At 37.8% G+C, this 72,089-nt stretch overlaps 1 protein-coding gene across 1 annotated transcript; it reads left to right on the top strand.

Moving 5' to 3' along the window:
- Nucleotides 1-51,930: 51,930 nt before the first annotated feature.
- Nucleotides 51,931-54,414, top strand: LOC149243607 (uncharacterized). The gene has a single exon (XM_089374576.1). The coding sequence runs from the start codon at nt 52,748-52,750 to the stop codon at nt 53,777-53,779; it is 1,032 nt and encodes a 343-aa protein (XP_089230702.1). The 5' UTR covers nt 51,931-52,747; the 3' UTR covers nt 53,780-54,414.
- The last annotated feature ends 17,675 nt before the right edge of the window (nt 54,415-72,089 follow it).

The following is a 72,089-nucleotide window of genomic DNA, read 5'->3' as shown; positions in this document are numbered from 1 at the left end:
AATAATTTTCCTGGTCAGACATTCCAAATGGGTATCCAATATGGTACCTGTTAGGAAGAAAAACGGAGATATTAGAATCTGCATCGACTTCCGGAATCTCAACAAAGCCTGTCAGAAAGACAATTTTCCCCTCCCACCTATGGAGCAAATACTACAGACTGTAGCAGGCTCAGAATTGATGTCTTTCCTGGATGGATTTTCAGGATATAATCAAGTGCTGGTACACCCAGACGATCAGCTAAAAACCACCTTCCGAACTAAATGGGGTACCTACGCGTATCGGAAGACGCCGTTCGGTCTGATCAATGCCGGCGCTACTTTTCAAAGGGCTATGGACATTACGTTCAAAGGGTTAGTCAATAAATCAGTAGTGATTTACCTGGATGATATAACTGTGTACTCCAAGAACCGAAGCGACCATCTCAAATATTTGAAGCAAATCTTTCAAATATGTTTAAGGTATGGAATCTCGCTTAACCCGAAGAAATCTTTTTTCACATTGAGTGAAGGAAAATTGCTAGGGTTCATAGTGTCCAAATCGGGCATCCACATTGAACCTGACAGAATCAGAGAAATTTCCGAGATATCCATGCCCCATAACAAAAAGACCATTCAATATTTCCTAGGACAGATCAATTTTGTGAAAAGATTTGTCCCAGATTTTTCACGCATTATTTCTCCTTTACAAAAAATGATAAAAAAGAATTCAAGCTTTAAATGGGGTCTAGACGAGCACGAAGCGTTTAACTTAATCAAACAAGCCATTATCAACGCTGCATCCCTAGCAACCCCAAATTTTTCAGAACCATTCATCTTATACACGTTTGCCTCGGAAAATTCTTATGCTGCGATCTTGACCCAGGCAAACCAAGAAAAGGCAGAAGCCCCAATCGCATTCTTTAGCTCAAACTTACAAGGTGCTGAGCTGAAATATTCGGACGTAGAGAAACAGGCGTATGCCATTTTCAAAGCGGTCAAATATTTCAGACCCTTCTTGCTAAAGGCCCATACCAAGGTCATAGTACCATTCCCAGCGGTAAGAAACCTCCTGATTCAGAAAGACATGGGCGAGAAGAGAGCGAATTGGATCACCGCCTTGCAAGAATACGACCTGGAAATCAAGCCGGCACACATCATAAGAGGCCAAGGCTTCTGCAAGATGTTAGCTGGAGTATCGCAAATCCCCGAAGAATCGCCTGAAGAGGTACACACGTATGAGGTAAGCCTAAACGACGCAGAATCATTTTATGCTGACATCATTTATTTCCTGAAAAACGGATATGCTCCATTTCACCTGGATCACATCAAAAAGAGAGCCCTGAGGTTAAAAGCCAAACAATATCAGCTCGTAGATGATGTCTTATTTAAAAGAAACTATGATTCTGTGCTTCTTAGATGTCTTGAGAAAACTGAAGCCGAAAAGGTTTTGCAGGAACTCCACGATGGACCAGCAGGTGGACACTATGCTGGAGAAGCCACCACACACAAAATCTTACGTGTAGGATACTACTGGCCCACGCTGTTCAAAGACTCGTACAATCACGTAAGAAAATGCCAAGTCTGCCAAACGGCTGCAGGGAAACAAAAGAAGTCATCCATGCCACTGCAGCCGGATAACATCGAATAGCCGTTCAACCAATGGGTCCTGGACATAATAGGTGAGATCGTTCCTCACTCCTCTAAACAGCATAGGTATATCCTCACTGCAACTGACTATTTTACTAAATGGGTAGAGGCAGTTCCTCTCAAGACAGCTAATTCTGAAAATATTATTGAATTCATAGATCAGTTTATCATTACTAGGTTTGGATTGCCAACGGCCTTAATATTCGATAACGCTTCATATTTTTCTGGAAATACCATGACTGAGTTCGCACTCAAAAGAGGGTTCAAACTAAAGTATTCTGCCAACTACTATCCGCAAGGTAATGGGTTGGCTGAATCAACGAACAAGAACCTAATTAGGATTATCAAAAAGACAGTCGACCAAAGCCAAAATAATTGGCATAAAGCGCTAGTAAACGCCCTATAGGCAGACAGAATTACAAAGAAAGCCTCTATCGGCACTTCTCCCTTTAATTTAGTTTACGGGAGAGAAGCAGTTCTTCCTACTCACTTAGTCATTCCCTCCTTGTCCTTAGTACAATACATTGATGAAGTATCCACTTCTCCCTTACAACTAAGGCAAACGAAAATAATCAAGTTAGAAGAACAATGAGAACAGGCCAAGAAAACCCACGCTCACCACCAAGCGCTGATAAAATCCTCTTTTGATTCGAACATAATGACCAGAAAAAACTTTCAGATGGGAGATTTAGTTTTGAAGTGGGATAAGGCTCACAAAGAGAAGGGCAAACATACGAAATTCCAGAAGCTATGGCTTGGTCCTTTTCAAATCGTAGAAGTCATAGGCCCATCGACTTTTGTGTTGCAGGACTTGACAGGCAGGAGAGATTCTCTGCCTGTAAACGGACAAATCCTCAAAATGTATTTTCCATAGAAGGTTATCCTTCTATTTTTTGTAGGATAATTTTAGTTTTATTTTTTAAAATATAAATAAGGTTGGTTGTGAGTGATCATAAATTGTATTTATGAAGTATATACCATTTCTCTATCAGATTTTGATTTCACTTGTATAAATAGTAAAACTTTTCGAAAAATCTGACTTTTATTATTGACAGGTAGAGTTAACTTTAGCCTGAATGTGATGTTAGTTTCAACTTTACAAAGAAATCTGGGATGAAGGTAACTTTTGGCAAAAATTGTTCTATGCCAACGCAATGAAAAGTATCATCAATAGCAAAATAAGTATTCTCTGCAAAACTGCTATTCTTAAACTCTATTATTGTCGTCCAGAGCTTTCTTAAGGAAAAACAATGATTTCCTCCCTGTTAAGGAAAATCGCAGCATCCAGAGAAACAATCCAAGAAAACACTATATCTCAAAGAATAAGAGGTCTCATCACGAGCCGGCTTATCATGATCACAGATATTATAACTTGCTGACTTTGCCACTACTGTCTATCAAAACAGGGCAACGACTCAAGATTGTTGCAATCAAAAGGCAAGGGGTCTCATCGCGAGCCAGCTTGTTCAGCAAAAGTGTAAATCAAGTGAATGACTGTGTCATAATTTGGCCACCAAACCAAGACATTGTTCTTTAGAGAATAAAAAATTAAAAAGGAAAGAAAAAGTGTCAAAAGGGTTTTTCTCTGGAATGTTGTAAATAACCTCAAGCAGGAAAAAGGATCATTGCTGGATAATATGGTAACCCTGTCGAGGCTATGGACGCTTGCGGGTAGCAGAGGCTCTACCTACGACAAATGAGCATACTTTACAAAGCCAGTACGCAGAGAAGACCTTATTTTGTCTTTGAAAAGACTAAGTAATGTCTAGGTGTAAATACAAGAAATAACCCAGAGGAAGCAAACAATCGGAATGAAATAAAAAGTTGTGACGAAACATCATTGACAGGATAAGGGGTAATACTCTATCTGTCCATAACAAAATTTAGGCGTAAGAAAACTTTTCTGTTTTGGAAGTGAAAATGCAATAGAACAAGCAGAGATAACTGGTTCTTCACAGTGAATCGCCATTGTTGTGGTCACCAACAACCCCCCTTCTTCACTTGACATTAGCAATAACGTCAAGCAAAGAGGGGACCCTGAACAAAAAATCCCAAAAAAAATATTTTTCTAAAGTTTTTATATTTCTCTCCCTAAGGCTTAAATCGCATCGCAAAGAAAGGCTGAAGCATGGCTCGAGCGCGAAAAGCAAGACCGCGAATGAGCGATGCGAAGTTCATCGCGTCGCATACATCACACGCGCCCCTTTAAAAGAAGACCTTCGAAAAACGCCGACCGCCGATATGCGAAATCGCCAATCGCAAGCATCACGCTATACGGCATAACCATTAAATAAAATCTGCGATTTGTGATCTGCGATGGCAGTGATTTGCGATCTGCGATGGCAGCGATTTGCGATCTGCGATGGCAGTGATTTGCGATCTGCGATCTGAAAAGACTTATCACACGATAAGCCCAGGATTAAGTGCGCACCTTGAAGGAATTTAATGACCCCATGCTTGAGTATCAAGGAATGATTACATCGCATTTATCGAAGAGTCAAGTCATGATGCATGTCAGGATTACGCATTCATTAGATTTTAATGCTTTCATGTCAATCTTTTCATTTCCCTGCTTCTTTGCGTAGACTGCAAGACACGCAACTGATATAAATCTATATGCAGGAAACATCTGAGAGAAAGGGGAAAGCGCCAATCAAACAGCAGAGAGAAGATGCCTCCGCAAACGGATGCCGCATGCAGCAGGACCGCGGATTCCAGACTATCAGACAACCGGCACTGATGAAATTAAACTATCCAGGACTCAGAGTCAAAGGCGCACAAAAGCAGCGTGTTCAGAAAAGATCCTGAAGCTCAGACTTGGTAAAGCAGAGAAAGAAGCGCATGAGAAGGAAGACGCTTCAGGAAAACCTGGAACAAAGAACGGAAACAATTCTTAAAACAGGGGGATGTCCATACAGCATGACTCCTAACCCACTCAGTCATTCGCACAACCGGAAACCAAAACAGCAACAGTAAAATCAGTTCGAGAAGAACCTGGGTTGTGCTAAGTATACACGCGGCGAATACACCCAGCTAGAGAAAGGTTTTCGAAACTATCTTCCGGTCTGTCAGAAGGAAGTGCCAGCTCCTGTTATTTCCACTTTTATCTCCCGAGCAAAAGAAGAAGGCAGTCAGCCGACTCTTCCCAGGAAAACGTTGCGCTGTTGACAACACTAAAGAGAATATACAGAAACGGTCAGAAATTAGATTTAAAGTTTTAGAAATAAATTTGCTTTTAGTAAAGGGCGGTCATTTGAAGTCGATTCCCTAGATTCGTGTAATTAATATCAATTAGCTAGTAGTATTTAACCCTTCTCATGGTTTTTGGAGAAGGGTCCGGAAATCTGTCAAAAAACTTATCCTCAGAACATGCACTTCTGCACCCTCAGAGGAGGTTTTTGATGAATAGATGGATCAAGATTTATTTATGTTTGCATTTTAATATCTGTTACTGATGTTGCACTTCTGTACTCTTAGCAGATGTTAGAACAAGTAGAAATAAATCATTATTAATTGAAGTTTATTGGTGAAATTAGTCATAAATGGTACTTTTATCTCTTGACTAGATTCTGCTAGTACCCCTAAAGTGATATGTAGCTGAGTTCTTTATATGTTATTGTATGAATGTTTGCATTACCATTTGGCACTTCTGTACGGTGGGATCATTTAATCATGCTTAACATATAGAAAACTGATTATGCGATATGATTTTCACAACTACTCTGCCTAACTTCTTATGCAGAACGGTTTATCTTTATTGGTTTATATTCTGATATCAGTTGAATGATCTTTATTACCAGCTGCTGTTAGAAATCTTTCTAGATCGCATAAACAAAAGAAAAACACCCCGGGTTAGCATAGATCAGATGTATTTCTCTTCATTAGATTACATTAGCATAGATTTAGTTTAGCAGTTAAGATTAAGACTAGTTTAGAAAAACCTCTAGATTAATATCATCAGACTCTACGCACACACACACACCCATCACATTGGGAAACTGGTCCCATTACCCCCAGTCGGACCCGCTACTCCAAACGGGCAAGGAGCCGCCAACCAGGTTCCGGACCGGGTGGGTATCCCCCTTGTTGTTGACCCGACTTCGGGCCCCTCAACAGTGTGGTACAATTAGAGGATGCCATGAATCAATTACAAATAGTAGAACACTGAGGACAATATTCCTTTTAGGGGGGAGAGAATTGTAGTATCACTTTTTAATGCTCAAGTTTAGTAAATATAACTAAGATTTATAATGTTGGATTCCTAGCATGGATATCTCGCTAAACATTATTTTATTTAAATGTATTGTTGATTATTTTATAAATTGTTGAAGTTAAAGAGGAGGAACAACGAATACAAACCCCAATGTATGAAAAGATATCTTTCTTGAGGAATCTTCTAATGGGGATTTGGAAGTCTTCTATCTCCTAAAATAACTTAATTTTTTTACTTTCTAAATTGATAACTAAACTATTCAACTTTCAAGAATTTATGAGATAGATGGAGGAGGAGGTACCATACTTCTCCATGTATGGGCTATGTGACATACTAGAGAGAGTTTAGGCTGAATTTGTAACGTAAGGAGGGACTCAAACTCCTAGAGTGGATGGAAACGCTCATGGGGAAAACATAAGAGAAAAAAGACATGAAATAACATAACAAAGGAAGAATGAGTGAAGTCAGACTGTGGGGGAACCCAAAAACCATTGTGCATAAGAAACCTATGAAAATTGCATGTTTATAGAGCCCGAACCATAGGGTGACTGTGAGAGAGTGACCAAAAGTTGAAGGAGTCCTGGAAAATTCCCATGAGTCATGGATGACTTGTTTGGAAGCCACACTTTTGAATCTTTTTGGCATTATGATGCATGTGTTGTACTTGATGGAAATCCACTCGTAGAAGAACAACTCACTTATATATAACTAGATGAATCTACAAAAGAGATATCAGATGTGACAGAATACATGGGATGTAGGACAGCTCAAAGAAATCAGATGACAGTTCTCAGTATGACAAATTAGCTTTGCCATCAATTCCAAAGGGGGAGATTGTTGGCATTATGATATAAGTGTTGTCCTTGATGGCAACTCACACAGATGACAGATCATAGTGTAGCAGGTCAGTAGCAAAGAATTGATGATCAGACTACAAAGAATGAAGAAAGAAGAGTATATACGCAGGTTCACTATATACCAAGTCACGTACATATGCAGGTTATACGCAGGTTCACTATGTACCAAGTCGTGTATATACGCAGGTTCGCTATATACCAAGTAGGGTATACACGCAGGTTCACTATATACAAAGGCGCGTATACACGCGGTATTGTTGATCAAAAGTCGCGTATGTGTATGCACGCACTTTCATGCACGGAAAAGCGCGTACATGTGGGAAAGCTTATTTTTGGGTCCGTGGTATTTAGACCTATGGTTTTGGTCCTTGGTATTGTGTCCGAAGTGTTGAACCCAGGTATTGGGTCCCTAGTATTGGTTCTCAATGGTTTTGGACCATGGTATTGAGTAAGGCCTAAGACTATAAAAGGAGAAGAAGATCATTAGGCAAAGGCATTTAGAAAGTCTTGAATATCTGATGATGTATGAGATCTAGTATGCAGGTTATGGGTTCATAATGCTTTGCTTAATTTGAGATAAGGAGGAATCTCAGCAGTTGATGGAGAACAAGATCTAAGGATAGATCGAGATCAAATGGTTTGGAATGGATCATCTCTATATGGTTTGATCATGCTTGTTCTAGATCTTTATACTGACGCATGTAATGTTCTAATCTGGGTATAACTTAAGATTGAAATAGCTGCAAAACATGAATGAATATTTACAGATGTATACGCTTATTGACTTTGATAAAAGCGCATACATTCGCAGGTTAGATACATCTAAGTAGCATATACAATATGAACTATGATGTTTGAAGTTACAGGTGGTTCTGGCTGTTGATGAAAAGTCTGAGTTCTGCATATTCAGTTTGGTTGATTGTGTTTAGCTTCAGTGTTGATGGATGAGATCTATTATCTTTATGTGATCCAATGGACTAGATATGGTTGCTAACATATGTATTATCCTTGAATATGTAATGATCTGGGTATGTTTGAAGTCAGAAAGTGCAGTGAAGTTATCCATAAGTAATTGTTGACATATACGTTGGTTCACTTTGGTGAAGTTGCGTATACATGCTGGTTCGGCTCTTCAAAGTAGCGTATGCATGATTTCTGATGATATAGTTGGTTCTGAATATTGTTGCAGAGTTCTGTGTTCTACTCTGTGTTCTGGTGATTGTAGTTTGTTGACTGGGTTTTAGTGATTCAGTATTGGGTGATTCAGAGATTGATGATGCTAGTGTTGATTGATTTTGTGCTTCAATGATATTGATGGGTCCAGTATGAAAATTAGATGAAACGTGGCCTTCAGATTATGGTGTTGTGCGTCAAGAGTATCCAGTCTGAAAATTTATGAAACGTCGTACCTAGAGGAAGAAAGAGAAGGTTGTATCCTTCTGTAGGTCGGCACCTATGTACTAGTACATCAACTAGTACAAGAGCTAAGGGGGTGGTAGCTCCTTTCCAGTAGCAGCTGGAAAACGAGTGAAGATTGGAGCATTCAGTAGGCTGGCACCTACGTACTAGTACATCGGCTAGTATAAGAGCTAAGGGGGTTGTAGCTCCCTTCTAGGAGAAGCTGGAGAACGAGAGAAGGTTGTAGCCTTCTACAGGTAGAAGCCTGTGTACTGGTATAAGACTGCACCAATACAAAAATATTGTAAAAATAAGTTTCTTATTAAAAGAAGATAGAGACAACTTGCAGCAGGTGGTTTTCACCCACATTGGGTTTCCACCTTACATCATGGTGTTCATGTGTGCTTCTTGTGTGTGATGATCTGTTCTATTTTACTACACCTGTTTACTATTCATATGGTTAATAAAAGTTCTGATGCACTAACTAAAGATCAACATTTAATGGATTAACTGAATCATAAGTTTACTGGATATACGCTAGTTGCATTAGACATAGTTGCGTGTACACGCAGGTTCCCTTCAGTGAAGTAGCGTATATTAATCTGAGTATGGAAATGAAAAATTGATTGATTTAATAATACTGATTCACCCCCCCTCCCTCTTAGTATTATTTCCAACAATTGGTTTCAGAGCAGGTCCTTTGGTAGAAGCTTGATCGCTTGAAGGAGATCCGTAGATCAATGGGAAAGAAGCTTAAGGAGAAAGCACCTAAGAAGAAGAAGACATCTCAGAAGAGCTATGACAGTGGGAGAATCGATTGGGGAATATGTGGAAGAAGCACTTCAGATTCAGAATCACTTTAGAATGAAGATGAACAAGAAAAAGAACTATTAGGTATGAATTTGTTATCCTCTGGTGATACACTTATCTATCCATTTGAAGATGATGAAAGTGATAGTGAAACCACTAAATTTGCTCTTATGGGTGAGCAAGAAAGATATCAAATAGAGGCAGAATTTAAAAGGCTTATAGACAAAATTAAAGATCAACAAGATCTATTGCACAAAAGGGAATGTGTCTCCAAAGAAGAAGTTACCAAACTAAAAACTCAACTAGAGGAAGGAAACAAGGTAAGAAAGTTATTCAAGGAAAAGGAAGATCAATGTCAAAAGTTGCAGGAAGAAGTGACATCATTAAGAAATGAAGTAAATGAAAGGAGCACAACAATCAAGAAACTCAGAGAAAGATCCAGTTATTATGAAAGTCTTGAAGCTACGATCCTCTCGCTAAAAGAAGATCTTGAAGAATCAAATAAGCAGAATAAATAACTACTCCAAGCTCTTGGAAAACAAGAAAACGAAGTTCTTGAATTAAGACATCAGTTGGAAGAAGGAAGAAAAGTTGAAGAAAACATGAAGAAGCAGTATCGTGAAAAGGAAGAGAAACTTTAGGTTGAGGTAAATATTCTAAAATATAACTTAGAAGAAAAGGATAAGCTCTTACGATTTCAAGATAGTACTAAGATCTTGGATGATATTCTTAGTAGTCAAAGGTCTCCTGCTATCAAATCTGGTCTTGGATTTCATGAATCTGCTGAAGATGAATCTAGCTCACAAAATAAGACAAGGAACTCTAATGCACAATCTGAAATGCTCAACAAGGAGATGAGAGGTCAATCCCATCAACAACCAAGGAAAGAAATTCTTCAAAGAAAATCTTTTACTCCTCCAATTAATAACGTTGAATGTTATATATGTCATAATCTTGGACATGTTGCAACCAGATGCAGAAGAAGAATGGTCAAGACGATCACACAGAAAGATCATCACGTTCCAGGTACTTTAAGGGATATTGTTTTTCTTGCAATATGTTTGGTCACAAAGCTATTGATTGCTACAGAAGGAATATGAAACATGTAAGATGTTATGCATGTAACAAGCTTGGACATATAGCAAAGGAATGCAAGAACAAAATACGGGCACCATACCAAAAGGAGAAAACATCATCACACTTGAAGATATGGAAGAAGAAGGAAGTACTGTCAGAAATATGTGGCACAGCACAATGTACAAACATAACAGACTCAGAGGAAGCTGAAAGTGTAAAACTTCAGTGTTCTCAATCTCATACGCAAGTTTCATAAAGATAAGTCGCGTATATATGCGAGTTAGACAATGCATAGTCGCGTATATGTCAGTTTGAGAAAAGCAGTGGGACAGGCTCAGGAAAAGGGTCTGATATGATTCAGTCCATTACTTGCTCTATTTGATAATGGTTACAATCTGTTGATGATGTGTGGAAATGTCTTGATACTTGTAAGATGTTTAGAAGTGTTTTGATCCTAACTTGTTGATGATGATGCCTTGATACTTCTTGCTGATATATGCATGATCAGATCTGACAGTAAATAAGATGGCACAGGTTCAGGGGGAGCATATACTTTTAATAATGCATTGTTGGCATTATGGTTAGTAGTCCTTGGTGATGATGCTTATATGGCTAAATGGTATATCTTGCTATGATATGGTTATGAGTTGTCCATGACAAAATAAGATTCTTGGGGTTACATAGCTGATGTTCAGATCAGATTTGTGGTTGATTCTCTGATGATGCATATATGGTGCTTACATGGTGATATTCATAAGGATAAGGAGAAGTACAAATCTTGAATACACATCTTCATTACTTGGTGATGAGTCACTCATATGCTGTTGTCGTCATATGCATAAAGATCATATAATATAGTTATGATGCAGGATTCCTATAGTTCTTGGCGATGAGGATTGTTGTTGTTGATGATATCAAGAAGTCTTGACAAATGATCTTGAGCTCAAGATACATAGTGCTGATACATGGATGATTACTCAAAGTTGCATTGTTGGAGACATGATGATGATGAGTTCTTACCTATATGATGATAGGTTGATACTTACATATGTTGATTGATGCATATGTTCCCAAGTGATGATACTTGGATCATGCAGATCTCGATGTTGATGAGATGGTTATGGTGTTTTTCACATATGATATAATGTGAATGATTTTGTATGTCATATGCAGAATTCTGTTCAAAAGGATGAGTTGATGCGGACATACCTTGATGACTTATACACTAATGAACATATACAGGTTGCTGGTCTAGATGTTGTTGACAGATGCTTATGGAGCAGATCATACATTGTGTATGATAGTTGTTGATGACTATCATGATCTTATTTAGATGTTTGGTCTCTGTTATAAATGTCATATCAAGACTCATGATGTAATAGTTTGTCTCTATCTATTGTAGTCATTTGATCATATGATGTAATTTGTACCCCCACTATGCATGGGAAGGATGATGTAATATTTCAGTCATGTACAAACATTTGGTATCTGGCGTATCCCCACTTGGTTGGGTGGATGAGTCAATATTGGTATATCCCCACTGGGTTGGGAGATGGATGTATGTATGAGTCCTTGGTGATAGGAAGGTCATTTATGATAGAGTCATGTTCTTCTTGTAGAACATCTTTTTGCAGACCTTGCTTACAGTCAGGGGGAGCATGAACAACACACTTCAGCAGAGCAGAGATTTTAGCATGTACTCAGAGGGAGCATGGACAGATTGGTACACCTTGGCATATACAAAGGGGGAGCTCATTCAGAGATTTCAGCAGGTACTCAGGGGGAGTATGGACAGCGGAATGTTTATCAAGGAAAGAGAATATCTTGGTCCACCCTTTGCCCTTGATGTCAAAGGGGGAGAGTGATTTGGTGTTGTTGCCATCAAGTCCAAAGGGGGAGATTGTTGGCATTATGATGCATGTGTTGTACTTGATGGCAACCCACTCGTAGAAGAACAACTCACTTATATATAACTAGATGAATCTACAGAAGAGATATCAGATGTGACAGAATACATGGGATGCAGGACAGCTCAAAGGAATCAGATGACAGTTCTCAATATGACAAGTTAGCTTTGCCATCAATTCCAAAGGGGGAGATTGTTGGCATTATGATATAAGTGTTTTCCTTGATGGAAACTCACACAGATGACAAATCATAGTGTAGCAGGTCAGTAGCAAAGAATTGATGATTAGACTACAAAGAATGAAGAAAGAAGAGTATATACGCAAGTTCACTATATACCAAGTCACGTACATATGCAGGTTATACGCAGGTTCACTATGTACCAAGTTGTGTATATACGCAGGTTCGCTATATACCAAGTAGGGTATACACGCAGGTTCACTATATACAAAGGCGCGTATACACGCGGTATTGCTGATCAAAAGTCGTGTATGCATATGCACGCACTTTCATGCACAGAAAAGCGCGTACATGTGGGAAAGCTTATTTTTGGGTCCGTGGTATTTAGACCTATGGTTTTGGTCCTTGGTATTGCATCCGAAGTGTTGAACCCAGGTATTGGGTCCCTAGTATTGGTTCTCAATGGTTTTGGACCATGGTATTGAGTAAGGACTAAGACTATAAAAGGAGAAGAAGATCATTAGGCAAAGGCATTCAGAAATTCTTGAATATCTGATGATGTATGAGATCTAGTATGCAGGTTATGGGTTCATAATGCTTTGCTTGATCTGAGCTAAGGAGGAATCTCAGCAGTTGATGGAGAACAAGATCTAAGGATAGATCGAGATCAAATGGTTTGGAATGGATCATCTCTATATGGTTTGATCATGCGTGTTCTAGATCTATATACTGACACATGTAATGTTCTGATCTGGGTATAACTTAAGATTGAAATAGCTGCAAAACATGAATGAATATTTGCAGATGTATACGCTTGTTGACTTTGATAAAAGCATGTACATACGCAGGTTAGATACATCTAAGTAACGTATACAATATGAACTATGATGTTTAAAGTTATAGGTGGTTCTAGTTGTTGATGTAAAGTCTGAGTTCTGCATATTCAGTTTGGTTGATTGTGTTTAGCTTCAGTGTTGATGGATGAGATCTATTATCTTTATGAGATCTGATGGACTAGATCTGGTTGCTAACATATGTATTATCCTTGTATATGTAATGATCTGGGTATGTCTGAAGTGAGAAAGTGTAGTGAAGTTATCAGTAAGTAATTGTTGACATATATGCTGGTTCACTTTGGTGAAGTTGTGTATACACGCTGGTTCGGCTCTTCAAAGTAGCATATGCATGATTTCTGATGATATAGTTGGTTCTGAATATTGTTGCAGAGTTCTGTGTTCTGCTCTGTGTTCTAGTGATTGTAGTTTGTTGACTGGGTTTCAGTGATTCAGTATTGGGTGATTCAGAGATTGATGATGCTAGTGTTGATTGAATTTGTGCTTCAATGATATTGATGGGTCCAGTATGAAAATTAGATGAAACGTGGCCTTCAAATTATGGTGTTGTGCTTCAGGAGTATCCAGTCTGAAAATTTATGAAATGTGGTATCTGGAGGAAGAAAGAGAAGGTTGTAGCCTTTTTTAGGTTGGCACCTATGTACTAGTACATCAGCTAGTACAAGAGCTAAGGGGGTGGTATCTCCCTTCCATTAGCAGCTAGAAAACGAGTGAAGGTTCGAGCATTTAGTAGGTTGGCACCTACGTACTAAGTACATTGGCTAGTACAAGAGCTAAGGGGGTTGTAGCTCCCTTCCAGGAGAAGCTGGAGAACGAGAGAAAGTTGTAGCCTTCTGCAGGTAGATGCCTGTGTACTGGTATAAGATTGCACCAGTACAGAAATATTGTAAAAAGAATTTTCTTATTAAACGAAGATAGAGACGACTTGCAGCAGGTGGTTTTCACCCACATTGGGTTTCCACCTTACATCATGGTGTTCATATGTGCTTCTTGTGTGTGATGATCTGTTCTATTTTACTACACCTGTTTACTGTTCATATGGTTAATAAAAGTTATGATGCACTAACTAAAGATCAACATTTAATGGATTAACTAAATCATAAGTTTACTGAATATACGCTAGTTGCATTAGACACAGTTGCGTGTACACGCAGGTTCCCTTCACTAAAGTAGCGTATATGAATCTGAGTATGGAAATTGAAAATTGATTGATTTAATAATACCGATTCACCGCCCCCCGCAAACCCCCCCACCCCTCCCCCCCCCCCCCCCCCCCCCCCCCCCCTCTCAGTATTATTTTCAAAAAATCTGAGTTCAATTGAGGAAGCTAGTGAAGAAGTTGTCAACTTGAGTCAATAAGGACATGAGGAAATTCTGTTTGGTTTGTTGTTTCATGCACAAGAAGCAATAAGATAAGGAGAATCATCAAGGAATTGTTGGAAGTGATGAAGGGATTTCCTTTTATGTTGTATAAGCGACAATGGCCATAATTTGTTGTGTGATCAGAACAGACTCATTAGTTAAGAGGAAAAATCATGCTTCCTTCTAGTGAAGGAGAGTGGCTTTCATACTCTATATCTTGGATTAAAACATTGTTGAATTCCTTGAGTGAAACTTTCCTTAAGATAGCATATCTGGCTCGAGGGTTCTAATTGTAAGAAATATACAATCTAGTTGTGTCTATTATTAGGTGAAGAGTGACTCTCCATTCATCAATTTCTAACAAGTTTAAGTGAGCTAGATAATTGTAACTCAATGAAATGAAATCACTCTCTAATATTTTATGCTTAATTCTATGTTAGATTTGCGTGTGTGTGTAAGAATAAGTTGAAGGTTGGTGTAATGTTTTTGGATATATATGAGAAGTAAGCTGAGTGAATTGTTCAATTTGCTTAAGTGGTGTTTAGTGCTACTGTCGTGAATGAATGTTGTATGTAGAGGGAACCTTTATCATATGTCATATGTGATCATTGTGTATTATATGTTCATAATCTGAGATGTTAATGTTACTATAATGGTTGTATTTTATTACAATTTCATGAAAGTTTTCTTATTGGTTACTATGCATGTCTATGATGATGAATTAAAGAATGTGGTGAATGGTTTAGGCTCTAGCTATTATTTATACCTTGAGAATGATCTTGTTCCACTAGATTTATCCATTGAGTTATACCTCCTATGACAAACACGAAATATGTTGAAGTGATATTTATATGTGGGTATGAGCTTCAAGGATCTGTATATGTGTTGTAATGTGACCGAATTTTGTAAGGCTAGTGGTGTAATAGAGAAGTTGTAACTATTTTCATTGCTTTGTATGAGAAGAATTCAAAGTTCTTCTCTACATTAGGGGACCTTGTTCCTTAGGAGATAAGCCAATACATTAGCCTTTCTATTTTGTAAGTGTTGGAAGTGAGAATTTTGATGTTACCTACTTGAAGACAATTTTTTGGTTTCCTCCTAGGAGTGGTTGAAGAGTTATGAGTCGTTATCCCTTTGAGATGGGCTTGGAAGGTTGGTGGAATATGTAGAAAATTGGTGTTTGAATCTTCAAATTTTTGGGATTAGAAGCCTTAACCTTAGCGTTGGTCACATGGCATGACATCCAAATTCCTACCCTTCAAAATCAAACCCAAATTTATTAAAAATGTTTCTTTGATGTAGGTGTGCCTTTCTCGAGAATAGATTGACTCAAATAGAGTCTCTTCTATCGGTCCAAAAGTAAAATATGACATGGGAGCCATGACCAAGAGCTAAGACAAAAAGTAGATTATTGGGGCATCGAGCTATCGAACCCTAAGTATTGGACAATCTGCCAAAGGATTCATGTAGATCCCTGGTGATGATGGGTCCCAAAAGTCTATTGATAGACAAGAATCATTTCAACAGTGGGAAGTGGATCCACATATTGGTTATTGGAAAAGACATAGTAGTGATCACTTGGAAAAGTCCCCAAAGGAGACAAACCCCTATTGTTTGTTAGTTAACAAAGATGGATTGTTGGAGGATATCAAGTTAAATCTTAGGTCTAATGCAGGACTGATGTGGTCCTCATATGGAGTGATGTGGCATTTCCATGTCGCGAGTGACATGTCATGATGATGTTGCGTCGTGCAAGATCCCTTCCTAGTATGGATTGATGTGTTGACATGGAACCGACGTGGTAGGTCCACATGATAGGATGGCGTGGCCATTGGGGCACTGACTGTCAAGCATCAAAATTTTATCTTTAGATAATTGGGAGAGTATTGGTGTATATAGAGCCTATCTTTTGATGGTGATGGAACCCAAAAACCTATCAAGTGATGGGATATCAATAACACCAGTTGGAAAAATGAACTAGGATAGTGGATGACCAAGTGTTGATTAGGGTATAATCTTGGAACACCTAGTGTTGAGGGAATTCAATAGGTCATCGATTGATGGGAACTACCACATCAATAAGCATATTTTATTGACATGTTAGGTGACGTAGTACTGGAAAGGTGGAGTTGACGTAATAGGATGATTCCTCGATATTGATGAGACTTGGAACCGCATCCAGTATAATTGGAGAAGTGATTTGATGTCATTCGACAATGGTCCAGTTGAAAGAATAAGAGTGGTGTGCTGAGACCTTTAGGCATTAGGAGGATCAAGGCAAGGCTAATGGGGATTTTCCCAAAATAGCCAAGCCCAATAAGATTTTGACCTAGCCTACCAAGTGGCAATGACATGGAAAGGAATATCATGTATCATTGACATGGTTATGTACAATGACAACACATGGGTATGGAATGCCATGTGTCTGCCACCTGGCGTTAGGAGGTAAAATATTTAATTGGGCATAACTTTGTGCCTAGAACTCCATTCCAAATAAAGTTTATATTGTTGCAAATCCTTGATGTGTAGAAGGTGATGGTGTGATATAGAATACTAGTTTTGAGGAAGTTGGAGAAGAGAGAAATTTATAAGCCCATCTCTATAACTTAACCTTGGAGGTTGGGTTTAAATTCCCCACAACCCTAATACAATATTAGGGGGTTGGGTGTGTTACACAACAACAAAGAAAACACATCATTCTATTTGAAACCTCAAAAAACATTAATATGGAACCACAACCACAACCAACCAAAGGCCTTAGACGTGCAATATTGCAATCCACATGCATAGACATCTACACACACACACAATTGGTATAATTCTTCCCAAAAACAAACCATAGAAAAAATAATGTGATGTAGGAGCATCCAGCTCAGCAATTTCATTGTATTTTAGTAGACATAGGGGGTCTTGAGTTTTCAAGGAAGTTGGTTTCCTGAGTATTAAATTAAAGTAATTTCAATGTTTTTAAGTAAGTTTATGAGAGATATTAAGAATAGGATTTAATTAAGTATTGTGAGGAATATTTGTAAATGTTCTCGAATGTTGGAGAACATGAGAGAATTAGGATAGTTTAGAGATTGAGAGATTTGGGAATTAATTGTAAATCTTAGATTAGGAATTGGTTTCATGGTTTGTGGAACTAGAGAGGATACTTAGGGATTAGGTGAGTCAAAAGTGGACTTAGAGGATATTCAGGATTTAGTTTAGAATATTAAGGATCTGAACCGAAATGGGTTATAGAACCCTTTGTATAAATGTAAGCCTAAAAGGCATAAAGAGAGTTAGTTAGTTAGAGATTTAACGAGTTAGGGAATTAGAGTTCAGAGATTAGATAGGGTTGACTGTAAGCCTATGGCAGGAAAGGAAAGGCCACTGATTAGAAAATCAGGCCAGAGAGAGAGAGACTCATTATGTAATTATTTGTTTATATATACACAGAGATTTTAATTCTAAATTGTGCAAGTGTGGATTGAGTAATTGAATTATAAATTGTGTGTGGATTAGAATAAATCTGCGTAACATAGGTTTGCATGTGTGCAAAACCAGAGACAAAATACAAAGAGGAGTGTTACGGGGTTGCACACAGATAGTATTGGAGAAAACCTTTAATGTTACAGTGAAGGTATAACTGTAAGGTTTCCTGAAACCTAAGGATTATGAAGGAAGTGTAAAGGCCGAAGAAATGAAGTAATGGAGTGGAGATCGAAATCAAAATAAGTGAAGACCGTAAGGCAAGAACAAATAGACAGGCAGAAATCCGAATGGGCTATTACACGGTAAGAAACAAAAGGACGTAGCAGCAAAGTATAGTCGTTGGATCAGTCAGATCAATGAACGAGAGTGAGGGAGATAGACGATTAGGATTAAGTCGTGCAAAATGAAGTCAAGAAGTGAATGGATCAGATTGAGCCACGTGTTAGCATAAGGATGGAGTGGTCTTCGCAAGGGGTAAGCGGTATCTCGCGTGCCCTAAAACCTATAAATGGTATTCTACAATTTCACATGATTAACCTGAGGGGGTGACACATAGCATGAGAAAACTACTTTTCTTGCGCAATCTCGATCTAATATCAGTCATGCATTTAATTGCGCGATATGATGCAATCACCGTTGGATTGAGGTAGGAGAAATAAATGGTGGAGATTGGCTAGGCTAGTTGGCGCGAGTTATTGCGCAATAACTGTCATATTGAGGAATGAGATCGACGACGAAGATTTAATGCACTAAGGAGAGCATCGATATATGTGCAAAGGTTTGTGGAATGGAGGAAAGGTAAGGTTTAAGTGTGGTTTATGAAATATTTCTATTATATGGGAATTATAATAGAAATAAGTGGGATTAATGTATTATGGTTTCAATTGACTTTTAATCAAAGTCTAAAATCCATGGTATGGTTAATATGCGCAGGTAATAAGAATTAACCAAAGGTTATGAAGGTTCCACTCAAAGGTTTATAAAGGTCCAAACTTTGGATAGTTAAATCAAACGTTTCCACATAGAGTTTATTGAAGGAGAATTAAACCTTGACTTGTGAAGGTTTCACTAAGTATGGAATTATAAAATTCCTAGAACATAGTGTGACATGCAATTTTATTTGCATAATGTGGGTAGATGCGGATTTTACTATGTCATTTTTGGTATCAAAGCTGAACAAGGAAATTCTACGTGTAAGAATTATTTGAGAAATTTAGAACATAGTTATGTTTTGGAGGTATGTATACAGGCAAGAGGAGATCAGATTTTAAATCTGACAAACAGTAGGCACACAGAGATAAAGTGTAGCAGAATTTGCAGATGCAAAGAAACAAAGAACAATCCATTCAAAGTGCAGGTGCATGGGAGAACAAGATCATGTAGAGATCTTGAAGGTGAGATGATATGTTTTTGTTTTAATTTGGTTTGAAGATTGTGGTTGCAGAATTCAGGTTGTAGACAAAAGAAAGTATCTCAGCAAAAGAAAAGAAGTAGTAATGAAGAAAGCTAGTAAGAATTTCTGAGTGAAAGAAGAGGTGGCCAGAACCTAGTATTTCATTTGTGATTGAAATACAAGAGGAAAGTTGTGTTCTTAAAAGGTGTAGATGAGTTGAAGCCTAGAAGGAGCAGAGAGAAGTTCTCAAAGAGGTTTGAGAAAATAGAGAACCAAATTCTTTCCAAAAGACCAAGTGTAGAGGAAAGCTTGGTGAGGTAAGTGACAACAGGGAGGACGTTCTGTTGCAAAGGCTTTAATACAATTCATAGTAAGTGAGTGAGGAAATCATGAAGATAGAGAAGGAGATGACTACTAATATTCATAACAGAGATAACAGAGGTTCTGAGGACCACAGTAGAAGAAAGGTGAAGAAAGAGGATGTCAAGGCAAATGGAATACAAAGACAATTAAGTGAAAAAGAATATGAGAGGGAGAAGGATGAGATTGCAGTTCATCTTGAGTTAATGATGGAGATGTTGCAGATGAATAAAGATGACCAGAAGCATGGTTATGTCATAAGGAAGAAATTAAAGTGGTAGAGGCTACAAGAGAAGAGAAATCAACAGGTGAATATGCAGTTAGCATAAGAGCCGATGAAGCTTGAACAGGTAATGAATGTTCAATTGAAGTTTGAAGAACTCAGAGAAGCTAAGTTGAGAATGGAAGTTTCCATTTGTGAAGAAAAACAAGGTGAAGTTCTGGGTGAAGATGAAGAATGGAGATCTGTGAAAGATCTTATGAACCATTGTGCAAATTCAAGACAATAAGAAGTTTACATTGCTGAGGAAGGAATTATTGATGATTTTCTGAACTGCTGGACAAATTTGGATCAGCAGGAGGATGTAAAACCTTATATCTTTTAATCTAATAATTTTGATGTGATTACAGGTTTTGCAAAAGATGAGCAGTCTTTTGAAGCTGTCAAAAGTATGGAAGAATATCTTTCAAAAGATAAATACTCTAAAGTAAAGAAGGATGGAGAATGTCTCTTGAATAAGAAAAGCAGTGAATTATTGCAGCATAAAGAATTTAGTAATACATTGATGTTTGAAGTTGTTACAATCTAGGAATAATTTCTTGTGAAATAAGGAGATGAGATTCAGTCTGAAGAGTTGATATGTGAAGCAACAGTTGAGACAGTTGAACCTTGTAATTCTCAAATTGATAAATTATGTACAAATGCAGGAATTATAAGAGATGATGAAATACTTATGAAGTGTCAAAGAGAAATTGAATTGCTAGAATATTTGCTGAAAAATGCAGTGTATGACAGTGTGATTGCAGAGGAAGGAGTTCACTACAGTGGACAAGAGAAGAAAGACATCATTGAAGCAGATGGTGTGGAAGAGAGACGTGTTGACATTTTTTAGAGTCCTTTGGAGAATTCTTTAAAGAGGTTGAATCAACATATTGATGTGCTGATAGAGAAGGAAAAATCAGAGCAACATACTGAGATGTTGCCAGAGAAAGAAGAGGTAATGAAGCCTTATATTTTTAATTCTGATAATTGTTTTATGATTATAGGATTTGATGAAAATGAGACAAACATGTTTCAAGTTGAAGAGTCAGTTTTAGAACTGAAGAAGACTAGAAGTTTCCAGGTCAGACATGCTGATGAGGAAAAAGAAAAGCATGAAGATAACGTGCTTGAAGAAATTAAATTGATTGTCAGAATCAGTCAAGGAAGTGAAGGACAATTACTGATGGTTTTCAAAGAAAAGGAAGGAAAATATGCTAGAATTGATGAACAACATAGTGATGTATTTGAGAGGAATCAAGTACAAGGGGAATTGGAAGACAATTTATTTTTTGAAAGTAAATTTACAGATATTGAACAGAGGTTGTTTGGAAAGCCTCAAGAGGTAAGGATGAAATGACGGCAGTAAGAATCCGACAACTTCAAAGAGAAGATAATGAACAATAGTTTGAAGTGTTGGAAATAATACTGAGGAGGGGGCGGTGAATCAGTATTATCAAATTCTTTTCAATATGCCTTCCAGATTTATACTTTAATTTATTCTTCAGATATTGATCATTAATTTGTATGTCAGTGCCATATAATAATGAACAAGAACAAGAAAAATAGATAAGCACACCAAAGAACACTAGATATAAGGTGGAAACCCAATGTGGGTGAAAACCACCTACTACAATATGTTTCTATCTTCTTTCAATTAGAAACTTCTTTTACAAGGATTTTGTACTGGTGCAGTCCTTTACCAGTACGCAGGCTGCAACCTGCAGAGAGCTACAACTCTCTCTCGTTTTCCAGTCTCTCCTGGAAGGGAGCTACAACCCCCTTTGCTATTCTACTTCTTTAAGGACCACGTTTCATTAATTTTCAGACTGGATCCAAGAAGATAAAATAATCATCAAGTACATGCAAATCACCCAATCTCCTTATACAATCAACCAATGAATCACCCAACTTCTCAGAATGCTGTAAACAGAAAAGTGATACCAGAAATCTAAACCCAGAACTCTGCAACAATAGATAAAAGACAGCCAATAAATGTTTCAAGACAGGTCCGCAACTTCACTGATATGACCTTGCGGATATCCAGAGTCTTTCTGTGCCTGAACTGCGCAGATACGCACTGTATCCTTCTACTGCTCTGCGTACCACCGCACCTTCCCCTTCTGCTGAATTGCATACCTCAACTCAGATACGCACTACACTGCCTTTCTGACCGCGTACCTCCGCATTGTTCCTTCTGTGCCTCTACGTATTTCCGCACTTTGCTTTCTTCCGCGCTGCGTACCTCGCACTATGCCTTCTGTTGTGCTGGGTACCCCCGCACTGCGTCTTCTCCTGCACTGTGTACCCCCGCACCTACGTCGTGGATCACCTACAAACCTCTAATTAGGGCCAAATTAACAGTCCTCCAATGTGCCATAATCAGTCAAATCCACAGATCTGATCAGGCGCCCAAGAGTTCACGACTTATTAATAGTTTCGCCTTAAGGTTTCTCCTTGTTTTAGATCTAGCTTTGTAAAATCAAACAACCAAAATCTCAGATCTTAAGATATTCAATTTTCACAAGTGTCTAGCCAAGTGATCTCCTTCCCCTTTTTATAGTCAAACCCTTATCCACAACATGGGATAAAACTATCAAAAACCAATACAAGGGATCCAAACCGGGGTTCAATAAATTAGATCCTATACCACGGGCCAAAACCATAGGATCGTAAAAGACGGGCTAAATACCAAGGGCCAAACATAGGATACCACATGTGAGCGCGCTTCTCTGCATTGGAGTGAGTGAACTGGGGGACGCACCTTATGAACAATGAACCTGCGAGTATGTCCGCACTCCCTGGACGGCGAACCTGCGGGTCCGCACCTTTTGAACGATGCACCTGCAAACCTCTTATTTTCCAGCATTTTAAGAGCCTGAATAGATATTTTCCACTTGAGTGAGTTGCCATCAAGTACAACACCTGTACCATAGAGCCAAACCAGAATCATAATGCCAACAATCTCCCCCTTTGGACTTGATGGCAACCTCAAGATCCTCATCATCATTCTCCCACTTGGACATCAAGGGCAAAGGGTTATGCTCCCCATGAGACCATGCTTAATTCTTTGATCATGCTCCCCCTGACAGTAAACCAGATCTACAAACCATAATCCACCATACACCATAAGAGAAAGAGATAGAGACATATTGCAACAATATTTAGATCAGCATCCATTTTCTCCTTCTGTGCTACCATAATGCCAACAATGCATTGTATGTGCTCCCCCTGAACCTGTGCCATTCGATCCTCGACCAATCCATAAGCCAGCAAATGTACGCATATACCCTATATGAACCTTGCGTACAACCAACAATCTCTGAAACAGATGAGATTCAACAGCAAGATGATACATCAACAACCCCTAGCTTTTGCCTGAGGTATTCAAAGGTCTCTCTGGGCAATGGTTTGGTGAGTATATCAGCAACTTGTTCCTTAGAAGGAACATAATCCAACTTGACCTTTTGTTCACTCACTTGTTCCCTGAGAAAGTGATACTTGATCGGCATGTGCTTGGTCTTTGAATGCATGACTGGGTTCTTTGAAATGCTGATTGCACTTGTATTATCACATAAGATGGAGATAGGTGGAGTACAAGTGATTTGAAAATCCTGCAAGGTCTGTATCATCCAAAGGAGTTGAGTGCAACAAGATGCAGCAGCCACATATTCCGCTTCAGCTGTAGATAAAGGAATCGAACTCTGTTTCTTGCTGAACCAAGATACTAATCTGGAACCCATAAAGAATGCACCACCACTTGTGCTCTTCCTGTCATCCATGCTTCCGACCCAATCTGCATCTGTATAAGCATGAAGTGTGAGATCTGTATCTCTAGGATACCATAAGCCATAGTTTTGAGTTCCTTGAAGGTACTTAAAAATTCTCTTCACTACCTGAAGATGAGTTTCCTTTGGATTTGCCTGAAATCTTCCAACTATTCCCACTGCATGCATGATGTCTGGTCGGGTACCTGTTAAATAAAGTAGACTTCCAATCATAGATCTGTAGGTTGGTTGGTGCACTGCTGCTGATTCATCATTTTCACTGAGGCTACATCCTGTGACCATGGGGGTACATACTGGTTTTGCATCTTCCATGACATATTTCTTCAAAATCTGCTTGAGATACTTGTTTGAGACAAGAAAATCCCGCCTTCATTTTTTTGGATTTGCAATCCAAGAAAATATGTCAGTTCTCCAAGCAAAGACATTTCGAATTCTTTCTGCATCACCAAGGCAAAGCTTTGACTCATAGCTTCTTCATTGCTGCCAAAGATAATATCATCTACATACACAACAAGTATTAGTAAATTGTCATTTTCAATTTTTATGTAAAGATTGCTATCTGCTGATCCCTTTGAAAAACCTTGTTGATGAAGATATTTGTCCAAACAGTAGTACCAAGCCCTTGGAGCTTGTTTAAGACCATAGAGAGCCTTCTTTAGTTTGCATACAAGATTTGGATCATTCCCAAGGATGAACCCATCTGGTTGCTCAATGTACACTTCTTCTTCTAAGTCCCCATTCAGAAAGGCTGATTTCACGTCCATTTGAAAAACTTTGAACTTCTGAAAGCTTGAGAGAGCAAGGAACATTCGGATGGCCTCAAGTCTAGCAACGGGAGCAAAAGTTTCTTTGAAGTCTATTCCTTCTTGTTGAGCGTACCCTTTACACACAAGTCTGGCCTTGTTTCTAATTACTTCTCCATTTTCATTCAACTTATTTTTGAAGATCCATTTTGTCCCTATGACATTCTTATCTTTTGGTCTAGGAACCAATTCCCAAGTGTTGTTCTTTTCGATCTGCTCAAGTTCTTCATCCATCGCCTTGACCCAGCATTCATCCTTGCATGCCTCTCTTACATTTTGTGGTTCAGTGGAGGAGAGCAATGCCAAATAGCTTGAGGCTTCTGCAATTGTTCTTCTTGTTTGTACACCTGCTTCTTTCTGCCCCAAAATTTGAGATTCTGGATGATTCTTTTGAACGTACCTAGATGGAGTCTTCTCTTCTATCCTTATTTGCTCCTCAGGTGCCTCTCAAGGTTCTTCTTTATCATTTGTCTGATTTGGAGAGTATTCTTCATCCTCTTCGATATTTTCATGATTTACTTGCCTAGGGATGTATCCTTTTTCATCAACCACTACATCAATGCTGTCAACAATTCTTCCAAGTCTTTTATTGTAACACTTATATGCTTTGCTGTGGGGAGAATAAACAAGGAGAATGCCTTCATCTGCTCTAGGTTCAAGTTTGCCAAGCTGTTCATCAGTGTTCTTGATATAGCATTTTCTCCCAAAAAATTTGAAATGCTTTATCAAAGGAGTCTCACCATACCAGAGCTCATGAGGAGTTTGAGTGTTGTTCACTCGGACATTTGTTTTGTTGAGGATAACAACCGCAGCAAATGCCGCTTCACCCGAGAAGGTTTTGGGAGTCCCAGACTCATCAAGTATAGCACGAGCCATTTGTTGGACCGCTCTGTTCATCCTTTCCACCACTCCATTTTGCTGAGGAGTCCTAGCTGTAGAGAATTCCCTTCTTATTCCATGTTCTTCCCAGAAATCGAAAAATTCATTTGAGGTAAACTCCCCACCTCTGTCGGACCTGAGGCACTTAATTCTGTGATCTGATTCGTTTTCAACCAAGGCTTTGAAAGATTTGAATTTTTCGAATGCTTCGTCCTTGTGTTTCATAAGTCCCAACCAAACCATCCTGGAGGAGCCATCAATGAATAATATAAAGTATTCTTCTCCTCGAGGTGACTTTGTCCTAAATGGACCACATACATCTTTATGGACTAGTTCAAGAGGCCTGCTGGCTGATCCTTCCTTCTCAGGGAAGTTAGTTCTGGTTTGCTTACCAAACTGACATGATTTACATATGGTGTTGTTTGGAATTTTGATATCTGGAAGACCACGAACTACCTGGTATTTCCATGCTTTCCTTATTTGTGAAAAGCTTAGATGCCCCAACCTCCGGTGCTATAACCAATGTTCATCATCCTTGCTCAAATAGCATTGTTGTTGTCCTTCTTCAAATATGTATAGATTATTTGGAGTTCTTCTGCCTTTGATCATTGTTTTTCCTGTATCAAGATCACGAACGCTACATCCATTTTATCGAAATATTACATCGGTTCCTTGATCGCACATCTGACTGACACTCAATAGATTATGCTTCAAGCCATCAACATACAAAACATTTCCATCTTTGACCTTTTTTTTCAAATGAGCAGTGCCTTTTCCTTTTATGGTTGTAGGGGTATCATTTCCAAAAGAAACTTTCTTACCCTTTTCTAAAGCAATATATGATTCAAGTTTTTCTTTATCACCTGTCATATGCTTCGAACATCCACTGTTGATGTACCATAGATTTTCATGTCCTTCTACATAAAAAGCTATCCCACATCTTTCTGGTTGTGGTTCCTTTATTCTCCATGTTCGGGTGCTTGAGGCTTGTTCCTTTGTCTGCCGAAACCTGCTCCTACATTCAGAATCTTCATGACCGAAGTTATTACAAATAGAACATTCAATTTCATTTTCAAGGGCCGAAAAGTTGTTATAGGTCCTTTTCGTAATCCCGGTCATACTTCTTTTTTTTTTAGCTTCTCTAGTCATGATTGTCTTATAGGCAACACATTGAGTTGCTTTGTGACCAAAGTTATGGCAAGAGAAGCATTGGCCATTGAAGAAACTTCTGCGATGATTGTAATTTCTATTGTCATCCATTCTTGAAGCAAATTGAGAAGTTTTTACCTGTGGCTGGTTGTAGCTTTTGTTCACCCTTAAGATGGATTGCCCATGGTTTACCTGTTAATCTCTGTTTGTTCTTGATGTAGTCCGTCCCTGCTTTACCTGATGATCTCCATTGGGCTTTTGTTCATTCCTCCTTGCTGCATCAAGATAACTCTTTGAGGTGGATGCTTGAGATGTTTCTCCATTATAACCCAGACCTGTCTTAATTAGAGGAGAACGTTGTACATTGATAATCTCATCCAGAGTTTCAGATCCTTTAACAAACTTAAGATTTAGAACCTTTGTTTTCTCAATTTCTTTTCTAAGGCCAACAATTTCACATTCTAACTTCTCAAGAGATTTTTCTTTTTCATCAAGTTGAAATTGCAGAGTATCAATGATCACATTCTTTTCTTCTAAACATGTCTTGAGTCTAGAAATATCTTCATAAAAGTTATCCACATCTATAGCATCCATGTAATCATCATATTCAAAAGCCATTAAGAGTTTATAATCATTACCTCATTGATCTTCGTCACTATTTGATAGGCCATCACTGTATTCATGAGTGTAGTAACTTTTCTTAGTTGCATTCTGTTTCTTGTTCCATCTAACAGGTTCCTTCCCTTTGTCAATCTTATCCTTGTGAGGACATTTGGCAACATAGTGACCGACTCTTCCACAAGAAAAACATTTGAAAGGTAACTTACCTCGGAACCGTCCAGTACCCCGTTGAAGATTTCTGACAAAATTTGATTCTTCTTCTTCTTCTGACACGTGTCCTGACTCGTAGTACTCGCCTTTGCCTGAAGCCTTGAAGGCAGCTTATCTCCTGTCTGATGGACCTCCTTTCCTCATTTCATAAGCAGTTAGAATTCCATGCAGCTGTGACATTTTAAGGCTTTGTAGATTCTCTTTTTCTTCTATAGCAGAAACTTTAGATTCAAACCTAGGGGACAAAGATCTTAGAACTTTTTCAACCACAACAGCCTCTTTTATTTCTTCACCCAAATTTTTGATACAATTAACAATCTCATCTACACGAAGAAAATAGTTAGCCACACTTTCATCATTATACATCCTGAGATTTTCATACTGAATCCTGAGGGTTTGAAGTTTTGCTGTTTTTACCTAATCATCTCCTTCATAGCTCAGAACAATCTTGTCCCATATCTCCTTTGCAGATTTAAACTGCATTACCTTGAAAAATTCTGATTGAGATAGTCATCCTAATAGAGTATTGATCGCCTTTGCATTTGTTTCATATTTCTTCTTCTCAGCCGGATCTGTAGGAGTTGCTGATGGAAAAGTATACCCTGTATCTATGATATCCCAGACTTCTGTACCAAGAGATTGAAGATAGGCAGTAACTCTTACCTTCCAATAAATGAAGTTTGTCCCATCAAAAATCGGTGGCTTGATTGATGCTTCCCTCTTGTAGTTGCTCATGATGCAAGATCTTCCTTCAAGAGATCAAGCTTCTTCTGAAGAACCTGCTCTGATACCAATTGTTGGAAATAATACTGAGAGGGGGGGGGTGAATCAGTATTATCAAATTCTTTTCAATATGCCTTCTAGATTTATACTTTAATTTATTCTTCAGATATTGATCATTAATTTGTATGTCAGTGCCATATAATAATGAACAAGAACAAGAAAAATAGATAAGCACACCAAAGAACACCAGATATAAGGTGGAAACCCAATGTGGGTGAAAACCACCTGTTGCAATATGTTTCTATCTTCTTTCAATTAGAAACTTCTTTTACAAGGATTTTGTACTGGTGCAGTCCTTTACCAGTACGCAGGCTGCAACCTGTAGAGAGCTACAACTCTCTCTCGTTTTCGAGTCTCTCCTGGAAGGGAGCTACAACCCCCTTTGCTCTTCTACTTCTTTAAGGACCACGTTTCATTAATTTTCAGACTGGATCCAAGAAGATCAAATAATCATCAAGTACATGCAAATCACCCAATCTCCTTATACAATCAACCAATGAATCACCCAACTTCTCAGAATGCTGTAAACAGAAAAGTGATACCAGAAATCTAAACCCATAACTCTGCAACAATAGGTAAAAGATAACCAACAAATGTTTCAAGACAGGTCCGCAACTTCACCGATATGACCTTGCGGATATCTGCAGTCTTTCTGTGCCTGAATTGCGTAGATCCGCATTGTATCCTTCTGCTACTCTGCGTACCATCGCACCTTCCCCTTCTGCTGAACTGCGTACCTCAACTCAGATACGCACTGCACTGTCTGTCTGACCGCGTACCTCCGCACTGTTCCTTCTGTGCCTCTGCATATCTCCGCACTTTGCTTTCTTCTGCGCTGTGTACCTCGCACTGCGCCTTCTATTGCGCTGCGTACCCCCGCACTGCGTCTTCTCCTGCACTGCGTACCCCCGCACCTACGCCGTGGATCGCCTGCGAACCTCTGATTAGGGCCAAATTAACAGTCCTCCAATGTGCCACAGTCAGTCAGATCCACAGATCTGATCATGCACCCAAGAGTTCACGACTTATCAATAGATTCGCCTTAATATTTCTCCTTGATTTAGATCTAGCTTTGTAAAACCAAACACCCAAAATTTTAGATCTTAAGATATTCAATTTTCACAAGTGTCTAGCCAAGTGATCTCCTTCCCCTTTTTATAGTCAAACCCTTATCCACACCATGGGACAAAACCATCAAAAATCAATACAAGGGATCCAAACCGAGGTTCAATAAATTAGATCCTATACCACGGGCCAAAACCATAGGATCGTAAAAGACGGGCTAAATACCAAGGGCCAAACATAGGATACCCCATGTGAGCGCGCTTCTCTGCATTGGAGTGAGTGAACTGGGGGACCGCACCTTATGAACGGTGAACCTGCAGGTATGTCCGCACTCCCTGGACGGTGAACCTGCGGGTCTGCACCTTTTGAATGATGCACCTGCGAACCTCTTATTTTCCATCATTTTAAGAGCCTGAATAGAGATTTGCCACTTGAGTGAGTTGCCATCAAGTACAACACCTGTACCATAGAGCCAAACCCGAATCATAATGCCAACATGAAGATGAGTGGATAGAGTACAACAACAAATGGCAGAGTATTTACCAGCCCAAGGATGTGTTGGAGATAGATATTGAAGAATTATGACAATTAATAATGAAGTAGTCCAGATGGAGGAGATTGACAGCAACATGAAGAGTGATCAATCAGAATTTGAACCTGATTGACAAGGAGAGGAAGATGAAACAAAAGACAACAAACATACAACAAAAATAAAGGAACAGAGCATTCAGATAACTACAAACTAAATTTTGGGACCCTGGAGGTTTTCTATCAACATATGAGAACACATGATCTGGAGATCATGATTATTTTAACCTTGGGAGTCTGATGCAAGAGCATCTAGCTCAGCAATTTCATTGTATTTTAGTAGACATAGGGGGTCTTGTCTTTTCAAGGAATTTGGTTTCCTGAGTGTTAAATTAATGTAATTTTAATGTTTTAAACTAATTTTATGAGAGATATTAAGAATAGGATTTAATTAAGTATTGTGAGGCATATTTGTAAATGTTCTCGAACGTTGGAGAACATGAGAGAATTAGGATAGTTGAGAGATTGAGAGATTTGAGATTTAATTGTAAATCTTAGATTAGGAATTGGTTTCATGGTTTGTCGAACTAGAGAGGATCCTTAGGGATTAGTTGAGTCAAAAGTGGACTTAGAGGATATTCAAGATTTGGTTCAAAAGATTAAGGATCTGAACCGAAATGGGTTATAGAACCTTTTGTATAAGTGTAAGCCTAAAAGGCATAGAGAGTGTTAGTTAGTTAGAGAGTTAAAGAGTTAGGGAATTAGAGTTCAGAGATTAGATAGGGTTGATTGTAAGTCTATGGGAAAGAAAGGAAAAGGCCACTGATTAGAAAATGAGGCCAGAGAGAGAGAGACTCATTATGTAATTATTTGTTTATATATACACAGAGATTTTAGTTCTAAATTGTGCAAGTGTGGATTGAGTAATTGAATTATAAATTGTATGTGGATTAGAATAAATCTGCGTAACATAGGTTTACAGGTGTGCAGAACCAGAGACGAAATACAGAGAGGAGTGTTACGGGGTTGCACACATACAGTATTGGAGAAAACCTTTAATGTTACAGCGAAGGTATAACTGCAAGGTTTCCTAAAACCTAATGATTATGAAGGAAGTGTAAAGGCGCGAAGAAATGAAGTAACAGAGTAGAATTGAGATCAAAATAAGTGAAGACCATAAGGCGAGAACAAATAAACAGGCAGAACGCCGAATGGGCTATTACACAGTAAGAAACAAAAGGACATAGCAGCAAAGTACAGTTGTTGGATCAGTCAGATCAACGAAAAAGAGTGAGGGAGATAGACGGCTAGGATTAAGTCGCGCAAAATGAAGTCAAGAAGTGAATGGATCAGTTTGAGCCACGTGTTAGCAGAAGGATGGAGCGGTCTTCGCAAGGGGTTAGCGGTATCTCACGCGCCCTAAAAGTTGTAAATGGTATTCTACGACTTCACAAGATTAACCCGAGGGGTAGACACGTAGCATGAGAAAACCACTTTTCTCGCTTGCTCTCGATCTAATATCGGTCGTTCATGTGATTGCGCGATATGGTGTGATAATCATTGGATTAAGGTAGGAGAAATAAACGGTGGAGATTGGCTAGGCTAGTTGGCGCAAGTTATTGCACGATAACCATCGGATTGAGGAATGAGATCGACGACAAAGATTTAATGCGCTAAGGAGAGTATTGATATATGTGCAAAGGTTTGTGGAATGGAGAAAAGGTAAGGTTTAAGTGTGGTTTATGAAATATTTCTATTATATGGGAATTATAATAGAAATAAGTGGGATTAATGTATTATGGTTTCAGTTGAGTTTTAACCAAAGTCTAAAATCCAAGGTATAGTTAATATGTGCGGGTAATAAGAATTAACCAAATATTATGAAGGTTCTGCTCAAAGGTTTATAAAGGTCCAAACTTTGGATAGTTAAATCAAATGTTTCCGCATAGAGTTTATTGAAGGAGCATTAAACCTTGACTTGTGAAGGTTTTACTAAATATTGGATTATAAAATTCCTGGAACATAGTGTGACATGAAATTTTATTTGCATAATGTGGGCAGATGTGGCTTTTGCTGCGTCATAATGCCTCTAACATTTGAAACCAAATAAATGGTCTTCTAGATAGCAATGATGTAGGTTTAATCCTTCAAAGGATATGTTGTTTATGCAAAACACCAGTAATTCATATCATCAAAAACTTAACAATTTGGATATTGGAACATATATCAATCTCACCTTTACTCGAAAGTTGATTGACTTAGTATTTTTCAAACTTTTTTCTAAAAATTAAATCCATATATCTTTAATGTTTTTTTATTTCATGAATAGATATCAATCATGCCTTTAGACCCACTCACAATTTTTTGTAATCTACAAACTTAAATAAATAATTAAATATCAAAATAACACTCTATAATTAAGAGATCTCATTAAACAAAAATGATAACAAATAGTTTTGAATAGACAACCATAAGAATGCAAAAAAGAAAATTTAAAATAAGAAGGATCTTAGAGGTAATAGTTTTATTTTTCAAATCCAATAGTTGCATTGGTCATAGTTACAATACATTGAATGCTCTAGGTGTAAATTTCAATATGATGTAACTAATACATAATCTCGACCCTTTAACTTTGATGATTTAGTATTTATTTTTAACTTAAATAAAATAAAAATTACAATTATAATCACGGTGTAAGGCGTTTCCCTCTGAAATCAAGTTTTGTAACTGTGTTCATGTCATAATTTGTACCATTCGATATTTTGTTAGATGATTGGGTTAGGATAATCCGTTGATTTGAATTGGATGATGGTTGCTAGTTGTCCTAACAGTACAAACGACTTTGGCTTGGGAGTGGTGGCGACAACGGTGGATGGCTTCACTTCGTCTAGTTTCAAATTGATCAGCGTGGTGTCAGGCCACTAGGAGTCATCGCTAGACATGATGTGATGCTTTGTGGAGTATTCTTTGAGCCTTTGAGTAATTTCAGTGAAATTGAGAAGGCTGGAGTTTACACCATGGCTCCTTCTACAATCGTTCATGTCTATGAGGGAGTCAACTTTCTGCAACATGGACTTATCGAAGAACAAAACATGATGTCCGAATCCAGGATTAAACAGCCAATCATGGACATCCGCACAAGATTTGGTAAATGCTGCTAAAATTAGAGCTGCCTCTATTTAATGGCGGTAAGAGGATTCCTCTGGTGTAGAATTATTCTCCACAAAACACAAATAGGAGTTGTCTTTAGTGATACTTTTTGGAAGCTTTTCCGGTGGGTTTTTCCAGTCAAATTTCTCTAAAATCCGGCAGCAATTTATTGAAATCGCAAGTTTGATAGCTAATTTATGCACAATCAAAGAGTCCTAGGGGTTTTTCAGGGTGTTGAATCCAAATATGCAGTTAAAAACCATTTTAAATAATACAAATCAAGATTTAACCTCAATTTTTTCTGCCAGATTATGTCACCGGAATCTCCAAAAAGTCGCACTAAAGACAACTCCCAAATAGGAGTTGTCTTTATAGAGCAAATTACACACCTGTCATTTCTGCGTTTTAACCGTGTTGATCATTTGGATGAGGCAGAAGACACCTGTCATTTCTACGTTTTGACCGTGCTGGTCATTTGGTGAAGTGTGTCGCTGAGAAGTGTATAAATCTGCTAATGAATTTTCAATGTTGCCAATGACCTTTTTGATGTAGTAAGTCATCATTTATTTTTTTTGTGTATAAAATGATAAAATGTTTTTATCATTGTAAATTAATACTGGAATTTGGTATATGGGCATTGGAATGTATATATTAAATTAATTAATATAAAATTATTCAATTAGTTATAACTGAAATAGTATTAAATTAATTAATATAATATTATTAAATCTAATTATTAATTAAAAGTAAAATTATATATTTTTCCTAAATACACTTACAAAAATTATTTTTCCAATTTTACTTTTACCAATTTTAATTTTTACAATAGTATCTCTTTAATGTAATGGAGATTGTTGTTTATATTTTCAACCTTTTGATAAATATATATATTTAAGTGTATGCTATATGATAATCATGCACATACAATGATAAAATGTTTTTATCATTGTAAATTAATATTGGAATTTGGTATATGGGCATTGGAATTTGTATACTAGCAATTGACCCAAAAGGTACAAAGAGAGGCGGATAGGATTATTAAATTGGAATTGTTGAATTTTTCTAGAAGAGTCAATTGGTTTGTGGAAAACCTTATTTTCTTGGACTGGATCATTGTGCAATTACTTTTCTTTAGATCTAAAAGCAAAATTAAAACAGAATAAATGAGCATCAAATTCAAGGTTCTGAATGGTGCATAACCTACACTGACCCTCAAAGGAATGATTAATAATTTTATTTCCTTTAGATGCTACTCATACCTGACATAACATAACTTGATAAAAGACTCTCAGCATCATGTAGAAATTTTGAATAATAAACACATATTCAATAGAGATTATCCCGATTATACACTATTGCGGAATACATGCATAATACATAACCTCCTCTACGTTGATCATCAATTTAACAGCATCAAAAACAATGAAACATCAATCGCATGCACACATTAACACAGTATGTAACCCGGGGAAAGCTTGCAGCTGAAAACCCCACACTATATGTATATTAATGATTGAGAACATGTAACATTACATAGTACAATACTCCTCACAAGTATCCAGCACTATCTCCACCTGTTACACACAAAACTAGCTCAGATCCGAACAAGTCACAGGTTCAAATCTTCTCCACTGCTTTGCCTGCCTCTATTGCACACTATACCATGTGAAAATCACTCACTCTAGAAATCACGTGAGCACGGGCTATTTCACTGGGCATATACTGCGCAATTCTCATGGGCATACTCAATACATTGATTGTGCAAGATCTCATGCACAACTATAGTCACAACTGATAGCAATCTCAACCTCTAACACCTGTCTCCACTGAACTGTACATGCACTGAGTTAACTGATGTATTCTGCAGTTGCATTATGAGTTAATAATTAGTGAATTAATTTAATCAATTAATTCACATTACTCATCACTAGTCTATTTACAATTAGACTAGTTACAACTAGTTTAACCAAGTCAAACTAAACACAACTCCATCAACTCCACAGAACTCAAATGCATGAGTTCTAACTGATGTCCTGCATGCAATAGCTCAACTGACCCACAAGAAAAGCGTATTTCCTTCTGACAGCTGCATGTGCCACATCTGTAGCTCAAACTGAAGTACTCCAAGAGGATAAGATAATGTTTATAGTCCAAATATTATTATGAGACAATAATATTTGACTTTTCTATTTTTAGCCTGGCAGTCTAAAAACAGACTCTGATCACTCCTGCTGTGATCCAAAAATAGAAGTCCATCTATTTTTCCCAACATGACCAATCATCCATAAACAACATCCTGCAGCTCATAGACCATGATCCATATGTCTAAAAATAGACATAGTCTAAAAATAGACTTTGCGCCATAATTTGCCTGCGGGCCCACTTAGTGAAGGCGACTCCTTTCAACTAAGCTCCATCATCTTGTTGCATTCTCAACACTCCCTCTCAACAAGATATGGATTATCAGCAACCCTATCCTGCCTCAGTGGTATTCGAATTTGCTCCTAGTGAGCGCCTTTGTCAAGATATCAGCATCCTGATCCTCCGTTGGAATGTATGAAAGTAACATGATTCTCCGCTGCACACAATCTCTGATATGATGGTACCTAATGTCGTCTGTTGAGCTCCCTGCCCAATCTACATCCTCCTGTCTGTACCAAGATCATATCCCGATGTGACTCTCAAATAACGCAATACATGCTTGCCTGCCTTCCAAAAGAGCTTGGTTGGCTTAACCATAGCTTGTGAAAGCTGGTTAACAGCATAGCATATATCGGGTCGTGTAATGACCAGATACATAAGCGACCCCACCAACTGTCGATAAATAGTGGCATCCACTTCTTCTGCCAAAGTGGCATCCTCCTTCCTCCAACCTCCAGGAAGAGGAGTATCAACAGGCTTGCAGCCATGCATGTTGAACTTCTCTAGTGTCTCCCGAGCATACTTACCCTGAGAAACAAATAGTCCGTCACTGCGCTGCCAAATTTCCAATCTCAGGAAATAATGAAGGAGGCGTCTACCCATGCGGGATCCTCCACAGCTTCCTCGAAAGAGGATGGCTCAGTCACAACACATTTGCTCACAAGAGCCATGTATCCAGTATACCGATCAGGTGACTGTCTATGCCTGCATTGGGCTGTAGGTGGTCCTACAACTTTCTCTGCATCTTGAGCCAGTCGCTCAGCTTTTGTCAAGTGCTTTCACCCTCTGATGGTTGGCGCTGCATGAGTGGTCTCCTCCACTCCATGAACCTCGTCCTGTGGCTGATCCACGTCTTGAAGCTCATCCTTAGGAACTAATAGCTCCTCATCTACATGCAAGTGTGGCTCCCTCTCAAGTGAACACTTCATGGCTTTCTCCTCCTGAAATTTTATATCCCGTCGCACAACAATCTTACCATTGTTTGGCAAATACACACGATAGTTGTGGGGCGTATCAGTGTACCCCAAAAATATCCCAACCTCTGCGGTCGGCTCCAACTTCTTCCTGGCATCCTTCGTCACATGCATGTAAACGTTAGCACCAAAAATCCTCAAATGAAAAAGATCAGGATTCTTACCAGAATAAGCCTCCTCGAGTGTACTCATGCCAAGTATCCTATGAGGACAACGGTTCTGCACATATACTGCAGTATTGCATGCTTCTGCCCACAAGTGAAGGGGTAGGCCCTGATCATGCAACATCATCCGTGCAGCACCCACGATCGTTCTGTTCTTCCACTCAGCAACCCCGTTCTACTGTGGGTTATGGGGAGCTATGAGCTCTCTTCGAATCCCTTCTGCTTTGCAGAAATCCTTAAACTCACCAGAGATATATTCACCACCATTATCACTCCTAAGAGCCTTCACCTTCTTCCCCGACTCCTTCTTGACCAGTGCTTTGAACTCACAAAACTTTGAGTATGTCTCGCTCTTTTTCTACATGAAGAAGATCCAGCACTTACGAGAGAAATCATCAACAAAAATCACATAATACCTGTGTTTTGTTGTCGAAGCTACTGAGAAAGGTCCACACACGTCTGTGTGAATTCTCTCAAGGATCGTCGTGGTGCGACTATCCTTCTCGTGAAAGGTGGCTTTCACAAACTTTCCCAAAGTACACCCCTTGCACTGATCTGACTGCACAAGAGTGCCTTTAGGAAGCCCTGTAGTGATCTGCTGCAGTATCTTCAAGGCTCCATGGTGAAGGTGACCCAATCTCCTATGCCACAACTCGCCATCATCCCGGCTCACCAATCCTTCTGCCTTGCATGCCATTGCTGCGCATCCATCTACATGCAACTGATAAAGGTTCCTCACTCGAACCCCTATCTTCCAGGTTTCTCCAGTTGTCTTACTGCGCAGGAAAGCCTTTCCCTCGCTGAAAACAACATCATATCCCTTATCTTCTAACATCGCCACAGAGATAAGATTCTTCTTCAATCCTGGAACATGCATCACTTCCTTCAATACGAAGGGTTTACCAGACTCCCTCTCAAAGGAAATGGTACCGATACCGGTCGCACTGTATCTACCATCATCGCCCATCTCGATGTGCACTCCAAGATCTTTGTCCTCCAGATCAGAAAACAAATCTCGATCTCCTGTCATGTGAAAAGACGCACCACTGTCCAAGAACCACACCGATCCCATCACACTTGAAACCAAGCATGTGATCAATGAAAAATCAAGCTCAAACTGCGAGGCTAGAGCCTCTCCTGCTGCAGATCCAGCAACTTGCTTATTCTTCTTCTTCTGCGGACAATTAGTGGCATAATGTCCGTGTTGGTGACAGTGAAAACACTTCACCTTGGACATGTCCTGCTTCTTGCCTTTCGCACCAGACTGAGAAGCTTTCTTGCTCTTCCCCTTCTTTGCTTTGGCAGCCAAAGCGCAATTTTCTTCATCAGGTCCCTTTGATGAAGATCCGTCCCTAGTATTCCGCCTGATCTCCTCCTGCACAAGATCTGACCAAAGTCTCTCCCATCCTGGCAGTTTCTCCCGACCATTGACAGAGTCCTGATAGGAATGCCAACTCTTCGGAAGACCAAGTAGAGCCAAGCTCACCAATTCCTCATCATATACAGTCACCCCCACACTTCCCAGCTCATCTTTGCACTAAGTGAACTTCGTGAGGTACTTGGGCATACTGTCACCCTTCTCACATTTGATGTTTCTGAGTTTATCCTTGAGCACCAGCTTCCTCTAATCACTCTTGCTTTGGAATAGATCTGTCAACGCTTTCCACATCAAGTATGGAGAAGCCTTTCCATGCAGGTTGGACACAATGTGATCCTTCACTCCCTCCAACAGAATCCTTCGACACTTTGCCGTCTTCTTTTGCCAAGCATCAACCTGCGCAGCATCAGTAGGCTTTGGGACTTCAGCGTCTATGAAATCCTTTAGCCCATTATCATCCAACACTGCCTCCATCCTGTCCTTCCATGCAATATAGTTCGATCTGCCCTCAAGAGCATACTCCAATCGCAATCCGTTGAAAGACATTTCCACATTGATACCAAGAAAACACTGCTGCAAATTCGAATTCCACCAGCTCCAAACTCAACCGCCTCTGATCTAAGATTTGTGAGAAAAAAGTATTTCTCGTACAGAGATTGACTATATGGGATTTTACCAGATATCTCACCTTCCAAAGGAAGGATGAATCCAGAGGCTACCTGAGGAAATAAGATGTAAACACTTTCTGAATAGTAGATCTGATGATCAACAGCTCTGATACCATGTAGAAATTTTGAATAATAAACACATATTCAACAGAGATTATCCCGATTATACACTATTGTGGAATACATGCATAATACATAACCTCCTCTACGTTGATCATCAATTTAGCAGCATCAAAAATAATGAAACATCAATCGCATGCACACATTAACACAGTATGTAACCCGGGGAAAGCTTACAGCTGAAAACCACACACTATCTGTATATTAATGATTGAGAACATGTAACATTACATGGTACAATACTCCTCACAAGTATCCACCACTATCTCCACCTGTTATACACAAAACTAGCTCAGATCCAAACAAGTCACAAGTTCAAATCTTCTCCACTGCTTTGCCTGCCTCTATTTCACACTATACCATGTGAAAATCACTCACTCTAGAAATCATGTGAGCACATGCTATTTCACTGGGCATCTACTATGCAATTCTCATGGGCATACTCAATAAATTGATTGTGCAAGATCTCATGCACAACTATAGTCACAACTGATAGCAATCTCAACCTCTAGCACCTGTCTCCACTAAACTGTACATGCACTGAGTTAACTGATGTATTCTTTAGTTGCATTATGAGTTAATAATTAGTGAATTAATTTAATCAATTAATTCACATCACTCATCACTAGTCTATTTGCAGTTAGACTAATTACAACTAGTTTAACCAAGTCAAACTGAACACAACTCCATCAACTCCACATCCAACTCCACAAAACTCACATGCATGAGTTCTAACTGATGTCCTGCATGCAATAGCTCAACTGACCCACAAGAAAAGCGTATTTCCTTCTGACAGTTGCATGTGCCACATCTGTAGCTCAAACTAAAGTGCTCCAAGAGGATAAGATAATGTTTATAGTCCAAATATTATTATGAGACAATAATATTTGACTTTCTATTTTTAGACTGGGAGTCTAAAAATAGACTCTGATCACTCCTGCTGTGATCCAAAAATAGAAGTCCATCTATTTTTCCCAACATGACCAATCATCCATAAACAGCATCCTGCAGCTCATAGACCATGATCCATATGTCTAAAAATAGACATATTCTAAAAATAGACATAGTCTAAAAATAGACGTAGTCTAAAAATAGACTTTGCGCCATAATTTTCCTGCGGGCCCACTTAGTGAAGGCGACTCCTTTCCACTAAGCTCCATCGTCTTGTTGCATTCTCAACACATCAAATCTCGTAGGAAATTTCACTACTTTTGGACCATTCACCCCAGAAGATTGATCTGTCACTTGTTGATCTGAAGTTGCACAATTTTCCAGATCCAGAAGTACCCATCTTTTCCGTGGCTAGCTTCCACTTTTTAGAGTGGTGTTGAGAGATTTTCCAAGAGAAGCACCTCGAACTGTGGACTTAATGTCATTGGGGATGCCTGTATCAGCCACCTGTTTCCATAGGGACTGAGTTTCTACTCCATTCTTCGAATCATAAAATTCTTTCAGAGACAGAAGACATCCACACATGCGAAGGCTGAGAAAGCGAAACAGATGATTCTATACAGGCAACATCAAGAAGAAAAGGCCAAGTACTCTTACCTATTCCAAATCAAAAGCTTCAAAAGTTGGCAGCCTTAAATCGTCTATAGCCACCATGAAATTCCTGACATTCTCGAACCGCAGAATGCGCAGCACCTTCAGTAGTTTCCAGGCCTGGTTTTGATACATTCTGCAAGAAATTGTCCCCTTCAAATGGTAAATCTTGAAATATTAAACAACTGACATAGCATAATAGAGACACTCGTGTTCACTGTAAGAACACTTTGAGATAGGTTAGGCCTGTTAGCTCTGCTACATGTTGCTGATTTTCAAGGAGAAGAAATAAGCTCGGTCCTTGGTTGCTGGCTCAGAGATGGTCTACACTGGTTATCCTCGCCTTTCCTTATTCCCTCGCTTAATTCCTTTCACCCTGCTGCCTTTGTTTTGTTCCTCTAAACTCTGCATAACCCTTATTTCCTTAGCCCCTGGTGTCGAGTTCAAACAGTCACATAACCGCGTGCCTTCGCGAAAAAGCACTATAAGCCCTTTTCCCTCAATTGCAATCGACAATTCGCTATAAGGCTACGCCCCACTATCTTCCACCGACACGATGTTGCGATCACTCCTCCACCATTGATCGCCCTAATCTAATGGTCCCCGCTACCAAAACCTTTTCCCCCGTGCGCTTAAGCTCCGTTTGCTTTCCCCGCCCTCTGACCATCTGTCACGTGATCCAACGGCATTCGCACCTCCCAATCGCACGAGCTGCCCACTCGTTAACCAGCGGGGAAAGCGGTTTCCTGCCTGTCACATCTACCACACGTCGTGCGTTCAGTGGTATCGCGCGCTCGTTGTACGAATTCCGCCCTCCCCCATAAGCGGTGTGGGGAATACCACTCACCACCCATCGTACCTTCCCTTGCGCGTTATCGCCTACGCACGTTAACCGTCGAACGACCATTGGATCTCCTCGCCCGAGATCCAACGGCCCGCAATATCCCCGCTCTCATATCTCTTGATACTCTCTGCAAAATGATCTCCATCGTTTGTCTGCTGGATCCAACAACTGATATTGGTTCCTGTTGTGCTCATGCGGTCTTCGTGCCCTTGATTCTTCTGTGCAACCGAAGGACAGAAGCGACCATCTATCAGTGTCTGGTGCATTACTACTTCAACTACTGCATTCAACACATTGTGTACCCGAGAGGGAGAAGGACGAGCATAACCAGTTCCTGGTACCTTTTACAGCAAATCCTCAACCACCGCATTCAAGAGCAGAGTGGCCGAAGAACGAGAGGACAAGCCTCGAGCAATTAAATGCATTTATCAGTTATGGAGCTTGTTTCATATTACACTCCACTTGTTCAGGAAGGACAACAGAGCATCCAAGAAGATCAATTTTGTTCATTAAAGCCAGCAGATCGTAGCAGAGACTCCATTAGAGAGTTAATGTGGTTGGTGGTCCATTATGACCCCTCCACGCATAGAATAGCAGAGTATTTTGTAAACAAACTCTATATATACCCAGAAAATAGATGTAATCAAGGTTGATGGTTGTTGTTTTGATGTAAGGTTCAACTTCTGGAGACTGTAACTACTGTGATACTTGCAGCGTCTGGTCTTCATTTTCAGCTAATACAAGCTTATTTTGCTATTAATTGCTCACTTTCCATTTCTACTCTGTTCTAGGCTGTGTCTGTTATGTATTTTTCATGTGCTCTTGATGTTTAGCATTAGAGGGGCTGTCATCCCACCTCTGTGTTATAATCTAGTATGTATCATTGAATATGCTATGCAGGTTTCTGTTTGCTTAGTGCCAGAGAGCTATCATGCTGTCTGTGCATTAGGAAATAGATTTGCAGACCTCTTTACTGGTTGCAGCCAGCCATCACATGGTCTTGTGCATCTACTGGTGTGGTTAGTATTCTTCATGTTCACCTTAATCCTCAAACTATGAGTAATTGGTGGTCTAAAGCCTTGTAGTCTGGGGGTGTTCACCCATGTATGGGGTTAAGCATAGTAGAAGTGATTATCTAGCTTGAATATGCATCATTCCTTCCATTCATTCATCTCCAACATTTTGTTGAGTTTGTAATGTTCTCGAGCATCTCTGACATACAACCTAGGAGAGTTTCTTGGGGTGATAACAAGGCCCATGTTTGCTTCTCCGCAAACCATAGAGGTATAGAATGTGCAAAAAGCCCTTGTTCGTGTACAGGAACATGTGCAAAAACCATTTTTCTTTCATTTGCAAAATCCCAAGAGATTGAAGATTTTCATTTGGAGAAGCTTGTTCAAAAAGTTTTTCAGTAACATGCAGACAAAAATTTCCCTTCTATGTAAAATATAATATCCGCTGGAGTCTAATTGTTGAATTCATTATTGGCTCTAGAACAGAAACAAAAATTGTCTATTGTCTTAAACATGGGGAATAAACACATGGTAAGGAGGAGGTAAAATGTACCTTCAGTATCGAGCCAGGATTCAATTTATTGATGACCTGGCAAAGAATGCTCCCATTACTTAAGCATGCTCTCAAATCCTCTTCCGAAGGCTCATCAGGGAGATTTACTGTGGGGAACATGTCATTAAGCCAAGCCGCCACATCAGTCCTTTGTGTAGCTAGATCATGGAAATACGACAACAGGTTATTGGCGCAATGGTAGGAATAGAGGTTTTAAACATATAAAGTAAAAGAAGAGGAGTTTCTCAAATAATAATTCCTGTCCTAACTCCATTCATCGCAAGTAGCTGAACCAGATCTCCATTATGCAGAGATAAGCCTTTTAAAAATAAATAATACCTCTAGAAATGACTTGAAAAAAAATTCAAGATACCTGCTTCTGCAGCTCTTCTTGAAGACATTTGTATGTCGCTCAATTTCATGGTAAGCTGTTGGCAAGCGTGTTTGATACCCTCTTCAACCAGAGCCTCAGCAGTCTGAAATCCGTTTCGAATGACATAGTTGTTATTATTTCCATTATCGCCATTACTAGGAGCGTTCAGGCTCATGAACTTGCCGTCGATGGTTGAACTGTCAGAGTAACCAAAGGAAGAGTTGTTGTTGTTCTCGAACGACGAATTCATGGCCAAAACCCGACCTCATGCCGTTCTCCTGGAGCAATTTGCATCAATGAAAAAGCGGTAAAAATATCTTGCCATGCCACGGAGTGCACAGCAGAACTCAAAGGTGAAAAGAAGGCAACTCAACCAATATTTCGAAAAAGCAGTGACACTTCGAATCAATGGTTGAAAGTGTCTCATCTAATCGAACAGAGTAGGGTAAAAGTGTTGACGAAGAAGTTGATGCATAGGAAGGCCTATCGGCCTAATTAAATTAATTAATTTTACTCAATTAGTTACAACTGAAATAATATTAAATTACTTAACATAATATTATTAAATCTAATTATTTAATTAAAAGTAAAATTATATTTTTTTTTAAAATACACTCACAAAAAATCCTTTTCCAACTATACTTTATTGATTCTAATTTTTACAATAGTATCTCTTTAATGTAATGGAGATTGTTGTTTATATTTTCAACCTTTTGATAAATATATATTTAAGTGTATGCTATATGATAACCATGCACATTTTATCATTGTAAATTAATATTGGAATTTGGTATATGGGCATTGGAATCTGTATATTAAATTAATTAATTTTATTCAATTAGTTACAATTGAAATAGTATTAATTAATTAACCTAATATTATTAAATCTAATTATTTAATTAAAAGTAAAATTATAATTTTTTTTAAAATACACTCAGAAAAAATCCTTTTCTAATTTTGTTTTTACTTATTCTAATTTTTACAATAGTATCTCTTTAATGTAATGGAGATTGTATTTTCAACCTTTATATATATATAAAAGTATGTGCTATATGATAACCATGCACATACAATGATAAAATGTTTTTATCATTGTAAATTAATATTGAAATTTGGTACATGGGCATTGGAATCCCTAAATTATTCAATTAGTTACAATTGAAATAGTATTAAGTTAATTAACATAATATTATTAAGTCTAATTATGTAATTAAAAGTAAAATTATAATTTTTTTAGAATACACTCACAAAAAATCTTTTTTCGAACTTTACTTTTATTGATTCTAATTTTTACAATAAATTAAATTAATAATCTATTTTAACTTTACTTTTACTGATTCCAATTTTTACAATAAAGTAAATTAATAATTTATTTGAAATGAAGAAAGGTATTTTTGGAAAAATAAAAAAATTAAAAAGAAATAAGCTTTTATCTCAAAACAATTTTAAAAGAAGATTGTTGATTTAATTTTGACTTGCTGATACGGTAATTATACCCTTATTCACTTATTGATAAATGAATTTACAATTGATGATTAAAGATTTAAATCCTTATGGTAGTTACTCATGATATTTGATATTTTATGTAAAGAAGTCAAAACTCTATAATGAAATTTTAATCATAGTTTATTTAAATAATTAATTTAAATATTATAAAAATGAATTATTTCATTTATCTTCTACAATAATAAGCTAAATATAAATAAAGTTAGATTATTCATAAACGGCCAACCCAACAATATAAAGGCAATACCATAATATTCATATGTACTAAGTCATTATAACAATACTTTTGGGTGGGAAAAGAATAACCAAGTAGCCTAACCACCCAAGATACAAATTAAATACCATAATTAGTTATAAATTATCATAATTTTACTTATAATTTAAAAAATAAAAAATATTATAATAAAAGTTTAGATCGAAGTTAGTTTATTTATTTATTTATTTTTATTTTTTTAATTTTAATTATATATTTTCTAAAATATGTTTTAATTAATATTTTATATAATTTTTAAAATAAATAAAATGAATCAAACTAATTCCACTCCCGGAATAAAATAGAAAGTGATATAATGCTTATAAGTAACCAATCTACTAATCAAATACGACTAAAAATTTGTATTTAAATCAAAATGTGAGCCTAGCAAATCTAAGAAGTTGTTTGGTTTTTAGAGTACTAATTAGAATCAGGTAAAGAGAATATATATAAAAGTTAAATGTTTTAAAGCCACAACAATGGTCATACACAAATGCCCAAATCACATCATGATATGATTTTGTATTACACCATAATTTTTGCCGACAATTATTGGCAATATTAATGGCACAACATTATACATAGCAATTGAATTTGGAAAGGCCTTGGGTATGATTCATCTGATATAGATTGTAAATGAGTCTCACCATGTGTATAGTCAAACATGTCTATGCTTCAATCCTAAGTATTGTGGCATGCAAAATAGACCAAATCCATTATTTGAAGATCATCATTTCCAGTTGGGATCTAAAGCCATTATGTAATCTTTGACGCTTTTCTTTGTTGTTTTTTTATATGACCACCATAGGCCTAATCACAAATAATACATTTGATTTTGATGTAGATTTTTTTCAAGGATATGAGGTTTTTTAACTCCTAAATTTGGGTGCAGTAAATGCTACAACATATAAAAAGTATGATTTCTCTTCTTATTCTTGATCCTCTTACTCAGAAGTGGTTTTTGTGATTTCTCTTCTTATTCTTGATCCTCTTGCTGAGAAGCGGCTCATCCCTCAACATCTTATGACCCCCAAAATCTATGGGCAATCAATGATTCATAAAAAAGATATCCTCTTAAGACCCATAGTGAGTGCTAATGGCCCCCCCACTCATGCACTCTCTTGCTTCCTAGTGACCAAGCTTCAACCCTTTCTTGGCACATCCTATTATTTCATTAAAGATTCCCCCCACTTCATCCAAAAGGCCAAATCCATTCATCTTGACCCCAATGACATCTTCGTGAGCTTTGATGTCGTCTCCCTCTTTACCAAAATCCTTGTTCTTGAAGCCTTACAATTAATATCCAAGTTGGTCAATCCTGAGACCCTCAAGCTTATTCAAATGTGTGTGTCCTCTACCTTCTTTTCCTACAATGGTATTTTCTATAAACAGACAAAAAGAATGACAATGAGATCTAATGATTTTTTATGTCATGATTCAATGTGTGTCTTCTACCTTCTTTTCCTACAATAGTATGAATAGACAGAAAGAATGACAATAACATTTAATGATTTTTTATGTCATGATTCTTTTTGAATTTATGCCTTATTCCTTTGCTACATTTGATGCAAATACTATTTACTTACTCAATAATTATGTTTAAATATATATTATGTATTAACCAATTATATATTTTTTATTATATTATTTAAAATAAATATTAATTTTAATAATTTTTATTATTTAATTTCTATTTAAATATAATAAAATATTTATATAAATATAATTATGAGGTAATTTCATTTTAATTGATTTTATTATAAAAAATCATTTGACAAGAAAAACATGAATTAAGGAATTATTATTTTTGCATTGAACAAAGAAAACAAAGGTTGATAATAACAACTTTATGCTACCATAAAATAAAATAGTGGATTAAACTAAAATCAATTTGAAATTGAAAAAAAAATTCCAAAACTATATAAATATGACTATGAGATAATTTCATTTTAATTGAATATATATATATAGATATATTCATTCTTGTCTACCACTTTATCTACCATTCTTGTCCCCCACGTTACTTCTAAAGTGTGGGAAGTAAATCGTTTTTATCCTTGATTCCATCTTATCAAACCATATAAACTAATATGGCAACAAGTACTTAGAAGATGTGACATCATTTTATATAGCAATTTCTTAGTTGTAAGCCATAGAACTATTTATAATTATTAAATACCTTAAACGCTGTATAACAAAGTCCTCATAAACTTTATAGGTCCTAGCATACTTTTTCTCGTAATTTGAGAAATTAAGAACAAAAACTGCATGCTATAGTTAAGACACATAATTACACAGGAGAAATAAGACATTTTCTCAACTTTTCAGACTATGTGACAGGGATATGTTCTCTGACATGTAATTTCAATTAGTGATCCAATGTAGGAGGTAAAAGAATGAGCAAGTTTCTTTGCCTCCCATTCTATGCATGCACCAGGGAAGGCTCCTGGGAATGGATTGGGCATTGACAAGTACCATCAGCCTTATAAACAGTGAATGAAAACTCTTGAATTTTTTACCCTGCTGAGTTGTTTGCCATACATGTCTACCAATGTCAATGCTTTTATATGAGGTATTTGGCATGAAAATCCTCAATGGGTCTTGACTGGCCGGGTCTTGACTGGCCCTCCAGTTATGGCATTGAGGAGGTTGATTATACTGTGTAATGCATGCTCCCTCCCATTTTTTCTCTGGAAGAAAGAGACCAACTTTATTGCTGAATATTCCTTTTTTCCCTCCACACTTCCCAAACTTATTCAATTCTTTGACATTACTCTCAATGTCTATTATAATTTCATCAGGCATGTGGATGGCATTGATATCATAGTCACTTTGTTTGCAAGGACATGACCTTTGTCAATGATCAAATCATTACTCACTGTAATATGTACTTATGGGGATCAAGGTTGTGATGGCAAATCTTTTTAAGGTATTTTTTTTAATCTCATCATGGAGACAACTGTAACCATTTTTGGCAGATTCATTGGAAGAGACTGGTGGATTTACATTGAGAAGAGAGAATCCAATTTTGGATTTTGGATTTACATTGAGAAGAGAGACTCCAAATTTAGAACATCCTTCAATAATCACAATTTACCTCAATCTCATTCAATTTACATTGAGAAGAGTGTCAGAAAGTTGTGTACTTCAAAGTCCAACAAGAACATTTTTTCTCCATGAAATTATTCAATTACAACTTAACTCACTTCCAATGTAATTACATCCAGAAGAGTTGAACAACACCCAGGAGTTGTGTATTCCAAAGTCCAACTTGGACAAATTCTCTCCCTGATATTCTTCAACAATTATAACTCAGTTCAGTGCCAATCTGGTATTTTGGATCCTCCCAGCGAGGCACACCAACCCAACATGGCCATGATCTATGAGGCAGGAACAAATTTCCAAAAAGCAAAAGTAATCCAACGAGCTTTTCCACCTCACATGCCTCATCCTCGAGTGATTCCCCCAACCACCACCAATGGAATTAAAAAGGTTCCAACTAAGGAGGCCAAAGGAGGGCCCATTGTTTAGCATATGCAATCCAGATATCGTTACTAATGTTTACTGTTCCCTATGTCATCACCATTTTTTTTTATACTAATGATAGCACAACTCAAAACCAATGTCACTACAGTTCACTCAGAGTCAAAATGTTAAAATTTTACAAATTTTTGTCAAATTTCGCTGCATACTCTGCAGCCATGTACTTATGGTGATTTTGGGAGATGGGGTGATTTTTCTGTATACTGTGCAGCCATGTACTTATGGTGACTTTGGGAGATAGGGTGATTTTAGTTATAACTATTAAGAACAATTTGGCAATTTCTACTAAGTAATGTTGTTGAAAAATTAAAATAAAAAAATAAAATATTTATATTTTTATGTTAATTTTAAGATTTATTTTATTATAGGAAAGAATTTATAAAGGTTAGTTACAAAAATAAAATAAGTTGGAAATATTATATTAATATTTATTTTAAATATTTTTAGTGAGATTTTTTTAAGATATATTGAAATTAATTTTAAGAAAATAAATATTTTTTAAATATATAATTGAGCTAAAGAAATTATTGTACAGCTCAGTATGATGTGTACGGGTCCGTCATCAAAGTTGAAAATTTTCTCATCTAAGCCAAAATAAAAATTTTAAAAAATCTAAAAATTAAAGAATTAAATAACTATACAAGACATTTAAATAATGTCGGCTCATGAAAAAATTTACACATGCAGAAATTGAATCTCTCTGGGCTCATGTTAGATCCATATTTAAAATGGATCTATGTTGGTTTTTAGTTTAAATTGAGGTGTTTTCATATATATATATATATATATATATATATATATACCATGAAAATGTGAAAGCAATATCTTTCTTGATATGAAAAAATATTGAAATGAAGTTAATACATCTCCACTAATAAGATATCTTTTAATTAAATAATTATAACTGTGATATTTATTATTCCAATATAAAATGGATCTATGTTGGTTTATAGTTTAAATTGAGGTGTTTTCATAGATATATATATATATATATATATATATATATATATATATATACCATGAAAATGTCAAAGCAATATCTTTCCTGATATGAAAAAATATTGAAATGAAGTTAATACATCTCTGCTAATAAGATATCTTTTAATTAAATAATTATAACTGTGATATTTATTATTCCAATATATTTAAAGAATTAAACTTAACTCCCAAAAATTGCAAATATCGGCACAAACAACTCACTTATCACAATTTATCTAGATGTGAATTCACTCATAAACTTATGGCAAGCTATCAAGTCCCACTAGCACAACCAGTTGAGGATGAGCCTCATCAGCAAAGCCACCTAGGATCAAACCTCACCGGGGTGGTTGTGCCTTGTGCTAGGGGAGGAGACATGCTAAAAAATCTAGTCAACTAAGGGTTGGTGTGGCCCAAGGCGGGTGCGATCCCCGGGTGACTTTGACAGCTTAGATGCCTTGGGTGGGATCCCCGGGTGACTTTGACGACTTAGATGTCCCTGGTCGTGACTCCTCAAGCCACATGTCAAATCTGGATTACACATAACTTGACAAAAAAAAAACTTATGGCAAGCTAACTCACTCCAAATCATCTTGTACAAAGAGATCATTGACATTATAGTGACTTAAGGCACTCTAAATCATCCTTTAAAGAGGATCCAATAAAGTGAAAGAGACATGTCCTTATAAAGCATGTTTTCAAGATTCATTAAATTATATATATTTAAGATTTTACATATAATTATCTTTATGATTAGAAATGTATACTTTTGATGGGGATATAATGTGATTGTGTTTAAAATTGTTTTTACAATTGTAAAAATAAATATTTTTTTTATACTTTTTATATAGTTGGTGGACAAGTTACATATGTATAAATTTTTTTTTATATAATGAATCTTATGTCAACAAAAGTGATTCAATCAATATATTTGTTAAATTTCTTATAAGATGCATATGCTTTGTAGTTGTCTAATCCTTATCTTTTATAAGTTTTTATAAATTTGTGACTTTACCTATTAAATGTTATATATATTTATTTCAATTTTAATGATATATATGATTTATTTTTTATTTCCTCTTTTTTAAATAAATTAAAAAAATTCGAATAAATAAATCACATAAATATAATTTTTTTTACCAATAATAAGATTATATAAATAAAAATAATCAATCAACACATTTGTTAGGATTTTTGTAGCAGGTATATGCTTTGTAATTGTCCATTTCCTCTCTTCTATAAACTTATGTGTTAATAAAAATCTATTATATCTATTTTAAGTCGTACGATATATATACTTTACATTTAACTTTATTTATTTATTTATTTATAAATATATATATATATATATATATATAATTATAATTAACATAGTTCCATTAAGTAGTATAAAAGTTTTTACACATTATGAAACTTATATTAATAAAGTTCATTCTACAAAGAGACTATTTAAATTAAATTACTTATGGGATGTATATGCTTTGGGTTCATCTTTTCCTCTTTCTATATAAATTATGTATGAATGACCAAAGTTCAGTACACCTATTACATGACCTTTGGGTTGTATTTATGAAGGTTAGATTGTGTGATATATATTTTTTTGTGTTATGAAATTTTTTACTCGTTATATAAATAAAAAGTTAAATATATATTTGATATGTATTTTGAATTGAGAGTTATATTTGTAAAAAAAATGTATTTATAATATGTATGATGGTTTGTAAATTTTTGTGTATAAAATAAAAGTTGATTATTGAATATAAATAATTATGATATGTATATTGAGTTGTTTTATAATATACAATTTGAATGGGTTTAATGTGTTTTTTTAAGAGGATGTTTCGTAGATTTGTTAGTCAAATCACTTTTTGGGAGGTGGGTCCCTTATCCCATAAATAAGAGAGTTTTATATACCAATGTGGTGTCTGGGTTGACGGTAACATAATAATAATAATATACATTGTACATTATATACATTATCAATATTTACATAAACAAAAAGTTAAATACAATAATATTAAAATTATAAGTAAAATAAAAACAATAATTTGTGAATACAAAATTTATATTATATACATTATTAATATTTATATAAACAAGCAATTAAATAATAATAATAAGACTAATAATCAAATAAATACTATAATTGTAATTATAATAATAAAATTAATGATTTGTGTATATAAAATTTATATTAAAAATATAATATGATTTTTTTTTTTCACGTGTGGTTCATGGATACCCACGGTTACTAAGTAGCCGCTACGTCCACGGAAATATTTGAGCTTGATCAAGAGTATCAAACCCTGTGGCCAATAGTTAAAGGGCTAACCCCAAGGGCTTCCGCGAAAATTGACCCTGTGAGCAAGGCACTTATTTAACTAATTAAACTAACACTTAGCACTAAAAATAATATAATTATATAAAAAACAAAATAATTAATATAATAAATAAATTAAAAAATACATCTTATATAATAATAAAAAATTTAAAAATAAATAGCAATTACATTTTCCAAAATAATCTTTCCATAAATATAAGATGACATCTCTATTACAAAAATAAATTCACAAATATATAAATTAAATTAAATATATAATAAAATTTTATTACTTCCTAAAAGTTAGGATAACTATAATTTTTATTACTATGAAATTTTTATATATAAATATATTAATATTAATCATTTACAAATAAAAATTACGATTAATCCACTTCTCAATGAAAAAATTAAAATAAAATGTAAATATATTACTTGAAACTCAAATGGATAACTAGGAAACCTGACCTGTATACAAGTTTTCAAGGCAACTTCTTTAGCCTACCTGGCTATGACATGTGTTTTCTTCACACTCTGGAAAACAGTGAGCAACGTTGAAGTCTTTGCCTGGTCATGTGCTTGGTGACTAGCAAACAGACCACCACATTAATTGCTCTTAAAGAGAGAGAAAGAGTTGCCAGTAGTAAAACAAAGGGTATCATATCAGCTCCTGTTGTTGGGTGGTCCATTAAAAGGGCCTCAAGCTTCTATGGAGTTTTAGGTAGCAAAGACAGGGCTTCTCTGGAGGCCCCATCGGTTAGAATAGAATTGTATGAAATTGGATCCAGCAGTGTGATTGTTCTTTTCTCTTTGAGACCCCTTTATTTGTTTGGCCCAGTACCTAGGATTTTTAAGGTCCGATCCAGGAGAAGCTCTCTGTCATGCATTCAGGATCTTTTAAAGTTGTCGTTTCATTGTGTTTTTCTGCTTTGTTGCTGTACAATAATACCATTTCATCCATTGTTTTTCTGAGCTTAATACCATCTATGAACGTTTGAAAAGCTCTTATCTGAGCATAAGGGAGGCATTACAATGAACTGGGAGGAACCTAGCTGGAGATCGTGGCTGAATTCCCCATTAGTTGAGATTGTTTCAGTACATCGATTCTTTGTTTTAGGGCTAATGGCAGAGGATTCTATAATGGGTGCCTTGCTGATCAGGTTTTACCTTTGATTTGTGTGTTGAGAATTCTTTGGTAGGCGCAAAGATCTGACTGGTTTTTTAATATGGGTGCCAAAACCCTAATGGATGCACAATGTATGTCTATCTTATTGCTCAAATCTAATAAATATAGAATGCATAGTTGAAATTCTTGCTGTGTAGATTCAGACAAGCAGGTAGATCTGGAAAATGCCTGAAGCATTTCCTTCTTGTTTTGGAGATCCCGGACGTGCCCACTTGACAGATAAGTCGTCTTCTTCTACTGGCAGCAGAATGACACAGAACCTGATAACTTGTCTGTATCAGACTAAACTTGCAGGAATCTGCAAATTTGTGACCATAACATGGTGCAAGAATCTCATGGGGCATGGCCTCAGTGTCCATGTCAATGATCCAAGTTGTCATTATATGTGCAAGGTTGATATGAAGCCATGGTCCTTCTGGAAGAAGCATGGATCCAAGAGCTTTGATGTCAAAGGGAAGAAGATGGACGTGTTCTGGGATGTGAGCAATGCTAAATATGTATGTGGGCCTGAACCACAGGAAGGCTTCTACGTGGCCCTGATATGTGAGGAGGAGATAGTACTGCTATTGGGAGATATGCAGGAGGAGGCCTACAAGAAAACCCATGCAAGGATGGCATTCACTGAGCCCACATTGTTGTCTAGAAGAGAGCATGTGTTTGGGAAGAGATATTACACAACAAAGGCACAGTTTGGTGAAAGTGGCAGGACTCATGACATTGTGATTGAATGCCACACAGGGGGATCCAAGGAGCCAAGATTGTATGTGAGAGTTGACAAGCAGGTGGTGTTGCAGGTCAAGCACTTGATGTGGAAGTTCAGGGGCAATCAGACAATTGAGGTTGATGGAGCCTCAATACAAATCTTCTGGGATGTGCACAATTGGCTCTTCAATCCCACCCATGGCCATGCTGTCTTCATGTTCCAGACTTCAGGCGATCGCATATCAAACAGTGCTAGAAGAACTGATAATGCTGCTGCTGTCCCCTGCCAACCGCTGCCACCATCTGTTTTGCAGTGGCCTCCTCCATCTGTATTCAATATCAGAGGCCATGATAAGACCTTCTTCAAGACCAGCTCCTCTTCCTCTTCCTCTTCAAATTCAAGCTCTTCAGTATTGCAATGGGCAAGCATGGAGACTGAAACTGGTAGCCCATCTGGCTTCTCATTGTTGCTGTATGCATGGAAGAGTGAATAGGGAACTCATTAGTATTACTATTTCAGTCCAAGTACTAGTAGTAGCATTACCAGTATTTCTTTCTAGTTATTGAGTCATGTACATATAAAGGAGAGAATAGCACTGGCTAGGCTGCATTCTGTGTTTTTATTTCAATTCTGACATGTATATGATTGATTAATCGAGGCCTCATTATATGGGAGCTTCTGAGACACGAATAAATCCATTGTCCAGATTTCTTTCAGGACTAGTACTGGTGCTCCTGCCGCTGCTTATGCTAATGCCAGCTAAAGGCCAATAAATGACTTCATCTGATTAAATGCCCTATTTTACAAATGAAACACACCCTCTATTGAAGTTGGGTACAAAAGTGGAGTTAGCCTCTTCATGCTTTTTGAGCTGGCCAAGCCCAGAGCTGAAACCTCTAACTCCATGTTTATCAGGCACCTACATTCTTACCATGGCCTGAGAGCCAGTGGCCCATACAGACCTAATGCAAGTCCTGAGAGGTCCACACAGACCTAATGCAGCAAACATGGCATAGTTTTCCACAAGACCAAACCCACTCTGTTCATGGTGGCGAGCAACATTTATGTTTTGTAATGCATTACAAAGACCAAGATTCTGAAATCTTATTACTGGTGTGCATTGTGTTATTTGGCTTCTCCATAACTTGTGTGCCCTCTGCTATTTAGATTGTCTATAACCTGTGTGCATTGTGCTGTGAAATAGATCTGCAATTATGCATTCGTGTGTCAATTTTCATATTTTTTTTAAAATGTGATATGCAAACTCTCTTCGGATCTTGTCAAGCCTGTGAAAGTAATCAATCTTCATACCATGCATTTTTCACATGATGCATTCATGGCTGAGTGGAATTTTGGCAAAATATTTGGTTGTGATTGTTTAGTATATGGTAGCAGGTGGAACACCTTTGTCATAAATCTAATGAAATCTCTAATAAAATCCACATCCCAATCACCTTCAACTGACTTGGAAATCACCTTTAACTGACTTGGAAAAGAAGGCAAAAAAACTAATGAAAAAAAAATTAAGCAACATAGACATGTGGCCATGTCTAATTTGAAAAGTAAATATAACTTTAAAAAATATTAATTTCTATTTCTATTAATATATATTATTAAATTTTAATATTTAATAAAATAAAAACTAAAATAATTTATATCATAACTATCACACAATTTTATCGTTACAAGAGCTATATTACACAATCTTAAGATTACAAGTTCTCATAGCTATTTGTCACTGAACAATCTTCCTAGTTTAATATTAAGTAGCAAGTAGACAATACAAACAAACTTCTCAGTAATAACTCGCTCCAATTTAACATCAAGTACAAAAAAAAAATTCACTAAACAACTTGTCTTATTCATCCTATTCTGGCATGAAGTAGCAAGTGGACAACAAAACAATTACTCAAAATTTTCAAATACCATTGCAATTGGCAAATTGGCATCTCAATTTTTGGGATTTATTTTGATATTAATATTGATATATAAAAATTTTTATTCAAATTTTATATTTAAAAAATCATAATATTGATTAAAATGACGAGTATTTTATTTTTATCTTTATTTTTAATTTATATAACTTTTTGTAATTGTATAAATGATATCAAATGTTTTTTCTCGGATCCAGGTGTCTTCACATCCATTGAGGCGAGACATATTTCTCATGTCATTGTTGCTTAATTCATTAATGAGAGAGGTTCGCTGGTGGTCATTCTTTGAGCACATTGAAGCTTTCATTCATGACAGACGGGATATGGATGGCCAAACTAGGACAAGGCATTTACTCACAGTCAAGAAAATCAATTTCGTCATTTGCACTCAACAGGATATTCGTTCCCTTAGTTTTTCCACTCAACGGGTGGTTGGAAACTGTGGGTCTAGCAGGGCAGAGAGATTCAAGGTGTTTAAGGTTAAAAGTAGAGCATTTTCAGGTTTGATCATCATGGTCCGTGAAAGGGGTCGAGCCAGGAGAGATGGAAAGGACGTGGGTGTCAACCTCTCTCTCACTGGCATGGTCAAGGCGAAGAACAATTTGATAAAGGCATGTTGATGCATATTCATCGCTTAGTTGCTTCCATGGAGACGTAGGAGTGAAGGAATATTAGGAATGGCCATCGAGCCATCAAGAACTTGTTAGGAAGACATCACTGGGACCAGGAAGAAGCTAGGGAGAGGTTGGAATGCCGAATTGTAAAAATAATTCATATACGGTTCATACTCAAATGACTTTGTGGAATCTGTCAAGAGCTTTGGGAATTCCTTTTCCCCCTCCTCCAGCTTCCTCAAATTCACATGAAGGAACAAAAGTCGTTGATTCGACTCATCAAGGTCGCATACCCTCACATCCTGACCACCTAGGGTCTTAGGCAAAGAAGCAAAAGCTCTCTTGCACGACTTTGTGGAATCTGTCAAGAGCTTTGGGAATTCCTTTTCACCCTCCTCCAGCTTCCTCAAATTTGCATGAAGGAACAAAATTCGTTGATTCGACTCATTAAGGTCGCATACCCTCCAATCCTAATCACCCAGGGTATCAAACAAAGAAGCAAAATCTCTCTCGCAACCACAACTCCCCAAACCACGTTGAGCAAGTGCAAAATATATATAATTCATATATGGTTCATACTCGAACAACTTTGTGGAAACTGTTAAGATCTTTGGGAATTCCTTTTCCCCCTCCTCCAGCTTCCTCAAATTCGCATAAAGGAACAAACGTCGTTCATTCGACTCATCAAGGTTGCATACCCTCCAATCCTAATCACCCAGGGTCTCAGGGAAAGAATCAAAATCTCTCTCACAACCACAACTCCCCAAACCACGCAGAGCAAGCATAAAATTTAGCTATCCAAACTAATGCTGAGTTCACAACCAAGGGTGAACCTCTTAGAAGGAGGCAGACACATACACTGAGACTATGGTTGTTGAGTGGGAGTGCCCTTCATGGCTTCCTGAAGGATTTGATGACCCCTTCCTCTACCTTGACTAGCAGGACCAGGCTCGGAGGGACAAGGCTCAAAGGGATGAAGCTCACCACAACCAAACAAAGCATGACTAGGCAACGAACAAGCTTAACCAAGCTCGTTGAATTCCCATGAAAGGCTCACGCAACCTTTGTTGCTTCCTAGCTTTTCATGTTGTTTTGTTGTTCTTGTCTCCTTTGTGTTAGTGATATATACTTTTCTATGTACCCATTTTTTATTTATTTTATTTTATTTATTTATTTATGTTTAATTTGGTCACAAAATTCTATGAGAGTCCACCTAATTTCACTCTCATGGGAAGATGGTTTCTCTTACACTCACTTCTAAACATAAATGCTTTTTTGCACACAACTCCTCATATTGGACACTCTCTACTCTAGTTATTTCATGCTTGTGATTTATGTAAATTTCTGATAATGTAAATAATGATGGCCTACTTACCGAAAAAATTTAAAATTAATTTTAATAATACTATTAATTCATTATTGTTATAATTATTATTTTAAATTTAATATTAAAAAAAATATCAATTAATTTTTAAAAAAAATTAATTTAATATAAAATATTATATTTAAAATAATAATTTAATAAATATTTTTAGGTACCTTGGATCCAGGTGTCTAGGGTGACAGAGAGACGCATTAAACGCCCTCATGATTACAGAGATCGAAGCATTTAAACTGTGAGAATGGCGACATCTCTGGGCTGCCCAAAATCCAAGAGTTGGTGGTGGTGGCATGCTACCATCGCCCTAACATTGTTGGCCTAACTGATAATAGTACACTTGTCCACCTGATCATTGTAATGGTTTGCCCGAGGAGAACGTTAAGAATGTTGGAGGTGTTGGTGACAGAAGGTAAAGTTCTTGGCTGCTGAAGCTTGGAGGAGTAGGAAGCAAAAAGTTGGAGGTGTTGGCAACATACGTTGTGGGTATGGTGAGAGAGTGTGGCAGACCTCGAATAGGAATTAGAGATAGAGGTAGACCACCTCTCCCTCCTATGAATGGAAAGGGAGCATAACTCTTCGATGACAACATCCCATGGCAATATCAATGCTTAATTGTGTTGAAAATGTAACAAGAAAAACCTAATTAAATTTGTCCTTGAATTAAATTAGGAATAAAATTGTAATTCCACATCAAATGGCAACTTGTATTAGTTAACTAAGTTACTTTGACTTAGTTGGCTCAGTTAATTCGATTTGAGGGTCTAACTTGAGTCATGTAGAGTGTCTCCTACATTATAGGAGCCTTGGTTGAGTTTTTTTTAAAGTTGTAATTAATTAATTCAGCCTGACTGAGTTAAAGCCAATTAAACTATTTCCAATTGTTGGAGGAACTAGTGGGAGGTCTAGTAGTGTGGTGCTTGATGCATTGATCAACTAGTAAATTGATGATTCACTCAAATAACTCATGCATGTTAGATCTGAGAGTTACCCAGTTAATATTGGAGTTCAGGGACAGTGTATTATCAATTTTATAATCATCTAAATTGTATAGGTGGTGCATGCAGCCAAAGGAAGGCCTATAATGGATTGTGCAATTCCTTTGAGGAATTTCCCTGATTGTTGAGAATGCAACAAGATGATGGAGCTTAGTGGAAAGGAGTCGCCTTCACTAAGTGTTATTTTTGGCGCAAAGTCTATTTTTAGACTATGTCTATTTTTAGACATATGGATCATGGTCTATGAGTTGCAGGATGCTATTTGTGGATGATTGGTCATGTTGGTAAAAATAGATGGACTTCTATTTTTACACATATGGGCGGTTTCTATTTTTAGACTGCCAGGCTAAAAATAGAACAGTCGAATATTATTAGCTCATAATAATATTTGGACTATAAACATTATCTTATCCTCTTGGAGCACTTCAGTTTGAGCTACAGATGTGGCACATGCAGCTGTCAGAAGGAAATACGCTTTTCTTGTGGGTCAGTTGAGCTATTTCATGCAAGACTTTAGTTAGAACTCAAGTGGTTGAGTTTTGGTGGAGTTGGTTGTGGAGTTGATGGAGTTGTGTTCAGTTTGACTTAGTTGAACTAGTTGTATTTAGTCTAACTGCAAATACACTAGTGATGAGTTGTGTTATTAATTAATTCACTAATTATTAACTCATAAGGCAACTGAAGAATACATCAGTTAACTCAGTGCATGGACAGTTCAGTGGAGACAAGTGTTAGAGGTTGAGATTGCTATCAGTTGTGACTATAGTTGTGCATGAGATCTTGCACAATCAATGGATTGAGTAATGCCAATGAGGATTGCGTGGTTCAGCCAAGGAAATACAAGTTTGGTTCAGCCATTCATCATTATTCTCATGCAGGATTGCGCAATGGAGGCAGACAAACAGTGGAGGAGATTTGAGGCTTCAGATCTGAGCTAGTTTGTGTGGAATAGGTGGAGATAGTACTGAGTACTTGTGAGGAGTATTGGAATATGTATTGTTACATGTTCTCAATCAATATAATATATAGATAGTTGGGGGTTTTCAGCTGTATGCTGTCCCCGGGTTACATGTTGTGTTAATGTGTGCATGTGATTGATGTTTCATTGTTTTTAATGCTGCTAAATTGATGATCAACGTAGAGGAGGTTATGTATTATGCATGCATTCCGCAATAGTGTATAATCAGGATAATCTCTGTGAATAAGTGTCATATTATTCAAAATTTCTACATGGTATCGAAGCTGTTGATCATCAGATCTATTATTCAGAAAGTGTTTACATTTTATTTCTTCAGGCAGAGTCTGTAATTGGGCCAGGTAGCCTTTGGATTCATCCTTCCTTTGGAAGGTGAGATATCCGGTAAAAGCCCATACAATCAATATATGTACTTGAAATACTTTGTTCTCACGAATTTTAGATCAGAAGCGGTTGAGTTTTGAGATGGTGGAATTCGAATTTGTAGCAGTGTTTTCTTGGTGTCAACGTTGCAATGTCTTTCAACGGATTGCGATTGGAGTATGCTCTTGAGGGTAGCTCGAATTCTATTGCATGGAAAGACAGGATGGAGGCGGTGTTAGATGACAATGGGTTGAAGGAGTTCATAGAGGTTGAGGTCCCAAAACCTACTAATGCTGCTGAAGCTGTGGTTTGGCAAAAGAAGACAACAAAGTGTCGAAGGATTCTGTTGGAGGGCGTGAAGGATCACATTGTATCCAACATGCATGGAAAGGCTTCTCCATACTTGATGTGGAAAGCGTTGACAGATTTATTCCAAAGCAAGAGCAACCAGAGGAATTTGGCGCTCAAGGATAAACTCAGAAACATTAAGTGTGAGAATGGAGACAGTATGCCCAGGTATCTCACGAAGTTCACCCAGTGCCGGAATGAGCTGGGAAGTGTGGGGGTGACTGTTGATGATGAGGACTTGGTGAGCTTGGCTCTCCTTGGTCTTCCGAAGAGTTGGCATTCCTATCAGGACTCTGTCAATGGTCGGGAGAAATTGCCAGGATGGGAGAGACTTTGGTCGGATCTTGTGCAAGAGGAGATTAGACGGAGCACCAGAGACAGTTCTTCATCCATGCATGATAAGGAGAACTGTGCCTTAGCGAGTAAGGTGAAGAAGGGGAAGGTGAAGGGTTCTCTTTCCAAATCCAGTTCTTCCAATGATGGGAAGAAGGTTGACAAGTCGAAGGTGAGATGCTTTCGTTGTCATGAGTTGGGCCATTATGCTACTAATTGCCCAAAGAAGAAATACAAGAAGGGATCCAGGGAAGGATCTGAAGGTGAGGCACTTGCTTCACAGTTTGAGTTGGATTTCACACTCTTCGCATGCATGGTTTCATCCATGGTGGGAAGTGGTTGGTTTCTTGACAGTGGAGCTTCTTTCCACATGACCGGTGGCAAGAGTTTGTTTAGTACTTTGGAGGAGAAAGATCTCCAGATACTCATAGCAATGGGTAATGATGAGAAGTATAGTGTCTCAGGTGTAGGCACGGTTATTTTTCAGAGGGAGCATGGAGCTCGCCTTACCTTGACCGATGTCAAGTATGTACCAGGACTGAAGAGAAACTTGGTATCGATCGCAATGCTAGAAGATGGAGGCTATGATGTAGTCTTCAGTAAGGGAAAGGTTTTCCTTAGACACATCATCACTAGATAGGTGAAGCAGATTGGTTCACGGGTCAAGAACCTGTATGCTCTTGAGGTTCAAGATGCATGCAAAGCCTTGAGCATCGAGGAAACTGATGGAGACTTGGCGGTTGAGAGGGAGCGTATATTACCTCTCAACATGCAGAACCAGAAGAAGTCTCAGACGATTGTGGAGGAGCCACGATTGGTGCAGCAACTTCAAGAGGTTGTGGAGCAGCCACAACAAGGAAAATTGAGAGGAGATCGAGTAGAGACATCTACTCATGCAGAGACCTTCAGTAGGGGGAAACTTCGAGCCAAGTGGGCTGAGGGATCACATGCAGCCATATCTCCAGGTAGGAGGTGGGGCGATATAGAGTGATCGTCCCAAGGAGGAGGGGTAGGATCCTTGAGGTACCCAACCTCTTGGATGAGACCTTGCTACCCCGATGTGGAATAGCAGGAACTGACTGATTGGGTAGAGACAGATGTGGATGGAGCGGCAGGGAGAGCGACAGTGTAGGGAGTCCCAGGACAGCGCATAGCTAGCAGGTTGCAGCAATGCGAGAGGCACAAGTGTTTTGCATAGTGCTAGGTGGCACAGAGAAGTGTGCAATGGTACAAGATGCATGGAGATGTTGCAGTAGCGCAGATTTCAGAGAGGGAGCACTTGTCAGCAGCAGGTAGAGCTTCAGCATCATAGTATGTTCCTAGCCCAACAGAGTGGTCAGTTGGGAGTGTTTTTGTTCCAAGTGTTGTTGGAGCAAGTGGACCGGGAAAATGTGTTGCATGCAGAACATTCCAGAGTTGCAGGATAGGGGTTGCAGATAATCCATATCTTGTTGAGAGGGAGTGCTGAGAATGCAACAAGATGATGGAGCTTAGTGGAAAGGAGTCGCCTTCACTAAGTGGGCCCGCAGGCTATTTTTGGCGCAAAGTCTATTTTTAGACATATGGATCATGGTCTATGAGTTGCAGGATGCTATTTGTGGATGATTGGTCATGTTGGTAAAAATAGATGGACTTCTATTTTTAGACATATGGGTGGTTTCTATTTTTAGACTGCCAGGCTAAAAATAGAACAGTCGAATATTATTAGCTCATAATAATATTTGGACTATAAACATTATCTTATCCTCTTGGAGCACTTCAGTTTGAGCTACAGATGTGGCACACGCAGCTGTCAGAAGGAAATACACTTTTCTTGTGGGTCAGTTGAGCTATTTCATGCAGGACTTCAGTTAGAACTCAAGTGGTTGAGTTTTGGTGGAGTTGATGGAGTTGTGTTCAGTTTGACTTAGTTGAACTAGTTGTATTTAGTCTAACTACAAATACACTAGTGATGAGTTGTGTGAATTAACTATTAATTAATTCACTAATTATTAACTCATAAAGCAACTAAAGAATACATCAATTAACTCAGTGCATGGACAGTTCAGTGGAGAGAGGTGTTAGAGGCTGAGATTGCTATTAGTTGTGACTATAGTTGTGCATGAGATCTTGCACAATCAATGGATTGAGTAATGCCAATGAGGATTGTGTGGTTCAACCAAGGAAATACGAGTTTGGTTCAACCATTCATCATTATTCTCATGCAGGATTGCGCAGTGGAGGCAGGCAAACAGTGGAGGAGATTTGAGGCTTCAGACCTGAGCTAGTTTGTGTGTAACAGGTGGAGATAGTACTGAGTACTTGCGAGGAGTATTTTACTATGTATTGTTACATGTTCTCAATCAATATAATATACAGATAGTTGGGGGTTTTCAGCTGTATGCTTTCCCCGGGTTACATATTGTGTTAATGTGCGCATGCGATTGATGTTTCATTGTTTTTAATGCTGCTAAATTGATGATCAACGTAGAGGAGGTTATGTATTATGTATGCATTCCGCAATAGTGTATAATCAGGATAGTCTCTGTGAATAAGTGTCATATTATTCAACCTTTCTACACTGACTAATAGGGGGCTAATTCCCAAAGAAAGAGTGCAAGGAAATAGGGACTTAGGAAAGCGAGAAATTGGTTAAGTATTAGCCTGGGCTTGTCTAGGAAGTTGTGAGACAGATAGAGATAGTGCATAGGTTGCTCGAGCTTGAGAAAAACATGGTAATCTTCTCATATTTTCTGACTAATGCAATATACAGATAGCAAGGTTTTTTAGTTGCGGCTCTTCCTAGGAAATCATTATGTAATGTGTTGATTGAATTCTTTCTCTTGTATGCTTCGTGATTTCACAATCATTTAATTGTTTCCACTGATGGGTAGAGTAGATTCAAGTCTATTGTTTTAGTAAATTACAATTAGCAGTTTGAATCTACAAAGAATTTCTACATAGTATTAGAGCATAAATCACTCTAGAAGAGGAGAATGCGAGTTTGTCTTTTGCAGGTGAAATTGAAATTGCAGTATCATACTTCAGAGCTAGCAGGATGTTGTTCTAAGGATTGAGATCGAATATGCCCTTGAGGGTAGCTTGAACTATATCGCTTGGAAGGATAAGATGGAGGCAGTGTTGGAAGACAATGGACTTAAGAAATTCATAGACAAAGATATTCTTAAGCCTCCAACAGTTGATGCTCAAGATCTTGCAAAGTGGAGAAAATGTGTTGCAAAGGTGAGAAGGATTATCCTAGAAGGTGATCTGAATTGGGGAAGATTAGTAATGTTGTGCTAATCCCCCTCATCAGAATATAAAAATGTGCTTGAGATTTGACTCCAAAATAGCAAGTACAAGCCTGAAGTTTATGTGTTTTTACTTAAGTTAGTTTCATGAAGAAAACATAAAACATGAACTAAAACACTGAATGGAAACATGTATCAAACAATAATACACCAGCCATTAATAAAGGAGTTCACCCCTCCTAGGCTACATCTCCTTGGATAAGCTCCAAAGCCATGACCCATTCTCATTATGCTCAAAATTCTTCAATGGTAAAGAGTACATAAGTGTGTTGACAAAAAGAGTGGCTAGTTTCCGCTTCAAGAAAACATTATTCTGCAAAGAACTCTCACTCTAAACATATGACAACCTACAACTAGTCATGAAACAATCAGCAAGCTAAGGGCTCTCAAATCAAGACCCCATACTCCAACTACCAAGAGCATAAACAAGTACAAAAATCCACTTAAAGTACTTAAACAGGTCTCTTTCTCCATACACATATAGAGCAAAGAAGAAATAAAGCTACACCATTGTTGTAATGGTTGTTGCATAAAACATATGGAGGCTGGAAGACCCCTGCAAGTTCATCTCTATATTGGAACTCCTCCATAAACTGAATCAACACTTTGGTTGACCAGAGCACCCATAAGATTCACTTTACAAAAGCCTATCCATAAGTGCTCTTTTGATCCTAAAATTTGTTCCAATGAGTTCAGAATGCCCATAAATGGCCATCTAGCCTCTTTTTGCAACCCATTTGGTTGAAAATTGCCTTAGTTACAACTTCTGCCAATATTTCCATAATTCTTTCCTCCAAATCTGGCTTACTACCAGTTAAATTCAATATTCGCAGTTAAAACTGGAAGTTTCGCCAAAATCAGCATTTACACCATCATTCTTGCCTATCTCGTGGTTAAGGGCCGAGTGACCATATGTGAAGTGGTGGTCCAACAGAAAAGGCTATGGTTCTACAACTCTGTTGGATATCACAATCGGCTTTTCCAGGGTTGATTCTTATACACAATATTTAACACATTGCGACATGCGACCTGGCGATGTGGCGGACTCGACGAGTTATAAACTACAACTCTGAAACATATAACATCTGGGACTTATTGCTTATCGCAATCGGCGAATAACCCCAAGCCCAAAGAACATGAACTCTATGATACACGGATCTATGGAGATTATGAAACACAACACATAACATATCACATCTAGCAGTCCTATCACAATCAGAACTTTCCCTCCTCGGCGGATATCAAAGTCCATACACTACAATAGCAGCAGACCTGTCGGGGTTATAAAATGGAATCTAACGTCGCAGCGTATCCGGGATATCCTATCACATTTTGCATCGGTGGAGAACCGATGGTATTGTAATGTGGGACTTTTTGCAATTGCGATATGTGATAAATCGTATCGCAACCCATCCTTCTAGGGGCCAATTCTGCAACACCTTTCCCTTCGCCGATTGCAATCGTGATTTGCGGTTGCCTTATCGCATTGCAATCCTTCCTACTCGGGGGTCGATTTCTAATGCCAACTTGCCTTTTGCTCTGATATGTGATATGTGAGGGCCAATGGAAACCTGCCACTTGGTGCTTTCCCATTCGCTGAAGGGCTTTGCAACATCATCCAATCCTGCCATGTAGACTAGTCAAGCTTGAACATTGACTTGCTCCAACTTCTGCATACAAGCTCATATTTGAGTGTCGTTCGCACTGTTGGATTCAAAATGACAAGCTTTTCAATCTGAAGCTAAGCTTATCAAGATTCTGACACTTCTATTTTTTTGGCAAATTTTAAGCTCCTGATCACTCTTCCCCACTAAAAAACTTTTGGTCTCCAAAAGTTTAAATAATCTGCAACTGCTTTGTACTTTATCTGCAGCACAAGTGTCCTACATTTCATCTTTCCTTCTCCTTCACCTTTGTTCTTCAGAGTCATAAGCGATGAGCTAACACCTGTCCATGTCACTATGGCCATCCACAACAACATCCTTCCCAAGAAGAATTCCAAAAAGATGAGCACCTTGGAATTGGTTATTTGCAAAACCCTTTTCAAGGATAAGATCCTAAAATACTTTTCCAAATGAACCCAAACAAGCTTCACATAGTGAATACTTGTATAACTTGAGTGCTACACACATTTGGAACATACTAAATGTGTTGCAACTACTCATACAACCATTTTAAAATGCTCTTTTAAACTACAAGTAGAAATGCATTTTAAAAAATGGAATAAACTTGACTCCCAAATTTCTCCATTCAAATTGACTATCAACAAGCCAAACTAGCATTGCAATACTTAACGAAAACACTGTTGCATATAAGTGATTTATTTATGAACATCACTTTGTATAAATTACCCAACTATGGGGATATGCAACTAGTGCAAAATAGAAATTTACAAACTTCAGTTGGACAAACAGTTTGCCCATTTCTTATCCAACCAGGTGAATGAATCCTCTATTTGAACTTTCTCTTCTTCTGAAGCTGCTTCAGGGATGATCACATCTTGCACCACTTTTTCTTTTGTCGCTTCCTCTTATAGTGCTTGCATGATTTTCTTTCCCTTACCAGGATGAAGTTGTGGAAACAACTTCCAACACTTCTTGACCCAATGTCCACTGATATTGCAGTGAGTACAAAATTTCTTTTGAGCTCCTCTCGTCTCACTTTCCTTTAACCTTGGAGGAGATTTTCTCCTTTCGGTCTCAATTCTAGTAGACATAAATATCTTCGTGATGATTGTTTTCCTTTTATCGCACTTATCTACACAATGGTTAGATGAAAGGCAAAAGGTGCATGGAAACATTTTCCTCAACATGTTATTCAAATTGTCATGTTGGTTTCCATCATGAACAACATTCGAATTAACAGAACGGTTATACCTCTGTTTGTTTCCCTTTTGCTTATGTTTCCTGCATGAGGAACTTAAATGGCAAGAAGAACTCAACTTTCCTTCTTCTTCAGCTTTTACATCTCTCTTTGGAGACGTTTTGAACTCCAAGTCCTCCTTACACTTGAGGAACCAAGTGAGAACAATTTATGAATGCAACTCCCAACATCTTGCCTCCTCGTGTCCTCCCTTAAGGCGAAAGGAACATGATATCCATGAACTTGTGTCCTCATCGTGTCGCTAGAAGACCATTCTTCTTTTGCGACATAGCCTAAGCCTTCGTATTTAGGCCTCTCCTTGGCCACAATTGGATTTTTAATGCCTTGTTGGTTTATACCAAGGCCTCCTCCCTTGTAGCCCATCTTGGTCAAGAGATTGGATCCAATGCCTTTACTGTGTTTTTCAAAGGCTGCAAATGAATTTACATCAACACTTTCGCATAAGGAAGAAGCATGTAAATTCTTACCATTTGCTTCATCTTTCGATTGACACATGATGATGTTTTCGATTTCCCTTTTGATTTGAGATGTGTCTTCTTGGAATCTTCGGATCTCTTCTTTCAGATCCTCGAATTTAGGTGTTGATAGAAACTTATCTTCCACATCATGTGGAAAAAAGGTACAAATTTGTCCATCTACCTTCTCGGAGGGACTTTCTACACTAGCATCTTAGATAATAGTTGTAGAAAAACATGAAGATTGTGGAGAAGATGGTGGTTTATCACCATTCTTGTTACCTTCTTCCCTGGGAGAACATTCTCCTCTTGGAGGTTTAGAGCTTTCACCTTGCATTTTGGTATTCCTCTCTTCAAAGAGGACTTTCACCATTTCTGCCATGTCTAAGAAAGCCTTTCTAAAAGCCATCACATCCTCTGAAATTCTTGCAAGCTCTCCTCCTTAGGACATGATTTTCTTGAAGCTTCTACTGCAATTTGAGGTAGAACTTGGTGGTAGAGATTGTAACAATATTGCTCTCCTTTCTAAAACCTTCTCCTCAATGACCTTCAAAACACATTCACCTGCAGACAACCTTCAATTCCTCCTTGCACAAAGAAAACCATAGCTATCATACCAACCTGATCTGAATTGAGGCAGATTAGTGATGTTGTGTTAATTCCCCTCATCAGAATATAAAAATGTGCTTGAGGTTTGACTCCAAAATAGCAAGTAGAAGCATGCATTTTATGTGTTTTTGCTTAAGTTAGTTTCATGAAGAAAACTTAAAACATGAAACTAAAAAACTGAAAGGAAGCATGTATCAAGTAATAATACACTAGCCATTGATAAAGGAGTTCACCTCTCCAGAGCTACATCTTCGTGTATCAGCTCTAAAGGCATGACCCCTTCTCATTATGCTCAAAATTCTTGAATGGTAAAGAGTACATAAGGGTCTTAACAAAAAGAGTGGCTAGTTTCCCCTTCAAGAAAACATTCTTCTGCAAAGAAATCTCACTCTAAACATATGAAAACCTACAATTAGTCATGAAAAAATTAGAAAGCTAAGGGCTCTCAAATCAAGACCCCATACTCCAACTACCAAGAGCATAAACAAGTATAAAAATACACTTAAAGTACTTAAACAAGTCTCTTTCTCCATACACGTATAGAGCAAAGAAGAAATAAAGCTACAACACTGTTGTAATGGCTACTGCATAAAACATATGGAGGTTGGAAGACCCCTGCAAGGTCATGTCCATCTTGGAACTCCTCCATAAACTAAATCAACACTCTGGTTGACCAGAGCACCCATAGGCTTCACTTTGCAAAAAACCTATCTAGAAGTGCTCTTTTGATCCTGAAACCTATTCTAATGAGTTAAAAATGCCCAAAAATGGCCATATTGCCTCTTTTTGCAACCCATTTGATCGAAAATTGCCTTAGTTATGACTTCTGCTAGTCTCTCCACAATTTTCTCCTCCAAACTTAGCTTACTGCTAGTTAAATTCAATATTCGCAGTTAAAATTGGAAGTCCCACCAAAATCAGCAATTCCGCCATCATTCCCACTTATCTCACGGTTAAGGGCTGAGTGGTCACATGCAGAGTGGTGGTCTGGCAGAAAAGGCTACGGTTCCGCAGCTCTGTTGGATACCGCAATCGGTTTTTCCAGGGGTGATTCTTATACACAGGACTTAACACATTGCGACATGCGATCTGGCGATGTGGTGGACCTGATGAGTTATAAACTACAACTCCAAAACATATTGTGTCTGGGACTTATCACTTATCGCAATCAGCGGATAACCCTAAGCCCAAACAACAGGTACTCTGCCATACACGTTTCTATCGGGATTATGAAACACAACATATAACATATCGCATCCGACAGTCCTATCGCAATCGACACTTTCCCTCGGTGGATATCAAATTCCATACACTGCGATAGCAGCGGACCCGCCGGGGTTATAAACTAGAATCTAAATTCGCATCGCATCCGGGATATCCTATCGCATTTCGCATCAGTGGAGAATTGAAAATAATGTAATGTGGGACTTTTTACGATTGCGATATGCAATAGATCACATCGCTACTCATCCTGCTGGATTCCGATTCTACAACACCTTCCCCTGCGCTGATTTCGATTGCAATTTTCGACTGCCTTATCACATCACAATCCTTCCTGCTTGGGGGACGATTTCTAATGTCGACCTTCTTTTTGCTCTGATAAGAAATATGTGAGGGCCAATGGAAAAATACCACTTGGAGCTTTCCCATTCATTGAAGGGCTTTGCAATGTATCCAATCCTGCCATGTAGACAAGTCAAATTTGAACTTTGACTTGCTCCAAATTCTGCATACGAGCTCAGATTTAAGTGTCATTCACACCACTGGATTCAGAATGATGAGCTCTTCGATCTGAAGCTAAGATTATCAAGATTGTGACACTTTGATTTTTTTTTATCAAATTTTGAGCTCCTAATCAGAAGGAGGAGTTCAAGATCATATTGTCTCAAATCTCCATGATAAGGAGACTCCATATGCAATGTGGAAGGCCTTGATAGACTTGTTTCAAAACATCAGTGACCACAGGAAGCTGGCACTAAGGGACAAGCTTAGAAAAATCAAGATGGAGAAGCGCGACACAATACCAAAGTACTTGACCAAGTTCACCCAATGTCAAGATGAGCTTTGAAGTGTCAGTGTTACTGTTGCTGAAGATGATTTGGTTAGCCTATCACTTCTCAACCTTCCCAAGAGATGGCACAACTACCAAGAATTAGTAAATGGGAGGGAGAAGCTACCAGAGTGGGAGCATTTGTGGTCTGACTTGGTGCAAGAAGAGATTCGGCGAAACACCAGAGAGGGATCCTCATCCAAGCATGATGATGAGGAGAATTGTTCCTTAGATGGATTCAAAGGAAAATAAATGGAAAGAGAAGTCATCCCATTCCAAATCATATTCCAACCAGGGCAGAAAGAAGAAGGACTTGTCGAAGATTAAATGTTTTCACTGTCACGAGCTAGGACACTATGCTGATAAGTGTCTGTGGAAGAAGCCCTCAGGAGGAGCAGTAGGTGAAGCTCTTGCTTCACAATTCGAGCTAGATTTCACCCTCATTGCCTACATGGTGACATCAGTGATGGGTAATGTGTGGTATTTGGATAGTGGAGCCTCATTCCATATGACCGATAATAAATAATTCTTCAGTGACTTGGAGGAGAAGGACCTCTAGATGCACATCAAAATGGGAGATGATGGAAGGTATAGCACAACCGACATCAATATTGTTACTTTTCATAGGGAGTCTAGTTCACATCTCACATTAAAAGATATCATGTATGAAGAAGAATTTGGTTTCAGTTACTATGTTGGAGGACCATGGCTACGAAGTGATATTTAGCAAGGGAAAGGCTTTCCTTTGTCACATAGACTTAGGACAAGTGAAGTGGATTAGGGTTTGAGTGAAGAACCTCTACAAATTGGATGTAGAAGACTTTGTTTCTTTGAGCACAAAAGCAGAGAAGGTGTAGAGCTGAGGCATTGAGGAGTTGTGGCATAGAAGATTAGGTCACTTGTACCACAGAGCTTTGAAGACCATGTAGCATATTTCTACAAGACTTACCAAGGGTGCACTAGAGCAAAGAGATACATGCAAAGGGCGTACATTGGGGAAGTAAACCAAAGTTGCCTTTCATGATAAGGAAAGTCGAATGCAAGAGATCCTTGAAAGAGTTCACTTAGATGTGTGTGGACCATTCTCAATAGCCTCCACAGACAAGCACAGGTATTATGTAATATTCATAGATGATTTATCACGTAAATGATGGATTTTCTTCATGTAGAAGAAAGATCAAATGCTTGTTAAATTTTACGAATTTAAAGCACTTCTTGAGAAAGACACTGGCATGAAAGTTAAATCTCTCATGAGAGATAACTATGGAGAATTTATGTCCAATGAATTCAAGAACTTTTTTGTCAGAAGGAATTCAACGGGAGTTAATAGCACCCCATAACCCATAACAAAATGGGGTGGATGAAAGGAAGAACCAAAGTGTTGTGGTATATGTACGGGCAATGTTAAATGATCAGGGCTTACCATTGCACTTGTGGGATGAGGCATGCAACACAGTTGTATATGTGCAGAACAAGAGTCCTCATCAGATTCTCGAGATGAGTACACCAGAAGAAGATTTTTCGGGTAAGAACCCAGATGTGGAAAAATTCAATATATTTGGTTCATAAGTTTACAGTCAAGTTACCAAGGATGCAAGGAAAAAGATAGAACCAACAACAAAGTTGGGCATATTTGTGGGGTACACTGATACACCTCACAACTATCAAGTGTGCCTGCCATCTCCTAGGATGATAGTGCTTTGTATAGATGTGAATTTCGATGAAGAGAAGGCCATGATATGTTCCCTTGAGAGGGAGCTCTAGTTGCATGGAGAATAGGAGCTTCTAGCTCCAAAGGAAGAACCTCAAGATGATGTGGAAAAACCAAATGCAGAGGAGAAGAGAGTGGAAGCACTCACTCATGCAAGGACTTCCATAAATGGAAGGAAGCGCACCAGATAGGCTGAAAAATTGATGCATAGTTCTAGAGAGAATGTGGGAGCACCCACATCACAGCGCAGGAAGAGGAGGTCACCAGATTGGTACACTAGCTACATGGCTCTGATGAGCGAGAGTGTAGAGATTGAGCCATCCTCATTTGAGGAAGCAGTGAAAAAACCAGTATGGGTTGATGCCATGGTTGAGGAGTATGACTCCATTATCAGAAACAATGTTTGGGAAGTGGTCCCAAGACCAGCAGACAAGTCAGTGGTGAGTTCCAGATGGATTTACAAGGTAAAGAAAGTAGCAGATGGGAGTGTGGAGAAACACAAGGCCATATTTGTGGCCAGAGGGTTCTCTTGGGTGGAGGTAATTGACTACGAGGAGACCTTTGCTCCAGTAACGAGGTACTCTTCAATTAGATGTATTCTAGCACTTTCAGTGCAGATGGGATGGAACATACATCAAATGGATGTGAAGACAACATTCCTCAATGGTGTGATTGAGGAAGAGGTGTACATTGAGTAACCAGAAGGATTTGAGACCTTCAACAGAGAGTTGCATGTTTGCAGACTCAAGCGAGAGCTATATGGATTGACACCTTATGCTTGGTACACCAGGATTGCCGGCTATTTCACCAAGTTGGGCTTCACCAAAAGTGATTCAGATGCAAAACTTTACCATATTGTGG

Source organism: Pinus tabuliformis, chromosome 8 (genome assembly GCF_031772625.1).
Source record: "Pinus tabuliformis cultivar Carrire ecotype Pingquan chromosome 8, CPIR1, whole genome shotgun sequence".
NCBI classification, from domain to species: domain Eukaryota; kingdom Viridiplantae; phylum Streptophyta; class Pinopsida; order Pinales; family Pinaceae; genus Pinus; species Pinus tabuliformis.
This window is presented reverse-complemented; position numbering and strand designations above follow the sequence as displayed.

Coding starts and splice junctions, on each gene's coding strand:
- LOC149243607 (XM_089374576.1), top strand. CDS start 52,748: ATGCCTGAAGCATTTCCTTCTTGTTTTGGAGATCCCGGACGTGCCCAC.